The 64352-nt window shown below is 51.3% G+C and overlaps 1 protein-coding gene and 1 long non-coding RNA gene across 5 annotated transcripts; one reads left to right on the top strand and one right to left on the bottom strand.

The window, feature by feature from the left end:
- Positions 1-28350: 28350 nt before the first annotated feature.
- Positions 28351-34128, bottom strand: LOC118165196. Of its 3 annotated transcripts, none has more exons than XR_004749910.1 (3): positions 34030-34128; positions 31487-31586; positions 28351-28435 (listed from the first exon to the last, which is right to left on the bottom strand). It is a non-coding gene; the product is annotated as an uncharacterized LOC118165196 (long non-coding RNA). The 3 variants fall into 3 exon arrangements; XR_004749908.1 differs by lacking the exon at positions 28351-28435 and adding an exon at positions 30770-31411; XR_004749909.1 differs by lacking the exon at positions 28351-28435 and adding an exon at positions 30770-31355.
- On the top strand, positions 32069-40080 carry NKX2-2 (NK2 homeobox 2). 2 transcript variants are annotated; one of them, XM_035323135.1, is made up of 3 exons: positions 32069-32303; positions 38334-39070; positions 39272-40080. In XM_035323135.1, the coding sequence occupies exons 2-3, from the start codon at positions 38812-38814 to the stop codon at positions 39829-39831; spliced, it is 819 nt and encodes a 272-aa protein (XP_035179026.1). In that variant the 5' UTR covers positions 32069-32303; positions 38334-38811; the 3' UTR covers positions 39832-40080. The 2 variants fall into 2 exon arrangements, with proteins under 2 accessions (XP_035179026.1, XP_035179027.1); XM_035323136.1 differs by lacking the exon at positions 32069-32303 and having other exon boundaries at positions 38115-39070.
- The last annotated feature ends 24272 nt before the right edge of the window (positions 40081-64352 follow it).

Here is a 64352-nt window from a genome sequence, read left to right as displayed (position 1 = left end):
AGTGGCTCCTCCCTGCCCCCTGCCCTGCCTGGTTTTAATTTGCTCGGGATCCTTTTCCCCCTTCCACCCCTTCTTTCCCCTCTCCTCTCTCGGCCCTCTTGGTTTATTGATGCTCTTGCCTGCCTCCGGTTTTGATTTAGCATCATGAGCTCACGGTCCAGCATGGAAAATATTAGGCTGGGGCGAAAGCAAGGGGAGGGCAGCCCCTGTACCCCCACCCCCAGTGAAGGGCAGGCTTGGGGGAACCGTCCCCCTCTTCCTCTTCCTCTTCCTCTTCCTCTTTCTCTTCCCTTTTTCGAGCTCCAGAGCCCCCCATGCTGAGGTGAGAATGGGGGCGTTTTTAGGGCGAGTGCTCCCAGGGCTGAACTTCATATGGCTGCATTGCAGCACAGCTACTTTGGCTGGAAAAATGTAGCGGCAGTGAAACAGGTAGCTATGCTTTTTTTAGTTTTAGTTTAGTTTTATTTTTTTGTGGTAGAAATACCAAGAACATTGTTCTACCATGGCAGCTGTCAATTAGTACAGTTAAAGGTAGGGGTTCCCCTGTGTTTCCCCATTATTTATTCTGTACTCATTAATGAGTCAGAATTGCTGTGGTTCTTAGAGGGGATATTTAGTCATGGTTATGGAGTTCATTTTCTGTCACTATCAATCAAAATTAGAAAATCCTATTTCAGGCTGTTCAAACTGAGTGCCTGCTCACAGCAGACACACTGCAAAGCATAATGTTTCTCTCTCACAAAGTGGAGTGCAATATTATCTGAGTGCCTGTGCGTGTGCTTTTTGTGTCAGAAGGATCACAAAATTACTTCTGACAATTTTTTTCTTGAGCGTTTTGACACTGACTAAATATAGAGAGCTGAACTATCCTGCTGTGATGAAAAAAAAAAAAAAATGCTTTCTGTTTTCTAAAGAAAAGGCTTGGAGAGCTCAGAAATAAAATAATTCTTCAAAGCTTAATGTGCTGTCTGAGCCATTTTGTTTAATCATATATTTCAGTTTGGTAAAGGCCACAGGTTGAGTAATTAACAATAACTTGGTTTCATTTGTCAAAAGCAATTTAGGTGTAGAAAACACACCCTGCTGCAAGCCAGAAGGCTTCTCAATTCCACATAAGGGAAGAAAAAATAGATTTTTATGTTTGGTTTGTTGTGTTTGTTTTTTTTAAGACTAAATGTTGATCTCCATGCTAGTCAGATTCTTAAAGTGAAAATGATACCAGGACCCTGGATCCTTAATAAATTCTGTCCAGTTCTTGTGCAAAACACATTGATCTGAGGACAATACAAATCATTTTACATTATCACCATTGTTTAAATTAATAGTGATGGATGTATCCTACCTTCCTTTTTTTTCTGACAGCATCACCATTTCCTCCTCCTTTTCTGCCTGCAAACCATTTAAAAAGACTTGAAAGTCACCATCAGTGGATTTCAGATATCTTTTAATGTCCCAAGCAACATGTGGGCAGTAGGGGGGCTAGATGCAGCCCATGTGCACTGGTCTGCCATCAGCGACAGGGGGGCACTGCTGTGGACCCCCAGCTGGCCTGATTCGGCGACACAGTTTGACAACTGCAGGACATTTCACGCGGTGAACTGACGTATGCGAGGGGACCGGCAAGCAGGAACAGTAGGCTGAAGGCAGAAACCGAGCCCAGCTGCAGGGGGATGCAGCAGGACGGCTCCTCACAGGGAGCCCAGCCTGCAGAGTGCCCTCTGGGGGGCTTCAGCCTGCACCCCACCTCTGGATGCTGAGGGTGGCCGGGGCCCCGGCAGAGGCTGTCCCTGCCAGGTGACATCCCTGTCTCGCAGACTTGCAGTGCCCAGCCACCCCCTTTCTGCTCGGGGCAGGTGAAAACGTGTACACACCCATGTATGGAGGCACGTGGCATGTCACCGAGCTTTTGAACTCCCCAGTTTGCTGAGGCCATTGCAGAAAAACTCCTTTCAGCTCCTGCGTTGTGCACTTCCTTGCTGCCTGCTTTTTTTCCACTTTGTCACAAGTGCTGGATGCAGCGTCTCCACCAGCTCCTCCTGCAGCCTTGCCCAGGGCTAGAGGAAGCCCCCACACCACGTTCCCCCTGCGAGTCCTCGCCCAGCCCCGCGTGGCATTGGCGACCCCTGGGGCTCTGCTGGGAGCCAGAGGTGCCCAGGGCACTGAAGAGGTGGCCAGCACCTCCACGGGAAAATGTCCTCCCGAGACTGGTGGCATCAATGTCACCCCTATGTTCCCTTTGATGGATATTGGCCCTGCAGTGCACTGAAAGAGAAACAAAAATAATACTAATAGTATTTTCCTTTAGATTAAGGTCTGGCTTACTATTAAGCCCATATGGAAGTCTTTGCCTGAGTGTAACTCTTTGCAAGATCAGGTTATTAGCTTGCGCCAAACTTTGCAAAAAAAGTCGCACGTGCTTGCAGACAGGAGGGATGAAGGGCTGCTAAATCTATTCCTTTGTTTTCACACTGAAATGGATTTCTCATGACCATAATGAAGTGGGAAGGCTGCACACTTGGCAGAGGAGTGGACATTCAGTCGCGCTCGTGGAAAAACACATCGAGGAGGCTGAAATAGCACCCGGCCGACTTGTTGCATTTGGCACCCTACACACAAAGAATAGCGGCAGCAGATGCGTCGGTGGGGGCTCAGAGACCTCTGCTCATGCAGGAGGCAGCCAGGCTTTGTGGCACGAGGCCCCGGGGCAGCATCAGCACCCAGCAAGCTCAGGCAGGGGGACGCACATTCCTGGTGATGTGTCCGTGGGCTGTGCTCAGGATCTGCTCATCCCTGCGGCTTCCTGGGGAGGGAGAATGGGGAAAAAAAGAAGGGACATGCAGAAAGGTGATGAAGGACACAGCAGAGTGTGTTTCACGGAGCATGAGGTTCCTTCTGCAGCCCTTTGTGCCACTGCACAGCAAGCCACAGCTGCTGTAAGCAGGGCGCTCTGCGAGGTGTGTGCACGGCTTGCTGCTCTTGGCGCCCACGAGCTGTGTTTCACACGGCCGTACCAAAGCATCCCATCGATGTCAGAGCCATTTAGTGGCAGGTAATCTATTTTCAGGGGTCATTTCACAGCAGAAATTTGTATCAATATGAAAATGCACTGAGGTGGCAAGTCAGGGGTGAGGTGAGCAGCAGAGAACATTATAACCATCATAAAGACTCTGAATAATCATCTCAAAACTGTGTTTATTCCTCCCTCTATGTGACACAGGGGATATAAAATGGGATTTACAGCACAGAATGTGCTCAGCAGTGAAGAGCTGCCTTGTTGCTCATTCTAGCGGTTCCTGCAGTCCTGGAGCACCTCTTCCTGTGAATAGTACCAAGGCACAGCCTTTCTTCCTCCTCCTCCTCCTTCTCCTCCTCCTCCTTCTCTTTGTTCTCCTGATGTTAAAATAGTTGTTTATGTCTCTATATGTTTATGTTGTTTTCATTGCAGTCTTTCTCCAGGGAAGAAAAATTTCCAGGGAAGAAAAAAATATTCAAGGGAAAAAAAAAAAAAAAAAGCCCGCTGAGCAAAAAGGGAATTTTTAAAAAATTTCTTTTCTTTTTTTCAATTGGTGTGGGATTTGAGCAGAAATGTTTTGAGATGCAAAAGATGGTTTTCCAACTGCGTTTTTCTGACAGTTGAGGTAAGAGACAATGACAAGTCCTGTATGGCTGGAAAAGTTTAATTTTCATTACAGGGAAAAGATTAAATATTTTGGGATCTCCCTGCTCTGAACCGCACCTTACTGCCAGTGGTGCCCTGAAGCTCTCGGTCTCCTCCTGCCCCTCCCTTCACCTCTGCCTCCTTTTTCATCCATGCAGGCAGAACCCAATACCCAATCCACTCTGGCTGGTGTGTGGTGGGATGGATATGGCACAGATGTTATTTTAACCAGGTGTTGTGTCCAACTCGATGCACCAGGGCAGGCACAAGGTGCCCCCCTGAGACCATAGCTGAGCCCCTTTCTTGCTCTGTAGCTACCCAGACACCCCCCGGACCAGAGGGACTTGCTGGCTTTTTGCAGAACACACCCAGGGATTCAACCTGTGTAACTTTGTCTAATCCTAATGGGTGGGGGTGGCTGGCTGGGATGTGGAGCAGCAGCAGCAGGCGGGATGGGGTTGGCATCCTTGGGGAGACAGCCCCTGCTTCCCAGGGAGCCCATTCTGCCAGAGCATCACCCCAAGGTCAGAGAAGCAAATGAAATGTGCTGAAAGTTATTTCAGCACTGCCACTACTCTCTAGTAGCACTTCTGGCGGTTGGAGGAGTGGTGGGTGTTGAAACGGGAACATCCGAGTCGCTGGCTGCCATCTCCGGGATGGGGACCACGAACCACAAGCAGATCACGGCTCCTTTCTTCTGCTCCTGCTCCAAACCAAGCCACACTCCCACAGGACGAGCACACAGGTTATCTGAGTCCTCATGAGCTGTGGGACACATACGATTCCCGCACAAATGGTGGCGTGACCGGTGGCTACTCCGAGCAGCTCCACTGAGGAGATTCAGATCTATCTGGGTGCAGGTATGCACCTTGTGGCACAAGCTCCTTCCCCCTGCACTCCCACTGCTGCTGCCTGTCCCTCCTTTGCCAGACAGGAGCAGGGGGACGAGCAGCACCCCAGCCTTGTCGGGACCTGCACCAAGGGCCAAATCCTACCCTCTCATCCCCAGGGGACAGCTCCAGGAAAGTCAACACTGCCACCACAGGGTGGATTTCCCCGTTAGCTGGGGTCTGTGGCCAGCCGGGCCAGCAGTTCGAGCAGAATGTGAATGAGACAATGTAAGAGGAAAATGTAAGCACAATTTGTAAAGGCTGCATGCAAACAATGCTTCCTGCTATTAATTCAATGGCATCAATAGCTAAGTGCTTTCAGGGCACAGTATCTATTCTGTTTTCCATTTATATGCTAGAATTGTGGTAGATGTCAGGAGAATTTAATACACATGATGTAGGCATATGAATAAGCTGGATCCTTTTCTGGGAACAAGTATTCATAAGTCTCCATGTGGTTCCACATCTACAAAGACATGGGTATTTATTTCATAAGATCTGGACTCCATTTCAGGCAAGAAAAATCCCACTAAAGCCAATGGGGAATCTCTCTGTTCACGTCAATGGATCTCAGAGCTCCGATGCAGGAATGCACTTAAAACACATGCTTAACTTTAAAGCCAGGCTTAAGTCTCACCAAAGGCCATTAGACATAAGTGTACTCTTGTGCTGAAAGATGAGGAATTTAAACAAGCACTTATGTGCTTACCTGAATCAGAGCTTGGTTTGTACTCACCGTAGAGCAAAGCTGAGGCTCATAAAAGAAATACTACAGAAATAGAGCACATTTGAAGTTTTACTTTTCCAGGTTGTCAGTCCAAGTTGTCCGGCCTGTGCAGGGGAAGGGCTCTGCTGCAGATGAAGACATGTGGCCGCATCTGCTCCAATTTCCAAGGGCTGGGATTTGCAGTTTGCAAACAATATCATGCTTCCTGGTGCATCAGTACCAATATTATGCTCCCTGGTGCATCAGTAATGGTGCTGCAGGGATGAGGGGACCGTGGGCTGGGTCCTGCCCCAACACATTGAATTTTGGGGCCTGATGGTGTGTCAGTCAGAAAGGGGTGATTCGTGGGAATGGGCACACCGCCACAGAGCAGCAAGTTTTGGGGGTCAGAGGCCCTGTGGACACAAGAGCGAGCTCGGTGCAAGCCCCACCACCTGTCCCTGGGGTGGGGGGACTGGGGAAACAGGGACAGGAACTCCCCAGGGAGATGGGCACCAGCACTGTCCTGCATTGCTCTGCCACGAGCCCTGACTCTTGCTTTTAGCAACCCTCAGTGAGTGAGTGACCTGCTCCTGCTCCGGGATTCAACATCTGCAGCGATTAATTTCCTCAGGATTAAATTCCTCTGATTTAAAACAACAGATAATGGCTAATAAGGGGAAACATCCCTATCATAAACACTGCTTTGGCATTTACCATTTGAAATAATTTATATTCTCTGGTCTAGTGGGTTTGTATCACCAGACTTAATGACTGTTTCTGTTTAATTTTCAGATGCTTAATTGCAGTAGAACACTTCAACACCATTAAATTAAAACAAGCTACCAGCTTTTCCTTGCCTATGCTCCTGGCTTGGCTCCAAGTGACATTTAAAGCGATCTCAGATGTTTTATTTCTGCCACACAGGCTGCTTGCTCATGAACAAAAAGTGTGTGTGCGCATCGGGGCTGGGGGGAGGTTGGGTGGGGGGTGCACTGAGCCACCAACATGGGCGCATGAAAAGCAACTTCCAGGCAGCAGAGAAGCGGTGGTGGCCAGCACGCCACCTCTGCTTTCCCTCCTCCAGCATGGTGACCGCCAGTGAAGCCAGCTGGGCGATGCACCATGGGGCAGTGCTGGTGTCTGACAGGGCCAAGGGCCTGGGGGCACAAAGGGACCCCAGCAGGGGGAGCAAAACCCAGCAGAGCGCCCTTGGCTCCACGCCACAGGATGCCCTCCTCCTTGTTCCCACGTGCACTTTGCTGGGGCTTCACTGGAAAAGATCCCACTAAGGGGCTTTTCCATGGGCAATTTCAAATCTCGGAGCAAATTTTTAAATGTGGAAGTGCTTTGGGTTTCAGGTATCTATTAAAAAGGAGTAAGAGGAAATGGAGTTCCTCTATAAGTTAATATTCTTTGGTAATGGATGTTTAGAGTTAGTATGTGTCTTTACAACATCATTCATAGGGGTATTGTTTGCTTCTGACAGTTTTTCTTTTAAGATTAATGTGCTTATGAAAACCTTGTGCACTGCTCTACGAGGCAAGCTCGAAATCCATCAGCAATACCATCGCCATGACACAATGCTGGGAGAGCAAAGCAAATGACAAACAGAATCTGTTTTTTCAGAGACCAGTGTGTATTGAAGAGAAATGATCTGAAGCAGAATTTGGCCTCTCTCCAGACACCCTTCCTGTTGTGCTGTTGGCACTACCAGAGAGGGGGGAGAGAGTAAAAATATATGTGAGGGAGTGAAAGAAAAACAAAATTAATTGGGGGGGAAAAATAACTCAAACCTGCTAGTGTTTGGTCTCTTTTTAGCAAACAAGCAAATGGAAAATTCATATAAATTTTAAAACTATTACAGTCAAACACGCTTGTTATAAATATAAATAATTTCATCAGAGATCAGCGGAAACAATGCAATTAGACTTGAGTTGCATTTAACATGTTGGGATCGCATCCAGTTGACATTCATCCTTGTGAAAATTCAAACATCATGGACCAGACCCTTTGCGGTTCTGAACTGCCAAGCTGTGTTGATTTTCTTTTATGCCTCTGATTATTTTCCTGTTTGTTCCCCCAAACCTGATTAGACGAGACAAGGCTGCTGCAGGAAACAAGGCAGGGCACAGCACGAGCATACTGGCTGAGGTCCTGCATGCTGCACTCACACCTGCGGGCAAGGCACAAAGCCATCCCCGGGGCCAGCAGGCTATGGCTGGGGCCGTGCCCTGCCAGAAAATTGGGCACGAGTGAAATTTGGAGGGAAAATGGGGAAATATATTATATATATATATATGTATATATATATAATATATATTTAAAAATATATTTTATATATATGTATATATATAATATATATATATATTTAAAATTAACTTCATTCTTCCAAGTTGGTTAGGAGAGCAGTGAGCAAAATGAGGAGGCATGGACTTAGCAAAGCATGCAGCTCCTTCCAATGGATCTGTTCTCCCAGTGAAAACTTGTGAAATAACCTTGTGATTTAATAAAGCCCCCAATAAACCTGGAAGTGATCCATTTCCCTCAGAAGTTAAAATAAGAGATGCTGCTCTGGGGTGAAATCCCCTGGGGAGACGGGGGCAGGAGGCAGGGCAGCCCACCTCTGGCCACCAGCTCTGCATGCTCGGCTGCCCACAGAGCTGCTCCCCATTACTCATTCTGCAGTGGATTTTTGGTGTCCTGACCATGGGTGCTAACCACAGCCCTACTGCAGAGGAGGCTCCGTGCCATAGAGCTTGTCCAGATCAGCAAAACGGGGAGAGGTGAGCAGAGAACCAGAAGCACAGACAAGGTGAGTGAGTTCCCCATGATCATTTATTAGGGGAAATGAACAACAACAACAACAACAACAAAAAAAAAAAAAAAAAAAAAAAACAAAAAAAAAAACAGGTGCCCTGATAGGGAAAACAGCCCATTTAATTCCTTCATGGTCATCTGCTGATGTCCGGCACAGTATAAGCACCATTGGTCTGTCTTAGGGTGCTCAGGTGCAATCTGGGGCAGCCACAACGTCTGCACTCCTGGGCGGCTGCACAGGGTGGACCAGGAGGACCACTTTGGGTTCTTCACCTTCTGCCCTGGGCAGGGTTCACAGTAGCAGCCTCAGCATAAATTTTGGCTGTGACCAGCATCATCCCCTAAAGAGTGGGGATCATAATGCTGGCCCTGCACAGGCAGAGGGGGCACAGGGCACTTGAGCCAGCGCACCCACCCCCGGCTTCTACTGAAAAATACGCGCGAATGGATCCCTGTTTCCTAGGAAAGGCACTTCTGAAGGGGATTTCTTTCACCTCTTTGTGACTTCTTCCACAAACACATCATCCTTCAACACCTTTGTGTTGACAAAAGCCTGTCAACAGAGCCTGGATCCCGCAGCGGGTGCAATCCCCGCACCACACATGGCTGCGCCAAAAGTGCTGCCAAAAGGTCTGCGTGCGTGGCCAGGCAGCCTGCTGCTGCCCAGCACTGCCCCCCGGGTCTTCGCACCATGGCTGGGCTGCCAGAGGGGGATGCTACATTGCTCCAGGAGGGTGCTTCTGACATGAAATGCCTTGAAAATACCCAATTTATTTGGCACGGCAGAGCACAGAAATAAGCCGATGGCTTTGAAAATCCCCACCTGATTGTCACAGAGGTGCTTGCAGGGCCCTGGGATGGATGCTCAACCCATTGATGGCACCTGTAGTGATCATTTCTAAACCAGACTGAATGCAGATGCAGCCCTGTGAAGGAGGAGCTGCCAGGAAGCTTGTCCAGCCTGCAGTACACCAAGCAAATGGCAGTGCACTGAAGAACAGGCTCCAACACGCTGCTGGAGATCACTCAGGCACCAAAAGACCCAGCCTCTGCAGCAATTCCATTCGTTGGGCAAATGTGGGGACCTTCACTGGTGGGCACTTCTTGGAAACGTCTTACAGCCTTGGCTGAGCCAACTGGAACAGGATCTCTGGTCCCATCTTCTTTTTTTTTTTTTTTTTTGGCTAAGAGGACAACCAACCACTCCTGCATCCTGTGCCAAACACTGCAGTGAAAAGGCCATGGCTGAACGCAGCAGCAAGTGCCCAGGGATGGGAGAAGTCTACATGAGGATGAGAAAATGTAGCTGGGTTCTTTAAATCTTCACTCATAAAGTCACAGAAAATATATATATAAACACACACACATATATATATTTACACTGAAGCTGTTTTTTTTTTGATTGTTTTTTTTTATTTTTTGGCAATGTTGCTGGATTCAAGAGGAAATGAAAAAGCAGAGATGCAAGAGGTAATTTATCTCATCAGCCATCATTTCTGAGACGCAAAGGTCTGACATTTGAGAATGGAGATGAAGTTCAGCAGGCTTTGTTTGGACAAATTGGAAACATTTAAGGATTGTCAGCACTCCCCTCCACACATGCCTTTTGCGCAAAACTTTCAATTTTTAAAATGAGGAAAAAAATACAATTTTTCTCAAAATAATGATTTCTAAGATGAAATTATGCTTGGGGGTATTTTGTTTTGTATTTTTGGTGTGGGGGGTCACTGGGATGGTTATAAGCTCCAGAGCCAGGCCATTTCTCCACACACACTTCTGGAGCAGGCTTGGGCATGCCAATCTGGCTCTCAGAATCAACAAGAAGTTTTTCTGAGCTGGAAAAAAAAAAATAATAAAATATAAAAAGCCATAAAACAGGAGCAGATGCCAGCACATGGCCTGCCCGCTGTGCTTGTGGTGCAGGGGCTGCGTGGCAGGTGTGCAGCTCACTGCAGTGCTGGGTGCCAGGGATGCACAGCTTCTCTCCTGGCAGCCCTGGAGGCCAAGCACCTGCTGCTGGGCTTCAGAAAGGGTCTCTTGCTCTGCCCAGGTACATGTGAGCATGGCTCGAGCCCTGCCATTGCTGCTTGTCAGGCCAGGCTGACAACTTCAGCCATGCAACACCAGGAGTGATAAACGCCATGCATCTCACCCGCAGCCTGCTTGTTCTCCTCACCTTTGAGCCCTGCTGTTACATCAGCCACAAAAATCATAGGAAATGACAGGCCCAAGCCCCAGTTTACATACCTTATTATATACCTGCGTACTTGCCAACACACACAGAAGTGCTACGTGTCAAATATTTGCCCAGGGAATCCGATTCATTTCATCTGCAGAGAGGCCCTGTAACAAACACAAGAGGCTCGCCCGTGCCACTGTCCCTGCGATCACCAAAAGGGATGCATGCCGCTCTGCTGACTGCCTCCTGAACAGCACCGAGCCATCTTCCCACAGCAGACAATGCAGGCACTTTGCCCTGCTCCATGCACAGCCCCTCAGCCCGTGAACAGCCCCTCCGAGGAGATATCTCACAGCCCCTGGGGGGGCTGAAACCAGAATGGCATGAGGAAGGAAACCCACGAGGGGGCACCCATCAACCTTCCCAGGGAGAAGCTGGCCTCGGGCCAGGAAATGCCACCAAAATGTTTTCAAGTGACTGTTGTTGTTGGTTTTTTTTGTTTGTTTGTTGTTTTTTTTTGTTGTTTTTTAATTTCTGTTTAAAGCAATAATGTGTATTTGCCCTGTGGCGCATTATCTGCCTCTATATTCTCAAATAAACTATGGAAAATTAGAGTGTCTCTGTTATCTGTTTGCTATCTGCCGTAGGATTAGAGGCGTCATGAACTAAGCTTTGAATCAACAATGTTTTATTGGCTCATGTCACCGCAGGCTGGCTATGGCTACACTAAATAAGACATCAAGCCGCCCCGTGCCGCATAGTGCAGTCCATCGTGTTTCTAGAAGCAGGCTTAAAGAAACGCTTGCGTGTGTCCCTGTGCACACATACACAGATATAAGGTGATAAACAAACAGGTATGTGGTGGCCGTGTGCGTTTATACAAGTGTTTATATGTGTATGCATATATACATGTGTGTTTCAGGTTATACATATGTTTACTCCAGAGTAATTGTAACTCCTGGGGCTTGAGACAGCAGTACTTCTAAAGCAAAGTAGCTGAAAAAGCCATGCCTAGGGAAATGCAGGGGGAAGCTGCAGGAAAACTCCATTAGCAGAGGCTGGGGGGCATGGGGCTCTGCTGCAGCAACCCCGTGAGCAAGACTGCTACTCGGACAGCAGCAGGGCAAAGGGACCGGGTTCCCGGCCTCTGGAGAGCTCACTGCAGGGAGCAGGACCAGCACAAGTCGGTCTGAGAAACCCCAGGGCCACACGGCAAGCTGTCTCCTCACCCACTCAATTCAGTTTCTGCCTCCTCTTACCAAGGTGGTGAAGGGGCTGTTCCTGCTGGAGTGCCAGCCCCAGCCCACAGCCAGGACAACTCCTGGGTTTGAGGCTTTCCTCTGGGCAACCAAGTCATGGCTGGTTTAGAATGACCCATTATAAATGCCCAGAAATAGGGGAAAAATAATCGGGAAATAAGTTCTTTGCCATAGATTTTCCATAAATACAAAACAAACGTGCAAGTTTTTAAGAAAGAAGCCCCAGATTTGCCCCCAACTGCCCCAGCTGGAGTGCCAGCCAATGCTGATTAGTGTAAGGCTCTGAAAGAAATCTGATTTACAGCTCCAGTGGACATAGCCCACCTTTGCAACCACGTGAGAAAACCTTGTGATATGTTTACCATCATTTTTAGTTTTTAATTGTGCTTTTCCTTGCCGCTCCCAGAGAAGGTGGTTGCAGTGCAGCAAAACAGGAACAATGGCATTTGGGAAAGGAAAATGTAGGGATCAGGACAAAAAGAAGAGGAAAGGGGGAAAAGAAGAGTGAGGAAGGGGAATACAAATATATGTGATGTTTTTCCTATCTTGCTGAGGGGAAAAGGGGTGCTTATTCCTGAGAACCTGGCCCCAAACCTGTTGGTGTAATTTTTCCTTCTGATACTGATGTGTATATGTTATTTAATTGCATAAACCCAGTCCCAGGTCACAATAAGCCACCTGGAGTACAGAGTCAATTGAGCGGTGACAGTCATGCACAAGAACTGCAGCATTTACATTTGGATGTTTGTGCTCGGTGTGTCGCATTAGAGAGAGTAGCGAGCTTTACTTCACATTAAATAATCTTTGGTTCTGTGCATATAAAAAATGGAGCCGGGCTGTTTCCTCAATAAGATGTCCTTACTTAGTTTTTCTATTACTGTTATCAGAGGATCAATATAGACAGATGCATTTACTGTTTTCCATCAAAAGATAATAAAAAGAAACAGTTTATAAAATCAGATTATATGAAAAATTGCCTAATGATTATAATTTCTAAACCCATTGCTGAATAATGATGTATTCAAGAGTTGTCATCGAATGATGAAAGAAACCTAATATGAAAGATTTTCCCTATGAAGAATGACTACAGATGAATTGCACAGAGATACAATCCTCTGATAAAGGACAATAAGAGCCTCTAGAACACTTAATAATAGACTACTCAGGATGAATTGAGTATTGCAATAAAGGCCCATAAATTAAAAAGTTTCAAAATGATTTCTGATAAAAGACATGCCAAGGTGAAATAAAAAAATCCTTGAAATCAACAGATATACTGGCTGCAGCACGTTAGGTAATAGAAAATGCGCTCCATAAACTTAAAATAATTGATTTTCAAGAGAATGCTCTCACGTGCTATACACGGCAAGCTTTCTCCTGGAAGATCTCATGTGTGAGGCAATCTTGGAGTGGAGATATGTGAGCCCCATGCTCGGCTTCTCCTGTGGGTGTGAGAGGAGCCTGGGGCTGCAGCTGCGCCCATGCCTGGCCCCCATCTGATGTCCCTGGGAGCACCATCTGTGGGCATCAAATGTCATTGGGGACCAAGGGAGAGCCAGGAGCCCCATGAAGGAAGGAAGGAACCAGGTCTTGAGATGTTCTTTGTGATTTTTCTTTCTTTTTACTGTGTCTCCTTTCTGGCAAGGTCTGGCTCTCTGAAGCCCACAAAAGGTCTCAAAGGAGGACAATGGTATCTAAGATGTTCCTTGTCCTTTGGCATCTGCTGCCAGCCCAATGGACCAGCCAGCACGGCACGTCCGAGGCACCTGGCTTCAGCCAGGCATGTGTACCTGTACAGGAGAAGGTAAAAGACATTTCTGAGGTGTTAGAGGGGGTCTGTAATGCAGATGGCTGTGCTCAAAATAGCCATGTTTGCTTGCTGGGGCACAGAGAACTGAGATGATTTATTATAAGCAGTGCCAGCATATATTGTTCATGTTGGAGGCAAGGAAAGGTCTTCGATATGTATCTGAAAAAGCTTCAAATCCATAAAAGAGATAAATTTGTATGAATAGTGTCACCTGGAGTATAGGTGAAACTCTCAGACACATCTTCATAATCGCATAGTGCAACATAGCACTCCTATACTTATATGATCTGTGCATTAATTTCACTTAAAAGAGAAATTCATTACCATATCTCTACACAATGAGGGCTGACCCAGCCCCGGGTTTTTCAGGCATCTTATTAAGCTTTTGTTTGCTTTTGATGCACACCACAGCCCCTGTTTGTTTGCATACTGTGGGAGCCTTGCTTTACAGACTTCCTTCTGGAGCCCACCATTTCTGGGTCAAAATGACATCAGCCCGCCCCAAATTCCACACCATTTAGCTTGGGAGTGAGGGAATGACAGCATTTGCTAAGGACCCCTGGCTCCAGACAGAGCCACTGCATCCCCGCAGGTCTCCTGCCAGTGCTGGGATTAGACTGTGACTAATTATGGCTTTATTTCCTTTAATAAAGAGACACCCAAGTGTTCAGCACAATTGCATTAGAAAACAATAATCATAAAGCCCCCCACTAAATGTCTGCAATTAGAGCATTCACTATTAATTGTGCTAATTAACCCCGCGAACAGAGCAGCTGGCAGCAGGGAGAGGCGGCCGTGTGGCAGTTGAGCAGCCATGGCTCAGGAGCAGCCCAGGGCCCCAGGCATTATGGTCCAATTCTGCCCAAACTGCACCCAGAACAGCGCTGGGGGGGGGTCGTGTAAGAGGGCTGCAGGGCTTACTGTAGCCGAGATGTGTTGCCATCACTGGTTACACAGGGAGAATGGGCTCCCATTCCGTGCCAATTGCTTGGTTGAAAGCAATTATCTGTGGAAGCAAGCACCCGAAAACAGACCAGAACCCTAACAGAAACCGAGCCCCAGGGGCAGGAAAGCAGGCCAGGGCATCCTCCCTGCACCCACCCACCATATGTCTTCAGCTCTCCCTTGCTAGCTTTGTCCTTCTTCCATTTTTCTGATCTCTCAAATTATTGCTAGTTTTAACTTAATAAACTCTAGGAAAACCCTCTAACTTTCCTGTAGGCTCTCCAAATCTCACAGCTCATTCCCAGCAAATACAACACAATAAAATAACAGCAACTGAAATAATGGCTGCGACACTAAACCCAAGTGTCACAAGGCTTCGAAGAGGAGAGCAGCCCCACTTCCTCTGCAGCAAGAGGCTGAATTAGGCCAAAGGAAGCAGCTCTCTTTTTTCCTCCCTGTCTCTGGATGAATATTTCTTTAAGCCTGTTGCTCCTGCACCAAACCACTACCGAAATCCACCAAGTTGAGTGTGATACAGAGAGCAGTAAAATGGAGCATAAATGGGAAAGGAACATGGGTGCCTGCAGCATCCTCCTCTGAACTTTCTGCCTTTGCCTGCACCAGCTTGCATCCCACAGGGCTTGCTGGGGCAAAAAGGTGCCTTTCCCACACGGCCCTTTATGCCAGGGTGTCAGACACAGGGCGCCCACACCCCTGGCCCTAGCACTCTGCAGTATGGCTGGGTGCAGTTTGCACATCCCTACCCCGTGTCCTGTGCTTGGGGAGAGGCTGCCCCGGCATTGTGCTTTGGGCCGCTGTCAAAGCCAGCTCTGCAAGAGATTCAGGCCCTTTCTGCTTTTCTTTTTGAGGGGGAATATTCATATTTTCCCATCCGTGCTTTATTTTAAAGCTCCTTCACTCCCCTCCTCCATCTTCAACAGCAAATGTGATGCTTTTGTTCCCTTTCTTTCTCTGGCTCTGACCCTGTGGAAAAAAAAAAAATAAAAAAAAAAAATGCTACAGCATCTGAAGTGGCTGCATGGTGGGTAAAGTCCTGGCTCCCTTGAAACCAAGAGTAAAACACCCATTCATTCCCCTCCGACGTGGCTCTCACCCCGTGACTTCAATGGGACAAACTCACAGGGCATAAAGTTGTTTGTTGTACCATAAATGGCTCCATTGTCTATTGTTGAGGCTCTTTCCTGAGCTCTAAATCTTCCTTTAGCTCTGCTCTCCGCCTGTCCAGAGGGCCCAAAAAGCAGAGACACCGCTCAGACACAACAAGTGTCTTTGCAGGGTCCTGCCGTTGCTGTGAGCACAGGGATGTTTTTTCTCCTAAATACACCTTCTGTGATAGCCACGTAAAGCTCTCCCTGCCTTCATTAACAGTTTTGTGCTAGTAGTAACGAGTAGTAATAATGAGTAATGTCATGTTTTCCTGCAGGTAGGATAAGGGCTCAATTTGGCAGCAAGCAGCACTGGTGCTCCCTGCCTGCCCTGCTGCCTCCTGGCCCTGGTGTTTTCTTGCAAACCAGGCTGGCTGCAGCAGGGCAACCCTCCTGCAGGCAGAGGGTGCATCAGCCGCGTGCTACATCGGATCGGGGTTTTGTTTGCTGCTGCTCCTCTCTTATTAGACACAATGACTCTCCCCAGCTACATAACCAGGAGCCAGAGGTAACCTGGGCAGCTTCAGGGAGGCTTCCAGGGGGTTCACACAGACACCCAAAACCAGAGATGGACCCCGCCTGGTGTGCTGGGTCCTTGTGGCGGGTGGCAATGCGGCTCTAAGGAGAAAGCACCTCTGCTAAGGAGGCACACAGCCTACAGCTGCAGGCACACTTCCTCCCCGGAGCCTCACAGCTGCAAAAATCAGGGCTGAGAGGTCCCCAGCCTCCAGCACCCTGCTTGCCACCGAGGGCACAGCACTTGGGATGGTGGCGAGGAAGAGGACACGGCAGTGTTTCGGGTGGGATGCGGAGATCCGGACAGGCCTCGCGGGGAAATCCCGCACCTGATCTCGCCCCCGGCGGTCCAGAGCCATGTGCCATGGTGCTGCGGGCGCGGAGATGCGGGGCGCGGCCACAAGATGTCAGCGGAGATCGCAGCATCGCCGCCCGCCTGCCCGCTCCGCTCCGCTCCGCTCCCCGCAGCCACCCGCCCGCTCTCGCCCGGCGCGCCCCCGGTCCTCTCCCCAGCATCTCTGGCCTCCCCTCCACGCGACATAAGGATGGCAAACAGGGACACAGCCCTTATGGCACCGCAAAGCCTGGCGTGGCATGGCATTGTATGATACAGCACAGCACAGCATAGAATGGCATGGAACGGCATGGCGCAGCACAGCATGGCACAGCACTGCATGGCCTGGCACGGCACAGCACGGCATGGCATGGCACGGCATGGTATGGCAGAGCATGGCACAGAACTGATGGCACAGCATGGCACAGCACAACATGGCATGGCATGGTATGGTACAGCACAGCATGGTATGGCACGTCTTAGCACAGCACGGAATGGCATGGCACAAGATGGCAGGCTACAAAATGGCATGACATGTAATGGTACGGTACAGCACGGCATGGTATGGCATGTCTTGGCACAGCACGGAATGGCATGCTACAGCAGGGCATCACAGAGCATGGCACAGTACAGAATGGCACAACATGCAATAGTATAGCATGGCATTGCACAGCATGGCATAGTATGGCACAGCATGGCACAATAAGGCATGGTATGGCAAACCTCGGCACAATATGGCACACCAGGGCATGGTATGGCACAGCATGGCAAAATATGGCACAACACAGCACGATATGGCACAGCATGGCATGGTATGGCATAGGACAGCATGCTATAGCACAGGACAGCACAATATGGCATGCTATTGAACATCATGGAACAGTATAGCACACCACGGCATGGTGTGGCACAGAACAGCTTGGTATGGCATGGTTTCGCACAGCATGGCACAGTATGGCACTGCATGGCACAGTATGGCACATTATGGCATGGTATGGCACAGGACAGCATGCTATGGCACAGCACGGCACGGCATGGCACGGTTTGGCACTCCATGCCATGGTATGGCACAGCACGGCACAATATGGCATGGTATGGAAAACCACGGCATGGGATGGCACAGCACAACACAATATGGCATGCTATGGCAAACCATGGCATGGGATGACACAGCACAGCACAGCATGGTATGGCACAGCACGGCACGAAATGGCACACAATTGCACAGCATGGCACAGTATGGCATACCACAGCATGGTGTGACACAGCACAGAATGGTATGGCACAGCATGGCACACCACATCATAGTATGGCACAGCACAGCACAATATGGCATGGTATGGCAAACCACGGCACAGTATGGCACAGTATGACACACCACAGCACGGTATGACAGAGCATAGTACAGTATTGCACAGCATGGCATGGTTTGACAGAGCACAGCATGGTATGGTACAGCATGGCATGATGTGGCACATGTCAGCATGCTATGGCACAGCACGGCACTGGGTGGCACAGCACAGCATGGTATGACAGCACAGTATGGCACAACATGGCACAATATGGTACGGTATGGCAAACCACGGCATGAGAAACGAGCCGTAGCAGTGCAGGTTGCCCCTGCAGAGGGTGTTCCAACCCCTGTGGCAGACCCTGTGGCTGAGTCAGAGAAACGAGCTGTAGCAGTACAAGTTGCCCCTGTAGACAAGGTGAAAAAATGGTATGGAGACACAAGCCATTTAGAACGCAGAGAGTCTTCTGCTAGGTGTAGGTATGGAGAAGACAAGGCTGGGCCATCAGGAGGGGTGCAGGAGGATGAAGATGGGGATGTTGAAAAATCAACAGAAACTATAAATAAAAATTAGTCAGCCAGTTTTAAAAGGGATTTCTGTAACAGTTTATGAATTAACTACTATATACATATATATTGTGTGTGTATATATATATTTCTGCTGTACCATGTTAAAAATAAATCGTTTTCAGAAAAAAAAAAAAAAAAAATGGCACAGCATGGTATGGTATGGCACACCATGGCATGGTATGGCACAGCATGGCACAATATGGCATGGTATGGCACACTACAGCATGGTATGGCACAACACACCATGGTATGGCACAACACAGCACGGTATGGCATGTTATGGCATAGCACTGCACAGCATGGGAAGGCACAGTATGGCACAGCATGGTATGGCACAGCATGGAACAGCACAGTATGGTATGGAACAGCACTGCACATCCCGGCATAGCATGGCACAGCATGGCACAATATGGCAGAGCATTGTACGGTATGGCACATTACAGCATGGCATGGTATGGCTGTCCTGGTTTCAGCTAGGATAGAGTTAATTTTCCCCCTAGCTGGTAGGGTGCTATGTTTTGGATTAGGATGAGAAGAGTGCTGATAACATGCTGATGTTTTAATTGCTGCAGAGCAGTGCTTACACCAAGCCAAGGACTCTTCATCTTCTCGATCTGTCCTGCCGGTGAGCAGGCTGGGAGCACAGCAGGAGCTGGGAGGGGACACACCCAGGACAGCTGACCCAAACTGGCCAAAGGGGTATTCCATACCATCTTGGGTCATGCTATATATAGGGGTGGCTAGCCAGGGTGGGGGGCCGGCTCCTCGGGGATAGGCTGGGCATCAGACGGTGGTGAGCAATTGCATTGTACATCACTTGTTTGTACACATTAGTAGTAGTAGTACTATTATCATTATTATTATTTTCCTTTTCTTTTCTGTCCTAATAAACTGTCTCTATCTCAACCCACAGGCTTCAGTTTCCTGGTTGTCTCCCCCATCCCAGAGAAGGAGGGAGGAGGCTGTATAGTTCTTAGCTGCCAGCCAAGTTAAACCACAACAATGGCACAGCATGGCACATCATGGCATGGTATGGTACAGCATGGCATGGTATGGAACAGCACGGCATGGTATGGAACAGCACAACACAGCACAGCATGGTATGGAATAGCACAGCATGGTATGGCACAGCACGGTGCATTCTGGCACAACACAGTATGACACAGCACAGCACACTTGCACAGAACGGCATGGTAGGACACAACATGGCACTGTACGGCATGGCAAGGCATGGCACAGTAGGGCATGGTATGGCACAGCATGGCACATCCCAGCACAGTATGGGACAGTATGGCATGATATGGCACAGCACGGCACGGTATGGTACAGCAAGGAACAGCATGGTGTGGTAAGGCACAGCACAGAACAGAATGGCATGGTATGGCACAGCACGGCACAGCATGGTACAGCATGGCATGGTATTGATCTTATCAATGTTTACAAATATCTTAAGTGTGGGAGACAGCGGGATCTGGCCAACCTCTTTTCAGTGGTTTGTGTGGATAGGACAAGGGGCAATGTCCACAAAAGGGAGCACAGGAAGTTCTGCACCAACATGCAAAATAACTTCTTCATGGTGAGGGTGATGGAACAGGCTGCCCAGGGAGGCTGTGGAGTCTCTGGAGATATTCAAGGTCCATCTGGATGTCTACCTGGGTAACCTGCTCTAGGGAACCTGCTTTGGCAGGGGAGTTTGACCTGATGATCTCTGGAGGTCCGTTCCAACCCCTACAATTCTGTGATTCTGTATGGCACAGCACAGTGCAATTTGTTCTCTCACTGCACAGCTGTACATCTGTGCTCGTATTGTAATTCTTGGGTGCTTAACTTATGAGCTGCCTACTCAGTTAGGTACTGGGCCAAACAATTTTAGCAGCACTGCAGTGACATGGTGTGTGCTATGAACATAGCCCTGTAATCATTACTGATTTACTCCAGGACTGGGCAGAAATACAGCTCTGATATACAACTTCCCAGCATTGATCCTAGCCAACCCCACTGACACACCATGAGAGGTGCTACTGAATGGACAGAAGTTTTCAAGCAAAGTGCTGCTGTCACTCTCAAACTTTTTTCTGGCAATGCTGAGGCAACGTCAAGAGAAGAGGCCAACTGGTGCAGCAACACCTGTCTGCACAGGCGGCACTATGTGGCTGGCAGCATGTGACCAGCAAAAGCACTGCCTCAGGGATACCCACAGGACCTCTCTCCCAGCACCTGTGGGAGCACAGGCAGGGCAACATGAGCATCATCAAAAATGATGGGCCAGTGATGGTCTGGAAAGTGGCTACCGCCTTCCCCATTCATGTCCAAACAGGTAATAGAAAGCCCTGAAAAAATGTAAGAAGATTAGCTTCAAACATAGTGCCACTTAAAAAAATACAGTAGATTTTTCTGCAGCCATCTTCATGTGTCCCTGCCCTTTGAGCACACCTACTTCAGTTTTTCCACTACAAGCGGTGGTGCTAGCATTTTTTCTCCCCCTTTAAACCAAGGCAGAGATCACACGAGTATAATTGCATGAATCCAGTAAATGAGGCTGTAAAACTAGATGTGTATTCTGGGGTTCCCAATAAAAGGGATCTCTAAGCCCCAAGTATGATTTTATGTCTTTCTGGAACATGAAACTGATCTAAATCCAGCTAGGGTGTCAGAGCAGGCATTTTGTGGACACAGACAGACTGTTACAAAGAACGATTGCAGGCATTAAGAAAATGCAGTCACTCCCTTTGGCCAGAACCATCTCACTTCCAGCACAATGAGGTGCTGGGTTCCAGTTACCGACAGACACAAAACCTGCCGGAGCCAAGGCAGTGACAAATGGCGTTAAGGCTGAGGGCTCTGAGCTGCATGCCAGTTACATGGCCCCTGGGGCACCGGCACCAAACCGTCCTTGCCGGTGGGAACGGGAGAGAGCTCCCCAGAGATGCACTCCCCAGAGACTAGAAGGAAAAAATTCTGCTTGTCTTTCCAGAACAAAGGATGTATATTTTCTGGGTAAACTAGTCTGCTTCAGAACAAAATGTGTATTTTTTGGTTGGAACGGGCTCTCCACACAAAATTTCCATGGACTAAATTGGAGTTTTCATGTTGGGGCAGCCAAATAGTCAGGATAGTGTGAAGCACCGCAAACCGATTCAGTGGAAAAAAGGGCTGAGCCATGGCAGAATAATCTTTTTGTGCATCCACTGGGACTCTCTCCTCTCAAACGCAAGCATAAACACACTTCACATAATGCTATTCTCAGTCAGAAGATTATCTGTGAACTCGCGCAGGCATAAAGACGAGGTCTGCTCCACAATGAGACACCTTGAACAAACAACACACTGAACCCTCACCTCTGCCGGTACAGCATGCCAAGGGCTCCAGAGCCACAGGTCAGCAGCGGGCTTCCACTGCCACAGGCACTGCTTAAACACAAAAGTCACAACTCTGGCACATAATTACTGAGCCAACCAGCAGGAAAGCCTTTACACCAGTAAGCACGAAGTCAAGCTGCAGCGGCACAAGGCAGGCTGGTACCAGTGTAATATGAGTTACGTTACTACAGCCATTTCAGTCAAAAAAAAAAAAAAAAAAAAAGTGCTCATCAAATCAAGTTTGCTATAGCACTACAAAAACAACATCCAGAACACATACCTGTTTATAGGGGGCAAGAATTAAATGCACGTGTGCTGCCTTCACCATGTAGAAAGCTGTTGAGATGCTGGAATTAAACCCAAACAATCTCCCAGACAGTAAAATAGTATCTTCAGTTATTAAGAAAGAATATGGCTTTATAAAGGATATATTGTACGATGGCACTGAGAACAGCAGAGAGCCAAAGCTGCTGGCAGGGGATCCATACCATCTTCATGGCCACGTACAGCTTCTCAAAGAGCAGTTGCACATGAATGGTGTCAAGCTGAGGCAGGCGAGGTTTAGGCTAGACATCAGGAAGAGGTTATTCACTGAGAGGGTGGTTACACACTAAAACAGGCTCCCCAGGGAAGTATTCGCTGCACCAAGCCTGTTGGAGTTTAAGAAGCGTTTGGACTGTGCATTTAGTCACATGGTCTAAAATTTTGGTTAGACCTGTGTGGTGCCAGGAGTTGGACTCAATGATCCTTATGGGTTCCTTCCAACTCAGGATATTCTGTGTATGAGGGGTGGGGGGTGAGGGTGTTAAACACACAGCAATTAATAGATTGATAAACAGAAAGACTGATAAATATATAAACAAGGATCATCTTCCACCCAAGTGGGAAAGGAGAGTGTCCTGACAGCATGTCACTCGTCCTTTTCCTCCCAGCCATGGTCCGTGTAGGAGCCCCCACACCATGCCCCCCCTCCTTGCAGCAGCAGGGACTTAGAGGAATGTGTCAAAGCCCATTTCAGAGTAGTATGGCTGGAGAGCCGCATTCAGATCGGCGTGCTGTAATGTGTCTGACAACATTATATTCTGATCCAGCTCTTCACGTAACCTTCAATTTATTTCTAAGCCCCTGTGTTTATTTAACCGAATCTGCCTTCCGTCGTGTGGAGCAGTAGCACTCAACCTTTAAACAGCCCAAGAGCCACTTCAGCATCGAACAGATGCAGAGAGCTCCTGAGTCAGAGGCACAAAGGAGCCGGGAGCATTGTGCGGCGGGCGCCGTACTGCACCCAGCCAGGTCACATCCAGCAGCAGGGGCTGCAAACGGGTGTCTTCGCTCAGTGCCACAGCTGGGAGAGGGCAGTTCAAGGCCAGTTTCCCATGCCAGCCAAGCCAAGCCACCAGCAGGGGCTGGTTTGTGGGGAAAGTCAGCGCCTTCCCCATCCAGTGGTGTTTGAGCAGGGTTGGACAGGGTGCATGTGACTTCTGCAGCTGGGGGGTTCGAGGTCTTGGCACAGAGACTTGGTGCAGCTGTGGAGAGCCAGCCCACTGTGTTTTGGTGCTGCCTCCCTCCGACGGAGGAGGAGGTCACTGCATGTCCAAGCACTCATGCCATCATCACATACTCATGGTGCCTTTGTCTCAGTGTAGGTCCCATTTCCCCTCACCACCCGACCATTGCTAGCCTCCAGAGAAACCCAAGTCCCACCGGACAGGTCCTGGTGAGAGCGGCCGTGGTGCCAGGCCACCTCCTGGCACCCACCACGTGCCCATCCCACCACAGCTGTGCCTCCAAAGCCAACAGCAGGACCAGGCCCACATCCTGCACCCAATTACCTGCAGGGTACCTGGGCCAAATCCACCAGGTTTGGGTCACTTGCTGCCATGTTCCCTAGCAGCACTGAGCCATCAAGCAGCACACAGGCTCTCCACCAGGCTCGTGGGCTGGGGGGGCACAAGCAAACCACAGTGGGCAGCTGTGGTAAACTCACCTGCCCACCTCCACATGCCCGTCACCTGCAGAACAAAACACCGATGGCTTCCTGTTGCTTTTCCTTTCACTTCACTGGAGTTTTGTGTTGGCTTTGAGTTCACCATGCACCGTTCAGAAACCTCATACAATTTATAGGAAAAAACCTTGGCTTGCTTTTCTGTTTACTGTTCCCAAGCATAATGAAAATGTTAAAATGCTAAGTCACTTGACATCTGCAACCCCAGTAATGCACTTGCTTTACTTTTTTTGTAGTTACAAGAGTTGGTGAATATATTTAAAGCTCTTCAATTCACTTAAGTCGAGAAAGACATGCTGCATATTCAATGAAATGCCACAGTTGTGACATGTTCCATATCCTCTGCTGTGTTAAGTCTCTTCATTTATTCTTTTACAGACAGTCACAGAATTTATTCTGTTATGAATAAAATTATCTCTGATGTCCTTCAGAAAATAATGTAGGGCTTTTGACTGAATGCTGGAAGTTCAAGGAAAATATTCCAGGTGTCCAGGACATGAAGAACAAGTCATTGAACCTCTTTCATTGAGCTGTCATCTGTTCCTCCTGCTTGCACGCTGCACCCCCTGCTCCAGACAGGCTTCTGCTTTGGCGAATAATGATTAACAACACCAAAACCTTTAGTCTGCTGAATGCAAGCCCCATGCACCTAAGTGATGTGACCTGCTTCTTAGCAAAAATAATAATAACCGCTGGGTCCCAAACTCTCCTCTGGTGCCACTAAGGCAACTTGCCCCAGGAAGTCAGTGAAACCCCATGGATGGGTAATGGCAAAGAAACCAGCCCTGCTTCTTACCCTGCTGCTTGCCACAGCCGGCTTGGTGCATGATGGCCCAGCGTTGGGGTTGCTGGCTCCTTCTGAAGGGTTAGGATCAATGAATTCATACAGATCATGTATTGGGGGAAATAAAACTGTGGCACCCCATGAGGCACACAGCTGGGAGGGGTGGGTGGGAAGCAAGGGCTCCCAGAGCAGGGCTGCAGCCCACCTGCATTCCCTGCAGCCCACCCATGCCCAGCCCTTTCCCTGTGAGCATCCCATGCCTATGCCAGTGCCTGGGGACAGACGGGGTGAGCAACCCCCGGGACCAGCAGTTGTCTCAAATAGGGTGCTCCCTCTGGGATACATGGGATGAAACAGTGCCTATGCACCTCCGAGTGCTTCCCAAGATTTAACGAGACTGACTCCTTCCAAAATTATCGCTGAGCAAAAGTCGATCATTGTATTCATTTGGGCGCTGCATACACAGATGCTCCCCGAATGGCAGAATAAAGATGGGGATATGGACTCATTTTTCTGTGCCTCACAAGGTAATTTTTTCCTCTATTGTCACCATCATTGTTGATCCTGAAATTATAGTGTCTGAGGAGTTATTCAACAGGAGATATTCGACATGAAAAGAGAGTCTCAGAAAATAACTGCAACAAGAACATTTAAATAAACCCAGAGATTACAGAGACAAAATACAAAAATGACTCCAAGAAGCTCATTTGGTTTCATTCCACTACATTTGAGTGTTATCTGAGAGTGGGAGAAAGAAATCCAAAATTGGCTAGGTACTATGAGGAGAAACACACACACACACACACACACACACACACACACACACAAACACACACACACACACACACACACACACACACACACACAAAAAGGCATCTCTCTACGCACATCACAATCAATTAATTACTCTCAGATTATAATGTGGGTCAGGCATTCAGGATTCAGCTAAATCGCTAGTCAAAAGTTTTATCAGCTTGCCTGCATCTCTGCTCCATGGAAGAACTCGCCTTCTGTGGAGGACTAGAGCAAGATTTCCCTTTTGTGTCTCAGGGTATTTTTTTTTTTTCCTTTTTAAGTTAATCTCCTCATTTTCAAGGCCTGCCTGCTGATTTTTGTGGCACACTTAGCAGTAGGGCACAATTCCTAATTCCTCCCCTCAGCCCCAAACAGCTCTGGTGAAGGGAATTGATCCCAGTGCCCAGCGTGGCTGGGCCAGCCCTCGAGGTGAGCCCTGCCTTGCCAATGCTTGACAGGGATGCTCTGCCTGCTCCTGCGGCTCCCCTCCAAGAACACGTTTTAAAGCACCCAATTTTCTGAGGAACCCCTAAATCAGAGTCTCCACCCTGTCTGATTTCTACCCGACAGCAGCTGCTCCTCTCCGTCTCTCCTCTGCACCTTTCTTCAGTCAGGGCTTCCTGCGACTGAAGCAAACCCTGCAGTCTGCAGTGGGGGAGGAAATCAGACTGCTGCTATTTGTGTGAATACTATTTTGTGATAAGTAAATCATCTAGGTTTACTTCCAATTATTTTTTAAACATCAGGCTTTTATCTTAAAAAGAATCAACGTTTCTCTGCCTTTGAAGAGCAGAACCCTCCTGATATTCATTACTTGACTCAGCTGTTCACTCAGGTCTTTTTCTTTGATGAAAAACTTAGGTTTACAGAGAGTATTTAGCATCCTGATTAGTATATAATGTGACCTACTATTGGAATAAATGGGATGTATAATGCTATCTCATAAGCAAAAGAGTTGACAAAGCAACTTGAGAGTCATTATCTAACATAACTACTTAAAAACAAACAAACAAACAAAAACCATTGAAACAGGCTTCAGAGAAGAGGAGGAGTACATCACAACTTACCATCTGCCCATGCCCTGACAGCCAGTGGCTTGTCCTGCTTCCCCCATGGCTTCAAATCCAAGATACTTTAGTCTTAGGGAAAAAAATAAGTAATAGTAAGTCTCTACACCAAGGAGAAGTAATGATCAGAATTTCTTTTAGTTATTTCTGTGGCAACACCCATGAGTAGCAATAGCTATGGAAACACCATTACTGTCCATGCATATACAAGCCATAACAGGGCGGCAGCTCAAGGCTGAGCATCCAGCAGCAGCAGCACAAGCTCCCCACGCCACTCGATGCCAGCAGCTCACCGTCTGTAATTCCACCCCAAATGCGACCTTGTGAAACAGGCAGCAACAGCCACAGCATCTCGGGCAACCCAGCCAAGCATGCATGGGAAACACACGTGCTGACTTGTCAGTCATGTTTTTGCAGGAAAAAAAAGACTCATTGTGAGCTGACTTTAGTTCACAAGCTCCCTTTATGCCCACAAGGAGACATTTAAGACCACTAGAAAAATATTTATCCATAAAGATCAACACCATCAAATATCCTCGCCCAGCACACATGACCTGCCTACACAGCCCCAGCCAACACCTCCCATCACCATCCTGACTACTGGGACATCCCTGGGGACAGGAGCAGGGAAGATCTGGGATTACACATTAGCCAGACCAGCCGCACCAAGGTCCCTGGTAATAGGAAGGGTTACAAGACAGCAGTCGGTCACGCTGTTAATGTGTAACACTTGTGCCACCTTTACCTCGCTTTCTGCTTGCCTGCTTTGTGGTGTCAGCATCTGCCAGAAGCTGCTGGGAGCCCAGGCAGGGGCTTCTCAACCTGCTGAAGTTCGTCCTTGCCAGCACCCTCGGAGACCTTCATGGGCAGGTCCTGGTCTTGTGGCACCTGCTGATGCTGGTGTAAACCTTGGGGCCCCCTCATCCCCCTTGCCCCTGGTTGCAGACCCTCCTGCCTCTCTCCACGGGCCAACACCCCACGTATGTGTGCATGCCTGTTCCGTTTCCCCTGTTCTATTTCTGTCCTATTCCACTCCATGGAGCTTTGCAAAACCATTGATCGCTGGATTGGGCTGAGACCTCAAACATGCACAGCCTCACCAGCTTTGTGAAAATGGGTGGACAGCCAGGGCTGATCTACCAAAATCTGGTGGAAAAATCTTTTCCTGGTGGCAAGGTCATGGCAGGGACTTGCTGCTGTGGCCAGCAGGACCAGTGCTGGTGCTCAGCTTGAAGGTACAGGGCTGCAGGACCTGGCTTTGTCAGGCAGTGTCCCCCCGGCACAAGCTGCACTGCTTTACTGGGGACACAGCTCAGCCTGCTTTATCACCAGGTCTGCATCTGGTTTCCATGGAAACTAAAGAAAACAGGCAGCAAGTCCCCTCCAAAAACAATTTTGAACAGCCCTTCCAGTATCATCTTTCAGACTGTCACTTTGGATGTGTCACATTTTTCCCAGGTAAGTCCTTGAAATACATTGCTCTTTTCACCTGTTCTGCCCATGGTTTCTGCACTACACCGAGCGCAGAGCTCGAGGTGGAAAACCCCATAAGGACTGGCAGTTGTTGCTTCCACTGTGGCTATATATAGGAAAGCCCTGATAATATTGTCGTTGGTGATGGCAAGTTCATCTGGAAAGCACGCAACGTGATGGCAGGCCAAAAACACACTCGGCAGAGTTTCTATTCCAGCTCCCAGGTCTCCCAGAGCAGCCCCCTCTCTGTGCCAGCAGGTCTTGTCCCCATCAGTGTAGCAGGGATAGTGTTGGGTCCCGGGTTCAGCCTGGGTTGGAGCTGGGAGGCAGCAGCCCCGCCAGCAGCAGCCCCACCAGCATCCTTGCTGATCCTCGCTGACAGCGATGCTGCAAGCCGTGCTCCCACCTGCTCTGCTGGTGTCTGGGTGCCCGGAGATGGATGCGTGATTGATGGGATGCCCGCGATACGCTTCTTATCTGTGGCTTCCCAGTTGGCTCCCATATCGCTCCCAGGGTTTACAGCAATGTCACTGTCTTTCCCTTTTTTTTTTTTTTTTTTTTTTTAAAGCCTGCTTTGGCTCTTTCACACCTACTCACACACCCCAGTGACTCTGTTTCAGGATTAGTAAAATAGGCCAAGCTATTCAGGGCGTGACCCGTCTCCCAACTGTCCACAGAAAGTGTGTGCAAGTGTGAACAGGCTGGTACCTACTTGTCCTGGCAGGCCCGCCAAGAGCTGGATCCATCTGAAGCAGCTTCCATGTCAATTCTTAGCCAAACATCACAAGTGCAAATGGCACACAAAATCCTGGGTGCACACAGAAAAAAATGAGATTAGCTACAGAGAAAAGGAAATGGATGGATGGGCTGTTAAGAGGAAAGGAAAAAAAACAGTCCCAGTGGGAAATCATAAGTGCCACTGGGAGATGCCTGCCCCTGCCCTTTTTTGGGACGATGCTCTGGGACCCACCACCCCCCTGTGCCCATGGCTAGGGTCTGGGAACAGCTCCGGGCCAAATCCTGTACAACAGTGCAGTCTCCCCCACTGGAAAAGTGAAGGATTAGTGTCCTCTTCCAAATCAAATCTGGCTGAAAGGAGCAAATCCCATCTCCTCCTCCATGGGCTTCATCTTCTTCCTTCACTCTTCCCACCAGCATGAACCAGAGCCAAGGAGCCATCCCGGGGAGCAGGCCAGATTGTGCTGTGTGTTCAAACAGCAGTGACAACCCGTAGCCATCTGTTCATCACAGGTGTGTACATGGCACAGGCTGCAGCGGAGGCACCTTCAGACACACCAGTCACGGGCTGTGGTGTGCGTGGGTCTGCCCGGAGGGTGGGCACCAGCCCTGGCTGATGTCCTGCACCACCGGGGCCCACACGTCCATGGCTCCTGTGCTGCAAAGCCCTACCAGCCCTCTCAGGCATTGTTTGCCCACCTGGTGTCCTCCAGACCAGCTCACCACCAAAATGTGACATCTCTTGACATGGGGTGCCAAATAGGCCCCTTAGCTATCTCTCCTCCCCAGGGGAGGATTGCCTTCTGGTCATTCCAAATTCCTTCACTTCTGCAAAAAGGAGTGGGTGCATGTAGATGAAAAGTGGAAGTACACCCCTGCAAGGAAACCCCAGCTATATTCACCCTACCCTATCAACACTGAGTTTCCCAGGTCCAGGGGCCAGCCCTTAACATTTGCCTTTGACCCACAAGGTCTGTCCTGGGACCTGGGAACCCAGCCCCAGCAGCCAGCACGGCTCTGGATCACGACCAGGAGCACAACCCCATCCTGCATGTCATGATGGTGCTGTGCACCCCCCCACACCCCCCGCAGAACTTGCTTCCTGAAGCACCGGCGATCACGCACAGGAAACAGAAGAAGGGGGTGTTAGCAGGGGCATGGTGGTCTGAACTGGTTCAAAGAAAGCAGCAGAAGCCACAGGGCCCCTGCCTCTTTGGGACACAACCAGCATATTTCAGGGAGCATATTTCATCCTCGAGATGAGTAGGGTGTTATATTGGGTGCAGGAGGGGAGGGCAAAGGGGGTGGATGGGGCAGCAGCCATCTTCACCCTGCAGTTACACGGTGCCTGGGAGTTCTTCCCAATGTATCCACACAATTTGACAGCCCAGCCTCCTCCAACAAAGCCATTGTGATTACTGGGGCTGTTTAAGGAAAAGGGAACAAACCCACACAGAGAGGTATCCTGACCTCCTCCTTTCCACCTTTGTGTTCCTAAAGCAACAATTCCTGGTGGCCCTACAAACAAATCAATATTCAAGAAGTCTCCCCACCTGTGAAACACACCACCCAATAAACCCCCCAGGCAGATTTTACTCATCAATAAAGACTCAAATCACATGGTTAAGTTCAAAGGACAGCAGTACCCACTGGTAACTCACACCCCAGGAGCTAGGTGCAGCACAAATGACCACAGCACTGGCTGACATGTGGGGCCAGCCAGGATGCTCAGGACACTGTCTGGCAGCAGTTCTGCAGCAGTGCTCAGCTACATTCATCAGGAACCAAAAAGCCTCCAAAAAGGTTTGCTTGTACTAATGAACAAAAATATAAATTTATTAATAAAAAAGTAACTGTGTGTTTTGCAATACAATCTGAGACACAGCTTGGTTGTCACTGTCAGAGGGGACGTCTGCACCTCTGTGGTCAATCACTCCTTGCTTTCCCTCTGGACCACCATCAGCATGGCAGGTCCTGTGCCAGCCAGCATCAAGCTGGGGCTGAGACAACTGCTTTTCCTGAGGTCTGGCAGCAAAGGGATGGGAAGGGGTAGCCTCCAGAAGGCACTAGCCTCCCAAAGGCACAGCTTGCTGCTCACTTCACTGGCCACCCTTGTGCTCTCCTCACCCTTGTTCCCCTCCTGCAGGTCCCAGCTTGCTCCCCTCAAGCCCTCCTTCACCTACCTCAAATCCTGCTGCTGCAGCCCAGTGCTGCTCCCACACTCCCCTCCTCGCAGCACCACAGCTCGGGCACAGCACACTCCCACACGGAGCAGCTGGGGGAATGTAGCAAGACATGCCCCAGACATCTGGACTGAATTTATTGTTATAAAGGCTAAAGACTTTGCAGGTATGTGAATACACAGCTATTAATACTTTTTAAATTTTTATTATTTTTAAAAAAATTTCATCAACATGATAGTTTTTCCCCAAAGTTCACTCTCTTGGTCAGCAATGTGGGCACTTTTTTTATCCAAGCAAAGCAAGTTTGGCAAAGTTATTAACTGCCCAGAACAAGATATTTATTGATTACTCTGAGGATCAATCTCCTTATCTGCAGGCTGCTCTGTTAGAGCTGCCTGTGACCAGGGTATTTAGCTAAGCGATATCTGACCTGGGCCTTGGAGACTTTCACAGAGGAATCCAAGGTCTCTCCAGTGTTTTTAAAAATACAGCAGGTGACAGAGAGGATCTAGGTGAGGTGAGATGGAGAAGCGTCCCCGTCACCTTTCCACCAGCGTGAGGAGTGACCAGTGACGCCCGTTCAAGAGGACTTTGAGCTTGGCGGAGGTGGAGAGCTCTCCTGAGGATGCTGAAAGCATGCCTTGGCTCGTGGTGTTTGCAGGCCCCTGGGTTTCAAATGGAGCAGCAAAATCCTTGGGCACATGGGGCTTGACACCCTAAGAGCTACCCTGGCTCTAGCCTATTGCTGGCAGAGCGAGGGGTGGCCAGGGGTCCCACCTCACAGCAGGGCTGGATGCGCTTCCTGAGCTGCATGAGAGGGACAAGCATGAGAGGGACAAGAGAGGGACAAGAGCAGGACCAGTCTGGGGGGCACAGGTTATAGGGTGGGGTGCCAGGGGAGCCTCTCCTTGTTTGTCTGTGTTTGCAGGTGGCTGTACCTTTTGGAGGATCCTCTGTCAAACTGGTATCACTCTTTGTCCACAGCTTCAGTGGACACTTCAGTGGACCACTGGCTCCACTGGCTTTTCTTCACTCATCCTATTAAAAAAAAAAAAAAAAAAAAAAAAAGGGCACAAAAAAATAAAATTTCTGCTAAAAGAAAAAGAAAACCAAAGAGGGGCAGGGGAGGAGGGCTGCAGCTGGAGTTGTCTATGGAAACCCAGCTCTAATCTCTGGCAAACCCCCGCTATCAAAGCTTGGATCAGCATATCTAATGTAAACGAGCTTTCACACATAAATAACGTGCCACATCTGGCTATTTGTTTTTTATAGCGTCTTAGCTACCGAGCGATTTATAGAGGGCGAGCTTGTTAAAGAGCAGCCCGGGCTGCCGTGGAAGTTGCCGGCTGCCCGAGGCGGGGCGGGCTGGGAGGTGCGAAGGAGCGGGGTGGCAGCAGGAGCCGGGACGGCTTCGGGCAGCGCGGGGAGGGGGCAGAAAGCGGCTCCCAGCGTCTTTGGGAAGTGGGGGGAGCGGGGGGAGGTCTCTACCCCCCAGGGGAAGAGGGACGGCTCAGCAGCGGGGCCGGGGCCGGCTTAAAAGAGCCATCCAGGAACCGGCGTGTTTGCGCTTATAACCAATTTATTACTGCCGAACATATGGCCAGTATTTCGCCTGGCGTCACACGCCGGGGAGGAAAGCAAACAGAGCGGGTGATGTAAAGCCGGTGAAGGAGCGGCCGCCCGCACACGGCGGGGACAATGCGAGAGGCGTGGGGCCGCCGCGCTCAGCCCCCGCCCGCCTAGAGCCGGCCGCAGGTGAGCGGGGTGGGGGGCTGGGGTGGGAGTCCCAGGGGGGCAGGGGGGTGTAAGGAAGCCCGGGCGGGGGAGCAGCAGGTGGGTTTGTGGCTTTTTTTTTGGGGGGGGGGGGCGGGGGGGGGCGGTGGCAGGGCGCTGCGGGGCCCCCGCGGGAAGGCGAGAGGCGGCGCGGGGCGACTGGGGCGCACCGACGGCAGCACCGCTCCCCGGACTCCGATGGCGGGGTCTCCCCTGCCCGTCCCGACCCGTCCCGTCGAGTGTCCCCCCCCCGCCAGCGCCTGACAGTACCGGCAGCGGGACGAGCAGGGAACCTTGCGCCCTCCATGCGCCGCGGGGCCGGGACGCGCGCCCCCCCCCGGGGCGGGGAACCCGGGGCAGCGCCCCCGGGCCCGGCAAGGCTGCGGCGGGACACTTCTCGGCTGCAACGGCAGAGTCCGCCAGAGGACCGGGAATGGCCCGGCCGGGCCGGGCCGCGCCGCGCCGCCGGCCGCTCTGCCCGCCGCGCCGCTCCCTCCCTCCCCGTCCGTGCCTTCCCTGCGTTTTCTTTGCGGCTCCCCTCGGCTGAGAGCCGGGCAGGCCCTCCCCCGCACGGAGTCTTCGCGGCGCGCGGGATCTCCCTCACGGCTCCCCCGCGCGGTCCGTGCGCTCCCTCCCCGCGCCCCCTGGTCCGCACGCGGCAGAGCCAGGGCCGGGCTGGCCCTCGAGCCCTCCATGTTGTGCGTGCGGGTGCAAGAAGTAAATTCAGATAAGAAAGTGCTCTCAGGGCCGCGTTTCATAAAGAGCTATAAATCTCCCGCATTCAAATTGCCCTTATCGAAACGAGTTGGATTTTTTTTTCGCGAGGAAGAACACTTCTGACAAAGCTTAATCTCATTGGGACACGTTTAATCATTAGAGAGATGTGAACGAATACAGCCGGGGGGCTTGCGGGGGGGGGGGACGGGGGGGGACGAAACGTTTGGCCGGGAAATAAAATGGTTATAACAGAGTGGAACGGGTAGGGAGGCCCCAGGCCAGGCTTACAGCTTGGGCCGGGAGGAAAAACTAAATAAGACAAACAAATAGCTGGGCCGGGTGGCTGCGAGGTGCGACGGCTTCAATCTGCCGGCTTTGTGCTAGCACTCATTGCGCTAACAAATTGCCTCGCGCTGGCATTGCCTCCGACTCTACTGGCAATATTTTCAAAGATCTCATTAAAGTGCATTTATCAAAGCCCTAACATGTGCCCTCCGGCTCCGACATAACCCCATTAGCCCCCAGGGAGGAGGGGGAAAATCCGAATTTCTATTACAATTCACGACCTCGGGAGGCTGGCTGGGAGGCTTACTATATCTAGATCTACAAAATTCTAAGTAATATCGGTGAATTGGAAGGATTTCTCCGTCTTTGAAGCTTCAGGGGAAAGGAGATAGAGTAATCGTGAGAATAGGAAAGCTTATTTAGATTCCTATGTCCTGGAGAAGATTTAATTGTCTCCGGGAGAAAGGCAGGCCGGTACGGGGATTTTGGGGGCTAGCGCGGATTTCTCCCGAGCCTCGATAACGAAGGCTACTGCCGGCTCCCTTTCTGTATGCGGGGGAATCTTCCCCTTGTTCTCCTCTCTCTCGTTTCCTTGTTTCCTTCTCCCCCCCCCCCCCTTTTTTTTTAACCCCCCACCCAAAACATCATTAACACCTTTGTTAATGCAATTTTTTCAGCCACGAACAGAGAAGGGAATTTCACCCACCAAAAACTCCGAGCCCCGCACATCACGATTAAGTTCCTGAAAGCCACGGAGGATTCAGAGTGCCCCGCTTCCCCATGATTTCAGGAAATCCGATTTTTTGTAGCGGCCTGCGGCAAGATAACCCGGCTGTGGGCGCCCCGAGCCTCGCCTCGCCGCGGCCGCTGCTGAACTCCGGGGCTGGAAGCGGCTGCTATGCCCAGGCGAAGGCAATTTATCGCCGCCTGTGCGGGGCTCGCGTAGGGCACAGCTAGAAGTGGCAGGTTGTTGTTTTTATCACCGACAAAAGATGTCTTCTCTTAATGACGCAGCTCTCCTTTCCCCCGTAAAACAAAGGCGGCATTGCTTTCTGGGGATGCTCCTCAGGTGATTCTCCTAATAACAATTATCAGGAACTACGCTTCCCTTCCCCTGTTTATTTCAAGTGTAGCTCATTCTAAGAGATAAAATAAACCTGTTCCCCTAAAAAAGGCTTTGTGCGGGCTTCGCTAATCCTTAACGAGCGACAAGGTGCAGTTCTTTTTATTTGTTTATTTGTGGTCTGGAGTGAAGGAAAACAATAGCTCGCACCTTTGGTCTAATCAGACAATAAACTAATCCACTTGACGGCTGTTATCGGAGATGCGATGTGGCGATGGGTTAGAGGTCAGCGTGAACGAGCTGCACAGGGACGGGAGGAGCAGCGGAAGACTCCTGTCAAACATCTTCGCGTTCATTTATACACATATTACATGTTATTACATATAGTGCATGTGTATGATATCACTCGCCGGGGAGGGGGACGAAGCGTCGGTGGCTTAAAACAGTGGGAAAGGGCTTCTGAGCGAGCAGAGCCCAGGCTCAGCGGAGCAGCTTTACCCCGCTGGCCAGCGGAAGACGGCAGTTCGCCGCCTCAGAACTGCGGCCCCTGGACGCGAAGTGTCTGCCAGCCGCGGCCGTCTGCTCTCCGGCCTCACGCGTGTCCGCGGAGCCGCGGGGAGCGCCGGCCGCCCCGCACACGCCGCCGCCTCTTAGGGATAGCAGCAGCTGACAGCCGCTCAGAAGGGTTCCTTTGCCCTCTTATCCCCCACCAAGTGTCTCTTCCCCCTCTGTGGGGGGAAAAAAAGGGAAGGGAAGTGAAAGAAAGGGAAGGGAAAGAAAGGGAAGGGAGAGCTTTAACACCGCTAAATTCTGCAGCCGCCGCCCGCCGGGGTGGAGGCTCCCCGCGCCGCTCGGTGAGGGGGGGGGGCCTGCGGAGGGAGGGCGAATGCGGGTTGTTTGAGCTACCTGCGAAAGTAAACAGGTAAACACTCCCCCGCTCCTAGAGGGCACTTGTCCTGAAGTACAGCCACTTAGCCTGTGTACACGCACCTCTCCTCCAGTCTCTTGTTCGCTTGTGCAAACAGCCCCTCCGCCCGCGGGGCCGGGGCTCAAAATCCGCCGGGCCGGGCCGGGCAGGCCACCCGGCCCTCCCGGCCTCCTGCTCCCCTTCTTCCAGCAGCCGGGGGCGCTCTGCGGGGTCTCCCGGCCTTGTACCCCCGTTTTGTCCCCCCTGCGCGACGGGTGTGGGGGAGGTCGGCCAGCTCCGTGGGGGCGCAGGGAAGAGAGGACGCGGGGAGCGTCCCCCGATAGCGATCGCGGGCTCCCCAGCTCTGTGGCGACAGCCGCCGGCCTGCCGTCGGGTTTTCCCCCTCGCGGCGCGGCGGCTCCTAGCCGGGCCCGGCCCGGCCCCACGGCCCCTCTTGACGTCAGAGGGCCCGAGCGGCTCTCACGTCATCCCCCGCCCGTGACGTCATGCCTGCAGCTGGCAGGGGGGGGGCGGCCCGCAGGGTCGGTGCCCACGCGTGGGGGAAGCCCGCGGCTGCCGCCGGCCCTGCGCGGCCCGGGCCCGCTCCCGGGGCTTTGTGCGAGCCCACAAGGGAGCTGTGTTCCCCGCTGCCCCAAGAACCGGGACGTCCGCGCCGGCTCCCCCCAGGGAGGCCCCTCCGCGCCGGTGCCACCCGCAGCCCGCGTGGGCACCGCCGTCTCCCGTGGCCGTGAGGCTGCCGTCGCCCCACCTGCAGCCCCTGGGGCTCGGCGGCTGCCGCCTGCCTGCTGCGGCATTTGCGCGGCCGTTTGCCTTGGGTGTTGGGGTGACTTGCGGCGTCATTTCTTATTTTTATTTGCGTGTGTGTATTTATTCTTTTCCTTGGGTTTTGAGGTTCTTGGCTTTAATCCGCAAGGCCGAGACTCCCAGCCTCACCGAGCGCCCCGCTGCCCCCCCGGCTGCCGCCGGCCTGCCTTCATTCGGGACGTTTCGTCGCCGTCACGCCGCTTGTCGCGACTGTCACCCTTATCGCTGCTGTTTTCTCTGTCGGACCCGAAGCCCCATCCTGCCCACTCGGGGCGAAACGCGGCAGCCGCCCCCGCGCCAGCAGGTCGGGCCGGGACAATAAAAGGGTCTATAGGGCCGGAATGAGGCCAAACATGAGGACAAATACCCAGCTCGGGGAGCTGCCCAGGCCCCTCCCCGCGGGGGAAGGAGAGGCGCGGGGGAGAGCCCGCAAGAAGGGGTTCCCGTAATATCGAGGAAGGACTCCGAAATGGATGAAGAGATAGCCATTGAGTGCGGTTGAATACCATGACAACTAGGAACAACCTCAGATTTATTCCCAACAGTTAGGACACATTGAAAGAGGGCGTCAATCACGTATTATTTCGCCACTGAAATAAATGCAAAAACTGCGCCGAGACAAAGGGTTCCAACAGAAGCCGGACATTTGTCTACATTGCGGACATTGTCTCCAGCTTAGCCATAGGGTTGTATTTGTGTTTGCGCGGGTCCGACCACCCAGGATGTGCTCAGGGGCTCGCTTAAAAAAAAAAAAAAAAAAAATCCCTGGGCATTGTCAGCCACATCACATACTTTATGGGAGGCAGGCTGGGGGCTGGGGGAAGAAAGATGGGGGGGAGCGGGGAGGGAGAAAGGGGAAGATGCGGATAAATCGATCGGCAAATAGGAGGATGTCTGAGGGACAGTCTTCCTCTCTGCCCACTGCCTCCAGCCCGACTCCCACTGCCTCCTGCGGGAAGACAAACTCAGACAACTTTTCTTTCCCAGAAATAAAGGTGGCGGTGAGAAGCCCCTGCCCAGATTTTAGCCCCTGGCCCCAGGCTGCTTCAAGGACCGTGAAGGTTCGGGCCGGGCACGGCGAAGGTCCTTTGGGGGTGTAGGTAGGGGGGTGGCGATGCTAAAATAGTCGGTGGCAAGCAGACAAGGGCGGAAGGGGCTGGGGAGGGGGCAGCTTCAGCCCCGGGCGGGCAAGTGGAGGCCGCCGCCGCGCAGCGCCGGGACCCGCGGCCGAGGACACCTGCAGGGACGGCCACCGGGACGGCCTCGGGAACAGCCAGCCCTCCTCCAGCCTCCTCCTTCCGCAGGTCCTGAAACAGAAATAGTGATCAGAATTAAAAATAAATAAATAAATTACAAAATATATAGGCAGTCATATTTGAAAGTCCGTTGGGTTCCAGTCCATTACATTAACCAGACGGGTTGGGTTCCATTCCTCTGGAAGAAAGAGGCAAAATCACTGAGCCCTCTTCAAATAAAGGCCCCCCGCCAACACTCCCCCATCACCCCACTAATCGCGTACCGGATCTCTCCGGGTCGTGACTGACGATCGCATTTTGCCAGTTCTGTTAATTTCGGAGCATACTAGAATCAATTACTTGCTGTTTAATTTCCAGCGTTCATCCTTAAGCCTCAACCAAAATATTGACCTAGGCAGTTTAGATAAGTTGGTCCCCTGCCATCTGAGCCGTGCCGTGTTTCGGCCCCGCGCGACCGGCGGGGGTCTCGGGTGGGCTGGGGGGGAGATGCTGCCGGGGGGGCGGAGAGGGGGGGGGGGGGCGGAGAGCGAGCAGGCGGCCTGGGGCTCCTCAGCCCCCCCCCACTCCGCCCCCCGATTTTTTGTTTTTGTTAGCTGCTTTTCAAGGCAATCGGTGGAAAAAACACACTTTGGAGTGTGCAGAATATCGGGCTAGTGCGAGGCTCTTTGTATGTAAATACTGTGCTTAAAAAAAACAAAAAAAAAAAAAAAAAAAAAAAAAAGAATTCACACACTCCCTCTCTCTCTCGCGCACACACACGAGGAAGGGCCCTCCCCACGCCGGTAATTAACTGACACGTTATACCACTCATCACCAATGGTGGAAGCTCGGAGCTCGCCCAAAACCCGCAATTTCGCATCTGCAAACACTGTCTTCATCCACTTGACTTCCAAGACCCGCCCACACGTGGCCAACCTTTCCCGGGTTTAATGTATTTTTTTTCTCCCTCCTCTCGGCAGGTTCATGTGTGGGGACCAGCCTTATATGGACTGTACGCTCCAGCAATGGCTTGTTTTTTTCAAGCGGCAGGCACGGGTTCGGGGTGTTTAAGCAAGATCCAGAAGTGATCCTTATTTCTTTCTCTCTCTCTTTTTTTTTTTTTTTTTTTTTTGTGCGTCTTTCCCCCTTTCCCCTGGAGTTACAAACTATTTTCGAAGCCAGCCGCTGCTCCTGCTCCGAATTTCCCCCGCGGCAGAAGGAGCCCGCAGAAATCCGGAGATCCACCGCCGCGGCCGGGGCTCCTCTTCCTCTATCGCGCAGCCCCCCCAGTTATTTTTCGCCGTGTTTTTTACTCCTCCGCGCCGCCCCCCCCCCCCCCCCCGGCCGCCGTGTGCGTGTGCCTTGGTGTCGCCGCTGCCCCGTGTGTGCGTGCGCGCGGGTGACACGGCGGCTCGGCAAGCTGCTCCTCCAAGTCCCCTGCCCCAATTTGCCCGGACCATGGCTCTGACCAACACAAAGACGGGCTTTTCCGTGAAGGACATCCTGGACCTCCCCGACACCAACGACGAGGACGGTTCCGCCGCGGAGGGCGGCGAGGAGGAGAACGAAGCGCCGGAGCCCCCCAAGAAAGCGGGCGTTCTTGGACAGACCCCCTTGGACACTGTTCAGGCTCTGCCCCTGAAGAGCCCATTCTACGACAACAGCGACAACCCCTACACGCGCTGGCTGGCGAGCGCCGAGGGCATCCAGTACTCCCGTGAGTGCGACGGGCCGCGCCGGGCTCGGGACCGGGCTCGGGGGCTCCTGGGCGGGGGGCGGCCGGGGCTGTCCCGGGGGCGGGAGGGGGCCGGGGACCCGGGAATCGCCCCGCGCGGGGCCGGGCGGGCGGCGCGTCCCGGGGCGGTCGGAGCCGTCGGGGCCCGCTGACGGCGCCTCTCTTCTCCGCCGCTCCCCGCAGTGCACGGGCTCACGGCCGGCGGCGGCGGCCCGGACGCCGCCGCCAAGTCCCCGGAGCCGTCGGCCGACGAGTCGCCCGACAACGAGAAGGAGGCGGCGGGCGGCGGGGACGCGGGGAAGAAGAGGAAGAGGAGGGTGCTCTTCTCCAAGGCGCAGACCTACGAGCTGGAGCGGCGGTTCCGGCAGCAGCGGTACCTGTCGGCACCCGAGCGGGAGCACCTGGCCAGCCTGATCCGCCTGACGCCCACCCAGGTGAAGATCTGGTTCCAGAACCACCGCTACAAGATGAAGCGGGCCCGGGCCGAGAAAGGTATGGAAGTGACTCCTCTTCCCTCCCCGCGGCGGGTGGCCGTGCCGGTCTTAGTCAGGGACGGCAAGCCCTGCCACACACTCAAAGCTCAGGACTTGGCAGCCGCGACTTTCCAGACGGGAATCCCCTTCTCCGCCTATAGCGCCCAGTCTCTACAGCATATGCAATACAACGCCCAGTACAGCGCGACCAGCAACCCCCAGTACCCCACAGCACACCACTTGGTACAGGCTCAGCAATGGACTTGGTGAACGCTGTAGGAGAGCGCGCACACAAGCACACGTCCCAGGCGCGCAACCTCACGCACGCACACACACGCAAAAAGGTGGAAAAAAATAGAGACAGACAGACTGATGCTTGAAAAAGAAAATCAAAACTACAGGGGAAGGAATGGAGAGGGAAACGCTATTACTATTATTATTATTATTATTGTTATTATTATTATTGTTTGTTTGTTTTTCCCTCTCCTGTTTCTTTTCCCCTCCATTTTTGGGGGGCTCGGTTTCATTTCGGGGGGAGGCGGGGGGAAGGGAGGGGAGGTGTTTTTGTGCGTCATTGTTTACAGAAATTTTTGCGCCATTCAGAGTGGTCCTGTCTACCTACAACTAAAAAAAAAAGGGGGGGGGGAGGGTCGTCAGAATAATAATAATAATAATAATAAAAAAAAAAGAATAAAAAACCCCGTGCTCCTGTGGTTTTGTGAGGTGCGTCCGGACGCTGGGAGCGCGGCTGCCGGCCTCGGCAGCGCAGTGCAGAGCCCCACGAAACGGATAGCTCGATTTCTCCCCTTCTGGTACAATTTTGCCCGTGCGTAATTCCCGACAACTATTAGCAGGGGTATTTTTAGAAATCGTTGTTGGTATTGCCGCCGTACACAACAGCAAGGGCTTTCCTTCTGGTTTGCCTTACCCGGGGCCGCAAACGGCTATTCCCGGGAAGCCAGGGGCACAAGGGCGCAGCCGAAACCTGCCGCCCGCCGCCACTGGAGAGCCCGGCGCCGGAGCTATGTGCAAACAGGGCCCTTCCACATTTTAATACGAATTTTAGTAAAAACGCCGGTTGAGAATTTTTATTTATTTATTTATTTATTTAAGAAAATAAAGAAAAGAAAAGAAAAGAAAAGAAAAGAAAAGAAAAGAAAAGAAAAGAAAAGAAAAGAAAAGAAAAGAAAAGAAAGAAAAAAAAAAAAGAAAGGCGAGCGACGCCGAGCCCCGATTTGTTTGACTTCGCTCTCCTCCCTGCCGGCCCCGGCGCCGGTTTTGGGGCCGGGTTGGGGGCGGGTTGGGGGCGGCGGGCCCCGGCGGGGAGACCACCTGGAGGTGGCTGGGGTCCCACCGCCCCCGCCCCGCGCCCGCAACTTTTGCCCCGGCAGCGGCTCTGCCTCGGGCCGGGTTCTACCGCCGCCGCGGCCGGGAGCGGAGCAGGGACAGCGGGTCTTTTTCTACCGGCGCCGCCACTTTCCCACGCCGCAGGCCCCCACCCCCGGGTAGCTGGGGTCTCTCGGCGGGAGCGGCTGTCGCCGCAGGTGTCCCCCCCGAGCTGGCGGAGAGCGGAAACTTCGGGGCTGCGCCAGGGCGCGAGCGGGTGGGCGAAAGAAAGGGTTAACGCCTGCCGGGGTGAGAGGCGGCACCCCAGAAGAGAGGCTGGGGGGACAGCGGCGGGCACCCAGCACTGCTCGAGGGCACCTGGTCCTCTCGGGCAGAGCCGCAGGACCTGAGCGCTCGCACCCTCACCGCTCTCTCCCTCTCCCGGTCCGCGATTTTAGGCTGCCGGAGGTACCACAAATATTTATTTTTACAGCCCCTCCCGGTGCGACGGGGCCGGGCAGCAACCGCCTCGTCCCGCCGGGCCGAGCAGCGCGCAGAGCGGCGGACAGCCGAGACTGGCGGCCCCGGGGGCGGGCCGGGAGAGGGAGAGCCCCGCCACGCTGCGCCCGCGCCCGGGGGGCGCCCGCGGGGGGGGGGGGCCGGGGGGGGGGGGGGGGGGGGGGGTCCGCGCCCCTACGCCCCCGTGCAGCCCTCCGCGGGCAGCGAAGCGCCGGCACAGCCGCCGCGCTCGGGGCTGCCTTCCTTTCCTTTTTATTTCTTTTTCCTTTTTCCCTTCTTTTCCTTCTTGCCTCCCTCTCTCACCCGCCCGGGAGCCAGAGGCCGGGGAGCGGCCCTGACGCCCAGTGCCCAGCACCCAGCACCCGCACCGCGCTCCCGCGGGAGCTACGCGCCCCCGGCCTCGCCGCGTTTCTGTGGGTTTGGTTTTCGTGGACAGATCGGTGTGCGAGCCAGGCCCTAGAGAGCAGAAAATACTCACTTTCTTCTCCCCCCGCTCCCTTTTTTTTTTTTTTTTTTTTTCCCCAGGCTCTGCTAAGTCTATAAAACCAGTTGTGTGGCCCTAACCTCCGTGGCCTTATATCTCCCATGCTGCCGGGCCAGCTCTGGGCAGTCTATCTTTGCACAATATACAGTAGACTTCACAAAACAGCACAATGGGGGAGGCAGGGAGGTGAGCATGTTAGAGGCGTGCATATTAAGGAGACAGAGGCAAAGGCAGCCAGGGTTGGGCTGGGCCGGGGGGGGGGAGAAAAAAAAAAAAAAAAAAAAAAAAAAAAGGAGAGAGTTTGGGGGGGTGGGCCCCCTCCCTGCGCCTTCCCTCTCCTTTCCCCCCTTCCCCCCTCCGCCCCCTTCCCTCTTTTTAGGGCCTTTCAATTCATTTATCGGAGGCAGTACATCTCGGAGTCAGGGAGCAGTGTCCTTTGCGTTTTGTTACGGCTGTCACTCGCGCTCATTGTTAGGCATGTTCTACATGTTGTATCCCATATGGCCAGCTGGGCCGGGGGACCCCCTCACAAAACCCAAATTGTGCCCAGCTTTCAAAACCAGCATTGTTGTCTGTGAAAGGAAGACGAATTAAAAATTCGTGCTATATCTATTCTGGAAAAAAAAAAAAAAAAAAAAAAAGGAAAAGGGAAAGGGAAAAAGAACCCCTCTCTCTTTCTCTCCCTCTCTCCCTCGCTCTCCCTCTCTCTTTGAAGAATAACAGAGGCTCTCCTTTTCTCCCGGTCCGGCTGACAAGTTCGCCCCTCGCTGCGCAGGAGCCTCGCCTCGCCTCCCCCGGCGCATCCCGCGCCGCGCCCGGCCGGCCCCGCAGCCGCACGGGGCGCACACAAGGGCGCATTCACCCTCTAATGTTATGCAGCCCGGCAGCGCCGCGCTGACCGAGTCCCGGTCCTTTCCAGAGAACTGGCTCTCTCTTGTCCTAGCTCCTCGTTGTGCAAGTCAGGCGATTAGAGAAAAGAAAAAAAAAAAGGCAGAGAGACAGAGGGAAAGAAAGAAAGGCAGAAAAAGAAAAAAGCAATCATCCTTGACGCTTCCACCGCCCCCCACGCAGCCGGGGGGGCTGGGATTGATCCGGTGTGGGAGCGGGCCTGGATCGGGTAGAGGAGCCTTCACCTGGGCGCCGGGCCTCAGCACCCCCGGCCCCTTCCCGCCCGTTTGGCTGCAGCCCCCCGCACCCGGCCGGCGGCAGCGGGCACTGCGGGGGCTGCACCCTCGCCTCCTGCCCTGCTCCGCTCCTCCTCGTCCTCCTCCCTCCAGCCTCTCGAAGGGCAGAAACTCTTTAGGCGAATCAGATAACCTGATAATGAGCTGGAAGCCCCGTTAAGCCCTGGAAATAACTTACTTTCGTCACCTATTGACTGTTTGGCTTAGTTTGGAACCGGTGTGGATTTTTCGGGTCTTTTCAAGAGAGCCGGTCAATGAAAAGCTAAGCCAATATTTACCGAGTATAAGAACAATTCTCGGCGGTGTTTATTAAGGGGCCGGCGGGGAAGGGCTGCCGGGGGCGGCGGAGAGCCGGGGCCGTCCTCCCCCTGCCGTGGCCGGTGCCCCGGGGCGGCGAGATGCGACCCTACGGGAACGCGCCCCTGTGCGCGGGCGCGCATCGCCGCCCCGTAGCCCCGCACCCAAATCCGCAGAACCCCCCCGCGAGCCAAACGGTCCCGCTATCTTTCCGCAGAATTTCGAGGTTTATTGCTCTCTGCAGCTGCGGGCAACTCCCTGGTGCCTTTTTTTTTTTTTTTTTTTTTTTTTTTTTTTCCTGCAGCGGCGCGGGGCCGGGGGGCCGCTGGGAGGCAGCAAAGCCCCGCGCAGGGCGCCGCGGAGCCCCGCGGAGCCGCCCGGGGCGGGGAGGCGGCGGGGACCGGGCATCTCCGTGCCGGGGGGAGCTGAGGCGGTGGGTACCGGCCCCCACCCCCGCCCGACGGGGCGGCCGCACGGCGGCGCTGCCGGACAATGGACGCGCCGTCGGGGCCGCCGCCCCCGTGGCGCCCTCCAGCTCTCCCCGCCCGCCCGCCGAGAGCCACGGTGGGGAAACGGCTGCCCCCTAATCTCGCCCCGGGGCAAGGGGAAACAGAAGCGAAGCCCCCGGTAGCCCGAGGTGTCGGCAGAGCTGCCCGACGTGGGACCCTCCTCCCCCCCTCCGGGAGCCCACGTTTCACCTCCACTCCGAGCACGAAGAGCACAAGGGGACGGGGGAGGCAGCAAGGATGGGTGCATGGTGCTGACAGCACAACTCTCACCCAGCACTCTGCCTCTTCTCCCCGCTGCCTGAAGTCAAAGCAGGGGCAAGTACATGGGTAGCCACAGCTGCCTTCATTGCTCATACACATCAGGGCATTGAGGCACCATTTTTCCCTGTGCTCTGGCCTATTAGGTTTCTTGTGTTTGCTAGAATAAAGTCTAAAAGGATGTTAATACTCACATTTTGTGTCAAAACCGAGGCCAGTCTGGTTTTGTCCCCCCTTCTGGCATTTGAAAGTATCAGAGCAGTCAGGACAGCTCTGTAACCTCATTTGGAAGAAGTTAACTGGAATGAGTGGTGGCTCTTGTTGCTGGGAGCAGCAGTGTTCTCACCACCCCTCAGGCTGACCCTACTGGGGTGCTTCAGCAGGGACCACAGCCCTCACCCATGGCACACCCAGGCCCAGCTCCACAGCAGCCAGCCTGCTGCTTTCCCCAAGACAGAGCACAAACAAGTGCTCTTTAGAAGAGGGAGATCCCCATTTTTTTCCCAGGACATCACCCTGCTCCAGCCCCAGAAAGATTTATTCTTCATTAGAGGCTTACCCACTCTGCACTTAGTTCTCTCCAGGTGATCTGATCCATATCTAATTTTTGCATTTAATTTGGTAATCAGCAAGGCTTTAGTTCATCAGATTTACCAGCCAGTAAGCCAACCAAGCCCCAGGATTTGACATTCCCTTTAAAACACAGATCTTCCTTGGAAATGGAACGTTCATACATGAACCCCCATGCTCACCCATCCCATAGAGAGCTGCCATTTCTTGCAGAAATGAAACATGGTGACTAATGACACTGTAAATAAAGAACACACAGTTCTTGTTTTTCTCCCCCCACACATGGAACACAGAAACACACAGAGCAGCACCTGGTGGCTGGAGGCACCGGGGTCCAACCACCCATCAGAGGCACTCGCCTGCTGTCCCTCCCCACCTGGCCCTGTGCTGGGTTTTGGCAGGCCCACAGCCAGTACTCCTGCACCCCCCTGTCCTACCTTCTCCCAGCTGCCTCAGCCTCACCTGCTGCCTGCAGGGGCACCCCAGGGACCACTTGTGCCACCCACACCAGCTGCCCCCAAAATACTCAATCAGCAGGCAGGTTCCCAGAGGCCATGCTGCTCCTATGCAAGGGACAGGTATTGTTGGACTGGGAAATGAGGACAGGAGACCAACACCAGTCAAGTGGATACACAATCTTTCCCTCCTGCAGGCACCCCAGACCAACAGCACAGTCCACAGCACTCTGCAAGCTTGGCTGGACACAAAATATAAAGCCTTTCCCACAGATAATAAGGAGGTTCTGAGAGCATCAGTGTGCTCTTCCCTCCCCCTGCCACAGGTATGTGCTGGCATGTAAATCTGACAAATTTCTAAAAGTTTTACACAGCAGGCAAAAGTCATCTAAAACATGAATCACATCTCCTTTTAATATTTAGGTGCTTTATTGTTTTACACAAATAAGGTTTGAACAGTCAGAGGTAACTTGGATGCATACAATGGCCCCTAATTCCACTTACGCTTTGGGGATTTAACTGCTAGGAACCTTCTCAATGCTACCCAATAGAAAACATTCAAAATGCAATGTACAAATCAGAGAGCTCAGAGGAACCTGCCTTGAATTGCTGCAGATTGACTTCAGCAAACAGAGTCCCTCAATTCTGCATAGAGATCTGCTGTATTTCATGGGGTTTAGTACCATTTCAGGGAGAAAGTTATCCATCAGGAAAACTGCAAGCAAAGCTGCTCAGAATAAATTGTGTAAAACCATGTTATCACAGCCTGGTCTGGTCAAACAGGCTGAACTATTTCAACTGTTTAAGGAAAGAATACCTTAGAACAGTGTGTGTGTATTCTGATGGCTCTTGTTCTTTAGTGCCAAGAACACACACCAGCAGTATACCAGTTAAACTCTGAGAGACAAAAACACAAAGAATTCAAGCACCTCCTCTGATCCCAGGAAGTACATAAAAAGGGGGAGATTCGAGGGGCTTAAAGGCTCAGGACCTTTTTCTTTTTTAGCATCTAAGGTCACATACACACCAGTAAAATAACAGTGATGATTACTCCTGGAACATGCAGCTCTACAGCACCAGGCAGCCAGAAGAGGCCTTGCTCTGCCCCAGCTGTAGGAGCACCATTTCCATGCCACCCCTGAGCTCATGGCAGGGGTGGTGTCCCTATCCTTTGGTCACACCGCTGACAGGAACGCCCACTGGGGCTGTGCAGGTTGCAAACAGCATGTAGCAGACCTTCCTCCCACCACGGCCTTCAGGATGCGCTGCCCACATCTTGCAGGAAAAAGTCCTCTGCAGAAAAAAAATAAAAATAAAGCAAAGGCTGTGAGAACCTAAGTCAAAGCACACTGTGGTGCCCTAGAGTGAGTTAGGTATGGATCAGCCATGGAGCGACCCTAGAAGATCCATCTGCACACAATGAATGACCTCTAACCTGGCCATATTTTGCCCTAAATGCAAGATGAAGCCTTACCTTTGCCAAGACACACACAGAGCTCAGCTTGTATCACATGTATCCAAAGGTTTTGGGAACTCCCACAGCTTCCTCCCACCTGGAGAGGGGCTGTGGTACTGTCAGCCCCATCACCTTCCTGCACAGGCAAGGCAATAGGTGAGGAGGGGAAGGAAACTCTTACCAATGATTTCCAAAGACAAAGGCTTTAAGGGTCAAAAGAAAAACTTGCACATTACTTCAAAAAGCATCCCACAAGCCATGAGTAAGGGTGGAATTTGCCTTTGACGGTCCCGTTTAGAGTTAGGTGACAGCCTGGCAAAAATCCACTACAAAAGAGAATTCAGTGTAATCACAAACAGTGACTTTCAATAGCGGCTGTATGCTGCATTTTTCAGAAGACTGCTTAATTTGTCCTTGCCAAGTGAGGCCACTTAAAACTCTGTATTATGGGCAAAAGTACAACTGAAACTTGCCTACTTTTTTGTATTTTGGCTCTTTTAAGGTAAGCATTTCAGAAAGAGGCAGAAATAAAACTCAACCAGGCTCAACAAAGAACATCCAAGCTGATTAAGATGGGAAGAGGAGAGAAGGAGCTGTCGCCACCTATTCTGCACCAGCAGGCTGCCACAGTGCATTTTGTGTGGGGTAATGCCCCAGTAAAGCAACCACATGGGAAAGAGAGGTGTCAAAGACCTGGGGACAGCAACTTGTTGGGGAGAGATTACCGAATGCATCACAGCATTTCACTAAAATGACACAGGGGCTGTAACACTGACAGCAATTTTGCCCTTTTACAGTCCAGGATGCTTTGGATTCACCCCCCCCTTTTTTCAACTCTTGTTGAATTGCTTGCTTTTGTGTTTGCAACCTGCCTCACAGCACAACATGATGATTCACCTGCAGCCTTGGGGCCATGTGATGGCAACCTGGTCAGCACATGGCCTGTCCAAACCCACTGTGGAACAGATAAGTGACTGCCAGCTAGTAATCATGACCTTACTGTCCTAGCAGTAAGCACAGCTTTGTAGGAGGGGCTGGGGAAGAAAGTTACTTTGGCCATGGCACTCCACCTCTGGGGAAAAAAGCACCTGAACATCACACTCCATCCAGACAGCTATGGGTCCTCCTTCTGCTGACCCCAAACCCTCTGAAATCTGAAGATGCCTAATAATTTCATTAAAGAAGGCTTCTGCCTTCAGAAAACTCACATATTAAAGCTAAAATAAGCAGCACATGCAGAAGGAACTGGGATTTTTCTAGGCACCCCAGCATCTGTGAAGGAATAAATCAGCTCAATTGCATGTTCTAAGCCATCTGGCCTAACATACCATCAGTTCTTTAACACTGTCATAAAAATAAAACAAACAAAAACCCGAATCGGTCTAGACTTTCCATTTGGCTAAAATCATTATGTGAGTATTTAAATGGGAAGCTAAAAGTAATCACTTTAATTTTATCCCCTTTTTATCTCAAATGTAAAACTGAAGCTCAGCAGTAAACAAGACTTTTTCCATAATCAATCAATTTTGTTTGGTTTAAACTAAAATTCTAGGGCTGTCTTTTCATTTATAGCTATGCTTTGTATCTAGGTTAAGAACTTTAAAGTATGCTAAAGATAGGCTTTTGTTCTCTATCTACTTGCTTTTACCTCTCAGTTACTCCTAAGGTCAGATCTTCAGCTGTTGGAAGCTAGCATCTCTCCATTAGAGCCCGTGGGGTGTGACACTGACTGCAGCTGAGAGCAACCTGCCACGAGTGCGCTCTCTGTTCACAAATCACCACAGGTCACAGCTCCAGAGGGGCACCTGGACAACTTTCTGTATAATTCATGATCGCTTCCCGAGGTAAATAATGCATTCTGTGCCTCAGGTCATTGTGCTTCTTCAAAGGCTCAGTCAAATAAAAGTTTGTTTTTATTTTATTTTAAAAATGTCTTTGCCAATCTTCCTTGTACTCCCTTTATCTTGCCTTTGACCCTGATGACAGCAAGAAGTCACTGCCAGCTCACCTCTTCCATTTCAGACCCCTCCTCAGTAAGCAAGCGTGTACAGCCATCGGCTGCTGTTTGCCCCAGACCAAGATGCATGGTTTTACAGCAGGACAAGCATGCTGTGCTGTCCTCAGTTCCCCAGCTGAAATGCCAGCACCTGACCCCATCATGTCCCCACACTTTCCACAGGGCTTGCCCTGCCCTCTTGCCCTCCCACCAGTGGGCACAACGGCCCAGACTTGTTCTTTGTCCAACATCTTGGCACACTTGGTGAGGGCAGAGCGGGAGAAGCTTGGCCCTGTTGTCACTCCCTGTTCAAACCACGGGTACCTCACGGAATTGAGGAAAGCAGCACCCACCTGAATTTCAGGAGGCTCCTGTCCCATCTCAGCCACAGATGAGGGCTTCATTCCTCCTTCTCCAGAGCAAGGGCAGAGCACAATGGGCACTTGGGTTCACCACCTTCAAAAGAGGGTTTGGGGGCTGCTGCCAGCCAGAGACACGACATGGCTCTCAGTGGCTTCCAGCCATGGAGCGCTGCGGGAAGCCGCCGTGCCCCTCAGCCAGGCTGTGCACAGCATGCACGGTGGGATGGAGCCGCAGATCAGCACACCGTGCTACATTCCAAAGCAGAGGCACCCAATCTGCAGACATCCCCATGAGCATGAAACAATTCCTCACATTGCTCAGACAGACCAAGTGCAAGCATCCTTACTTAATTTGTGATATGACACTAATGGAGCCATGCTTAGGGAAATTCCACATGCACTACTCCTGCTACTGTCACTGCCAGGGACAGTCGTAGGCTGCGGGGGGACCTCTCACACAACCCATGCAAACAGTAATTATGTTCCTAAATATTCAGTTCCTACCTTCCACAGGCTGATTTTAAAGGCAAACAACAGCTTTTCTAATTTTCATCCATTATTCATGGGCCACTTAAGATAGTCAAATATATAATCAAATTAAATTAACGTATTTTGAGGTTTGTAACCCAAGATTTCCTGTTTCAGCCCACAGGATGCCTGCTTCTGTTTGGGTTGCCACTTAATCATTGCATAATATTTGTTTTGGCTTTGTTGTGTGTAAGAAGAGATTTATACCATTCCATCTGGCTGCAGCACATTAGTCAGCAGAGGTTAAAAGCCACCCTTAACTCCTCTGTAGGCTATGTTAATGTGACACTGTACTGTACTATGAAGCTTTGGAAACAAACACCAGAGTGGAGCAACCAGAGATGCATACAACATTTTAGTTTGCTACCACCTCTATCAACCTTAACTGTCTTTACCAAATGCATGCTATCAGAGCATCTTCCCTATGCTCTATCCTCCTTGTCCCACTTCCTAAACTGCCTGAATAAAAACACACAGGAGCGCAAGCAGTCTGCGTGCCTCTCAGTGGCATTTTCTGTGTCTTCTTCACCACCATGAAAAAAAAAAAAAGCTGTCTTGTGAGAAAGAATTTCATCTGTATTTATTTAGAATGACTTCACCATGGCAATAGCTCTTGGCTGCCCCAAGACGAATCAGGGTCCCACCACAATAGGTGTGCAACACTCCAAACCAATTCAAAGACGGCGCCTTCCATCTCAGTCTGGAGAAGAGCTTGACTTACCACCCACTGGAATCAATGGGAAGACTCACGTTGACTTCAGCAGACTCTGAATCAGGCTCTCGAGGGAAGACAAGCTACAAGAATTGACTGATGGATGCAGACTTCATGTTTATTGGCACTCGGAGATGTGACAAGGAGTTCTGACAAGTCACGGATGTAAAAAAAAAAAAAAAAAAAAAAAAACAAAAAAACCAAAAAAACGAAACTCTACATCATTTATAATCAAGTGTAAAATAAGTGGAAACAGCAACAGTTTCAGCACGAAGCACTTCCAGCGGTACTTACTGCCGATCTGCGATCAACAAGTCGGGGTTAGGAAGGACAAGAGCAGAGACATTCACACGACGGAGCTGGATGTGCAATGATTCAGTCACTGCAGCTCTGCTGGGAGGATGAAACAAGCGGGGCAATCGTGCTTCCTGTTAACTGCCTGCCACTTCCCACTGCAGCCGGAACCCAGCTTGGCATGGTGTCCCTCTGGGACGTGTCAGCATACCTGCCAGCCCCAGACAGCCTGTCCATGCTTCACTGAGAGAACTGGGGTGACCGGGGCAGGTCTGAGGGCTGGAAAACCTCTCCTTGGTGCTCCACATCGCTCCTTCCAGCCAGCATCATACTACAGGGGAGGGAAGAGGTAGTCAATTAAAAACCTTATTTTAAAGAAGGGAAATCAGATACCATCAGAATCCAATCCACAGAGCGAGCAACAGCTGAGCAAGAGAAGCTGTTTTACTTATTGAGTGGCATTTTAGGCACAATGGTTTGCATTTTAGATAATTCAGTGTATCAACTGTGCAACAAAAGTAATTCAATGATACAATTTTCAGCCTTTGAGCAGAATGGATCTTAATTGCCAAAGAGACATTTTCCTTCATATCTTTGGATCTCTACTTCATGATTTTTGTACTTTGAGCCTCAGAAAATTGCAGCTCTCCTGATTAAGTGCTTAATTGTGGTCAGTGCTTTTCAAAGTATTTTCAGCAGTTAAGTTCCACTTCAGAAACTCACTGTTATCAACTTCTTTATCAACTTGCACAGTTTCCCCACATCAAATGCTTTCTGAAGCATCCTCCTGCCTTGGAAGGGACTCACAAGGCAAGCTGGGCACAATCCTTCTGGCACCAGCCTCCAGCCCTCTGGGGGGGGCCAACCATAACCACCCAGCACCCGTGCCCTCACCACCAGGTGGAAGTGCTCCTTCCTCTTGCCACACCAGGTTTCCCAGGACACCAAAGGAATTTAGCTGTGATTTTAAAGCAGGAATTTTGTTAGTATATTTACCACAATGCACCACTCACTGCTGGGTTGCCCCAATATCCCTCCAGCACCATGGGACATAATCACTGCTGTGCATGCACAGGTGCTAGCGAGGACACAGCTTCATCTCTGCCCCTTACAAGACCATGCAAACATGCTGATGGAAGTTTGAATTTCCAGCTTTACAGCACTAGGAAATTAAACTTGGTGTTCGAAGTCCTTTCTAGAAACCTTGCACCAGGTCTCCCACTGATCACTGTCACATCTGCAAACTTCTATTGGGTGCTGTACCACTGTAACATCAAGTGTAGATAGCCATCAGGGGTTGAAACTGTTACAAGATTTTCAATGTTGTTTTCACAGCTGTGAGATAAAAACACATTGTCTGAAATACACCAGAGTTTAAGAACAGAGAATATCTCAGCACAGTTTAGAAATACTTAGATTCAGACAAACATTATCAGTCAGCCCAGATCCTTACCTCCAGGCATTTGAGCAGTCGCCTTGAGAAACCAAGAGAAAGGGAAAGGGCTCCTCATCTGCCCACAGTGATTCACGTGAAACTGGACCTTTTTGGTACAGGAACTGCTCAGGCTGTTTATCCATCACCAAAGCTGGCACACACAGCCATCTCAAACACATCACACTGTGTAGCAGCCCATTGCTTTCAAGCTGCCAGCACACAGAAATGCTCAGGGGCAAATGATGGGGTGAACTGGTCAAAAAGCCAGAACCTAAAGCCTGGTTTGAAGCTCAGCTGCTTGGCACCAGCACCCGCAATGAGGCCAGCGAGGACCAACAGGAAATTTTATACCAGTTCAGATGAGGAGCCAATGAGGAGCCAAAACACCACAAAGGCAGGGAAATACAAGGGCTGCTCACAGCCCTGAGCAAGATATGACATTGCATCATGACGTCGCATCGCGACATCACATTGCCAGGCTGAGGCTGGCAGCGGTGCAGGACACACTGCTCTTTTGAGCGGTGTCATGCAGCCAGGAACAGTTCCAGCCTCGCCATGGGATTAATTGCCTTCCCTCCCCACTTTAAGAGCTTCTTGCAAATTCCCATAAAGTTTAACAGCTTCTGTGCAGTGTGGTTTTGAATTTATACTGGGTTAAAAAAAAAAAAAAAAAAAAAAAAAAAAAAAAAACGTGGCTGAGATCAAGCCGTGCTCCAGGAAGCCCAGGGTGTCTCAGGGCTCAGTTCAACCACACATCTCTGGAAAGTTTTCCTAAATTAAGTGTCAGGGATGGAGCTAACCGGACTTCAGCTGCACGCTCAGCCATGGAGCCTTGAAGGGTCTCCTCATTCCAGGAACACTGTGACACTTGAGCCAATTCTCACCTGCTGCTGAGAGCTGTGCCTCTTGTGTGCCACAGTGCAGAAACACACAGCAGGCCCAGCTCAGCCAGGAAATCCCTGCTTCTGCTACCAGGCACCTTCCTGCAGTGCAGGATCTGTCCCAACATAGGAGGCTGGAGCAGGTGAGCCCAGGAGCACAGGCAGCCAAGTTGGTGGAAGCCACAGGGCACCGCAGTGGTGCTACCAGCTGACGTTCAAACAATACAGCCACTAATGGTTAATATGAAAATATTTTAATCTCATTGTACATGAGAAAAGATAATTACTTTCACGGTTTAAGAACTGAATGTGTTGATCCAAGTGTAATCTCTGTATTTTAGCATTTGATTATTACATTAGAAATACAAATGTCAATGGGCTGTAGTAACCCAAGTTATCCAAAGAAGAAAGATGTGTTATTTGAATTGTAGGAAAGAAAGAAGAACAGAAGCCAACGAGGGACTTGGAACTTTCATTAATTAAAAAAATATTACTTCTGAAAAGTATTTCAGGAGCAGAGAGATTTTGTTTTTCTTAAACACTTTCTTTTGTCACAGTCAGAACAAGGGAAGACAGAGGATTAAATCACAGCCTTTGTAAACACACTGAAGAAAACCACAGAACTTCCTAAATTACTATATTTTTATTGCCACCACTTCCATTTGTGCCAGATGGACATTAAGGTCTGCAACTCTTCCAAGAGGGAAAAAAAAAGCACTGAGGTTCATCTTAGGAACCCAGCAGCTGGGGACTCGGGAAAACACTAAATAAATGACAGCTAGCAATACTGGATAAGAGCACTCCAAGTAGCAACACTTGGCTCCACTTCTATTTCTTTTGCTCCTGTAGCATCCCCAAGCCGGGATCCCCCCTCCTAGCGCAGTCCCACTGCCCTGACATGGCAGCCAGCCCAAGGGCTCACGCGAGATGAGGGCAGCCTCCCTGGGAAGGGGAGGAGGGTGTCTCGGCAGGGAGGGAGAGGAAGCCCCAGCATAAGCAGCAGAACTGCAGGCGGTTTCCATTTCTTCATCAACCAACACAGAGAGATGGGGCCTGAAGGGCTGCCCTCCCACAGCAAGGAGGCAGCACACTTTATAGGTGCTTAGTGGCAGCCACGTACTCGTCTGCCACGAGCTGGTGTGAGAATCCCAATCCATAACCCTTGGAGATGAAGGTCTGAGCAATGCTTCATTGACATTTCTCAGGGGCTCAAAACCTGAAGATGCTTTTGTCTTCCCTTTTCTAATCTTCTTTGCAGTCCAGTTTGCACCTTGCTCTGGTGCCTTGTTTCATTTTTGTAAGCTCACATCAGTTTGTTTGTCCCTCTTATTCTAAACCTTCCCTAATCAATCTGCCACGCAAAGAATTTTCTTTACACCTCAGACCAATTCAATTCAAAATGACGTGAAGTACAACCAGAGGCCACAACAGAGCAAAGCACATCTATTTATTCATTTAGAAACGCGGTGCTGTCCTCCAGGATCCCTGTTCTGAACTTCTTGCTAAAAGCATCTAACACAAACTGGAAGCCAAGACTGTGCGTAATAGTTAATAACACAAGTGTGCTGCCAAGAATTGATTCAAATTGTTATGATTTGCTGTTGAACAAGCTATTGCCTTGATTTCTCAGCAAAGTTCAAGTTTACTGCAGACTGATTAGTCCTGCTAACATTCCTGAAGCACCTACTGTTGTATGAAATTTTATTAAATTGCCAGCATCAACGGCTGTTCAAAGTTTGTGCGCCTTATTGCAATTGATGACAGCAAAATAAGGAAATAAAGGAAGGGGGAGGGAGGGGAACCCTGTTAAGGTTTTTTCTTTTTCCTTTTTCAATAAAATGTCAACTCCATTATATAGATGTCAACTCCATTACTGTAATGCTCCTTCTGTAACCTCAACATGTAACTATCTGCTAATAAAACAAGTTTCTCAAAGGAAGCGCTGAGGGCAAGCATACCCACTGCAGGTTTCAATCTGTTTAAGAAAATGCCTCTTTATCCCCATAGGCATGTATATCACCTCCATTACTCCATTTCCCTGGTTATCTTTGGCACCAGAACCCAAAGCCCCACATGCTACCCCAAGGAGCTGGCAGTAGCCTGACCTGTCCTCCTTACAGAAGCCAGAAAGCGTGGATGAAGAGTGATGCCCGGAGGCTGGCAAGGCCATAATGAAGCTGCACCAGAGCAGGGATGGGAGCCATGAGGGCTCCTGCCCAGGTCCCCCAGGTGCTGCTAATCCCCCGCAAACACCCCCAGCACACAGCAAGGCACTTGGTACACAAGGCAGGTACATGCATATGAGTATTTGGAGAAGATGAGGATGAAGCCCAGAGCTGTTCATGAGCACCATGCCCCACAGATCTGTTTGTTTTTGTTTTTTGAAAATACTGTTTTTAAAATAAATTTTAAGAAAACATCCCAGGGGAAGATCCTCACCGAACCCTGCACAACAGCAGCAAGAAGCCCCGAGGAGGACAGGTTGCCTCCCACCATCTTGGGCATGTTGACTGTACACATCAATATGGAGACAAAGATGAGGACATATTTTAAAAAGAATAAAGAAATCCATTCCATAAGGGGAGTTGTTTAGATAATTGATTTCCCTTGGACTTACAAGCACTAAATAACACCCTCTGAGCCACATCTCCCAGATAACCTTTTCCTTCAAATCTCTCTTCCAAAGGATTGGCCTTTGACAGAGGCATCTTTCAAAGTGCAAATCCAGCAAGCTTTAAGCCAGCTCATAGGTAAGACCTTTCTGAGAGAACATGACGATGATTCCTCAAGCAATTATTTTTTCTTAGTATCCTTTGCATAGAGAGAGCTAATTAACTGCCTGCCAGGTTCTGCAGATTCACAGCAAAAAATGAAGTAGTACAAATGTCATAATTAATTAGCAGTTTAATGCTAGAATGAACACAGCAAAGGTGCTATAAATATTCAAGGAACAGGACCTCCACACCAGTGTGCTTGCTAGGCGAGCCACTCTGGATGCAGCGGGGATGCCGCTGTCCGCACCCGGTGGCCATGGGCTCAGCCCAGCCCCAGAACCCCTAGCTCCTGCCTGCCCCCACCACCTGCTGGCAAATGGCCCCACAAGGGCACTGCCAACTGGGACTGGGGCAGCAGGAGGATTCTACACCCGGCCTGATCCCCACGCACCCAGCTCCTTGAAGGGAACGACTCAAAGCACCTACATAAGGCCCTAGGGCTCTGGAGCAGAGTGGGCTCATGCAGAAGGAGCAAACAGGTGAGCCTACACATCTCCATGCTGGGGTATGGGGCTCCTTCCACACACTGTGCACAGGCACACACACAGCTCCTCTCAGCTCCCCCTCTTCCACCTTGGCCCGCAGGCATTCCTTGGGGCAAAAAGTGAACAAATGGGGTAGTTCCACCAGCCACCGCCCTCTCAAGCTTACCCACAGCAGTACCACTGGTGCAATTTGTTCTGCTTTGCTGGTTGCAGAAGGCAAGGCTTCTTTTTCAGTCCTTTTTTTTTTTTTTTTAATGCCACCATCACTTTGCAGAAGGCAGCTGCAGGGGGACAGGCACCACAGGGACACCCATGACACAGGGTCAGAGCCTGCAGAGCACGCAGCACTGAGGGAGAAAAAGGAGTCAGAGCAGTAACCCAGGGTATGAAAATAGCATAGCCTTGGTAATGAGAAAACAGCAGAGAAGATAAGGTCCTCAACCTTAGTTACCTTTTGTCCCCAGCCTAATGAAATCCTTCATTAATGCAATCTGGAAGTGGCCAGCACCTCTTAAACATCTGCCCAGGTGCTTTGCTCAAATACCAAACTTCTCCTTCCCACCCCACCTCTGCTTCCACACACCTGCCCATCTTAGTGACCTATGTCAGCACTCCAAAGAGGCACCCTTTACAGAGGCTTCTTCCCCCCAGTGCTGCCTCCCACAGGAGGGAACAGTGACATAAGGGCTCCATTGTGCCCAGGAATCACTGGGGAACAGCACCCTGCCAGGCTCAGGCTGCAAACACAACCCCTTCATGTGCAGCAGCCTACCCCAGAGGCTGGGAAGGCATCAGCAGGGCACTCACCCCTACAGCCTTCCAAAACCCAAAGGTAATTTCCCTAGAGAAGTACTTGCGATCTAGGCAAAAGACAACAGTGGCTGCAGCGATGGGGATTTCCAGGGAGAAATCTGGTGATGCCTCCCTTGCCATCACTTGCTCCAAGTCCCCTCCAAGTACATTTCATCCAAGAAGCTCATTTAACCAAATCCTCCCATCTCAGGCCTCCTTTGTGCCAGGTTATGTCACAAACTCTCACAGGTGTTGAAAGAGGCCAGCCTGCAATTTCAGTGAGCATACAGACCAGAAGTAAAGAGTGCCTGCGTGGTCTCATCCAGCCCCAGGCAGAAGGCGCTGGCTGAAACTGGAGACACACCTAATGAGACATAGATGCACCTAATGAGACAGAGCCATTAGAGCACATCAGGGCTGAGCACATAGGAGAGCTCTGGTGATGAGGTAGCTGGTGCCCTTTCCAACACCACCTCCTGGTTAGGAGCATGACTCCACCGATCCCTCACAGCATTCACCATCCTTCACAAAGCCTGAAATACCCTACTCACATCACACAAGTTGTCTTGACTGAGAGAAATTGCTCCAAGCTGTTGGATCCTCTCATGGCGAATGATGGCTATAGATGGCCACAAGACACATGCTTTCTTCAATCACACCGATAAAACACTGCATGCAAACAGAGGTAAACTCTGCGGAACAGCAGCACGATGTGACACGAGGCACACAGAGGTTGGTGACCCCAAAGGACACCTGACCTTCCCCCACAGACCCAAACCCACCCCACAGCCCACCACCAGCCTGGCTCTGCTCAGTCTGTCTGGCAGCATTCAGACCCAAGCTCAGCGAGTTAATTTTGACCATGGCCCAGGGACTCCTAATAGCCAGTACTGCAAGTCAAATCACACACAACAGCTTCCCTCAGCATGTACATTCTTTAATTTACTTAAGAGAAAAAGCTCAGGTGTCATTTCCTTAGAAAACCATCCTTCTGCCCAGCGGCTCCATTACCCCCTTCTGATCCCCTGAGGATACTTGTCCTGCTGTCCTGCACATCACAGGCTTGCAGCTGTGGGGTCACCAGCAACCCACACACAGAGGGGCTCCAGCACCAAAGGGCCTCCACACTCACCTTCCAACCCAGCACCTCCCTACCTGCAGCGCCATGCCATGGCCCGTCCCCCCAGCACAGCTCCAGCCCCCAGCCCCACATAAGCACTTGCTCTCACACACTCCTGCCCGGGCTCACCCCTTCCACCACACTGCCTTTTCCCCCCTCTGGCTGCCACCTTGCTCTGCTCAACCTCCAGGAGCAAGGGCTCTGAGTAACTATGGTTACTTCTAATTGTGCAGGGAATATTATTCTGACTTCAAAGGCAATGGAGAGGATCCTTCAGGAAGTCTCTCTACTTTGTGATTCCCTTACACTGTATCTAAACCTAACCCAAAGAGTCACCTTGACCACAGGCTGACATAAGGATGCCAACAAAAGAAATCAGGAGATGTCAAATGAGCGTGGAGGTTTTTTCCTGATTTTTTTTCCCCTTTCCAAAGAAAGCACATGTGATGCTAAATGCCCATCTGCAGTTTTATCTATAGCCAACTATGTATCTGCAGATTGTCCAACTTCTCTACCTACTGTTCAGGCTGGGTACTGGCACCCTTTGACTCTCCCTGTGAATATTAAACACATTAGGTGCTTTGCTAAGAAAGCTATTTGCAGCATGGACTCCTGAACGTGCCTACAGACCAATTTTTTGAGGGCCTTCATAGAAAGACATCTGGGCCCTTTCTCTCTAGCTGGAGTTTATCATTGCTAGGATCAGAACATTTATTTACATGACTCACACAGAAATGCCATGCTTCACTCCATGTTGTAAAGCACAAAACCAGTAGTTCAGTGGCAATAAAAGTTTCAGGGATTGAAAAAAAAAGCAAACAGAAGATACTCAACACACCCCTTAGCCCAGACACTGCTACCTGCCATTCTAACATCCATCTCAGGGCACGCAGCAAGGGGGAAAAGCCTGCACAGGATGTCCCCTGGCCCCCGCAGTGTCAGCAGCGCTCGGGGCAGGGGGGCCCAGGCAGGGATCCCCAGCCCCACCACGGAGATCTCCCACAGACGAGAATCCAGCAGCTACAGCAATCACTGGGACAAACAGAGGCTAGCATTTCTCAAACCAGCAGAGATTCCAGATCTGACAGAGGAGACATCTCAGCTCCCTCCTGATCCAGGCACAGGAGGGGATGGGTGCCAGGAGACAAAAATTTAGCATTACATTAGCACACCACTTGTGCTTGGGGGAAGCACCAAGCCTTCTTTGGCAGGGGAAAGAAGCTGCATGGGTTTGAGTGGCCTTTGCATGAGCAGAAAGAGCTCCTTTTCCCAGTCCAGGACAGAGGAGGCTGACTTTCACCCAAGCACACTACCCAGCAGCACAGGGATGTTTGACGCCTCCTCTGCTGGTGTGAAGTCCTGACCACCAGGGAGGGTGTGGACGGACAGACACCTCCAATGCAAGTCTGCTCCTCTTCCCCAGCCAGGAGCAATTAGTTACAAGCAGCAGGGATCAGGAGGAAGCTTTAAACACTGCCATAGAGCAACATGGCAATGACTTTGCAGCCCAGGTCTTACTGGGACATTTAACTGGCTTTTCCACACAGAGGAGTCATCGAGCCTTGCACACTGCAGCAACAAGGAAAGCCATCCTTGCTATTCAGCTATATTAAATAAAAATGAAACAAAACCAGCACAGAATGAAAAAATGCTGTATCAGCCAAGAGAGAAAGTTCACCAGGAGGCTGCTGAGGCACCCAAAGGAGCCCAGCCAGGGCACGGGCCTGCTGCCAGCCCAGAGTAACACACAGCACCTCGCAACAAAGGCCAATGCCCTAAATAAATATTTGTGTTCTGATGTCTGAGAGCAAGCTGCACGAGATGACACTAACACAGCACTGGAGTACCTTCTTCAGTATCAGTGACTAGGAAACACAAAACCAGCTCTTGGATGTTTCTTTTAACATACTTTGCTAAATAAGCTGTTTGCAGCATGCACTCTTGAACATGCATAGGCCAACTTTTGAGGGCCTTCACAAGAGGAAGAGGAGGATGCACCTGGGAGCTCACAGGAGATGGCTTCACTCATATCACCACACCATTTCTCTCAACAGAAGCCTTACTCAGGCAGATCTGGGGACACGGGACATTTACCCGGGTCCCTGTAGCTGAAAGTATCCTTCTCCAGGGGCAGCAGGATCAGGGCTGGAGTCTGCACCATTGCTCCTGCTGCACAGTCTTTGGGGGCAGCCCTCCCGCGCCCATGGACATTAATAGCCTTGCCAGCCCCACACAGGAGGCAGACAAGGCTGGCTGGTAATGGCCAGCACCTGTGCCAGCCCGCAGCCTCCCCCCAGCCCCTCTTTGCAGTTTGAGGCAAGAAATGCAAGAAATGAGAAACTGGCAAGAAATGCCAGAATGGGGAGCTGGCGGCATGGTCAGTGCCCCTCAGTGTACAGAAGGGAGCAAGACGAGCAGTCCTGTAGTATTTCAGTGAGACTGAAACATGTGCAGCAGAGGTGACCACTGGCACCACCTAACCCAGGCCCAAGGGATTATGCTGAGCACAGAATGAGACCCAGCTGAAATCAGCATAATCCTCGTTTACAGGAGCTGATCTCAGACAATGCCTGCACCTAGCACCAACCCTTGGGATGCTGAGTCTTTTGGTGCCTTTTGCAGTGATTTGGCAGGAAGCCTGAGGGGCCAGCTGGTGTCCCCAGCCACGTTGCAAGAGCAGAGATGAACTGGCTAGCAGGAACATCAGGAGCGGCAGGAGTGGCAGGAGCTGGTTACTGCCAAAGGGTGCTGAGACTCACACAGGTACCAGGCGCTGTGCTTCAGGGCACAGAGCACGGGTGGGCAGAAGGATGCTCACCTCCTGGGGCAGGGTGATGGGGGCTCCCAGGAGGGGACTTCGGCCAGCACCAGAAGGACTGTGAGGGCTGGCTGCAGAGATGGTCCCAAGGGAAACTCCATCGAGTGCGCACAGCTCTCAGGGAAGGTTTGAGATGTCCAAGATATTCAGCGTTCTGCCCAAGCAGCAAAACATGCAATGTCTGCAGTCACAAGGGGAAAAAAATGCAAACGGTAATTGTGTAACGGTAATTGTCATCAAGCAAAGACGGATGGGGCGGGGGGCCCTCAGGGTGGGCAGGTGCCATTTTCAGTGAGGAGACCACCCCTGCCGCCTACGTCTGCCACTGACTTTATTCTGTGTATGCAAAGCCACCAAAGTCTGCGAAAATGCCTCCCACAGCTGCTGTCCAGGTGCCGACATCCCTGGCAAGGAGACGCCACCCGGCTGGGCGCGGGCAGCAGGAACCACGTCTGCAGCGGGAGCCGAGATCTCTCCGTGCTGCATAAACACAGTCCCTTCCCTGTGAACAGGCTATTTAGCGACACTTAAAACTACTAAATCTGGGGTTTATGTGGAAATGATTTTAGAGTGCACTGGAAACCCCAGGTTCCTTTTTCAATCTAACAACGTCTTTAGAAAGCAATTCTTTAAGCTTCCATTTCCAAGACCTTTTTAATCTCTGCAAATTATTGGTAAGAGCAGAATCAAGGCAAACTGCCATCAGCCGTGATCATAACACTGTACCTCAGCAATGAGTGACTATCACTGATTATTTAGAAGAAACTATTGCTTTTAGGCGAGCTGCCACAGAAATAAATTAGCATTTATACTGGATTATTGAAAAATGCCAAAAAAAAAAAAAAAAATCAGCCTCTATCTATATGTCAATTGTGTCTTGCCAAGGTCAATATCTTTACTGTAATAGACACAGTCTAAAATAGCAAGAACAACTTATCTGTGGAAATGAGTGCCATATGGCCAAAATATGTCATTATTATCAGAAAGACAAACTGGTTTCTGAAATGACACCCGCACTCCCACAGCTTTAAATAACGGTGACCTTTGGGGCTCCATGTGTAATCAAGAAGCTATGGAAATAACTCAAAAAAATTAAAACCTAATAGTTTGACTTCTTGGTAGGTGCTTTTCTATCAGTCACCCTTATTGCATTTTTTATATCTTTTTAAAAAATCTTATTTTGAAAGCATTTTGCTTGAATTCTGCAACTAGACCTTCCCAATCTCTGGAAGCACACAGTCCACTTTTGCATGTCACTTCTAGGTAATGACTGATTAAGGTAGAAGAATATACATTTTATAAATGAGGAAGACTTAAAGTTTTTTTTTTTTTTTTTTTTTTTTTTTTGTGCGCAACATTTGCCTTATTAATTGGATTTCATTAGCATCGGTCAAGCATATTCGAAAGAAATTAAACATTTTTTTTTCCCATTGGCAAACCAGAGTCACTGAAGTCAAAAGGAAACAAAGGCATGTACCGGGTTTCTGCCAAAGTAAAACAGCAAAGGGAAAAATCACCTCCATGTTTCATTTGAACTGGGACCAGGTATTTCACACCGGCCTTGCCAAAGTGCTTCATTTATTAATACGTGAAGAGCCAGAGGTGCTCCCGGCGTGAGCAGGCATGGCACCGTGCTGGCTGTGCTTGTCCTGGGGGCACCGCAGCCCCTGGCGACCCTGTCCCCTCGCCATGCTCTCCGTCCCAGTTCCCCCAGCAGCGCCTCTGGCCTGCGGGGCCCCTTTTTGCCCAGCCCACCCCTTCCACACCACTTGTGGTCTGTCCCTGCAATGCTACCAGCCCTGCGTCTGGCTCAGAGGCTCCCCACGGGTTACATCAGCTGCATGGGACCGCCCCGGGTTCATGTCCTGCCCAGCCACTCAGCCCCAAAGCAGGCCTGACTGCCACGGGCTCCTGTCAGCACCCCAAAACAGCCTAGCCACTCCACTCTGCCATCCCCTGCCTGCCTAGGGGGGTTCAGGCTGTGCTGCAGAGGGGCCGTGGGTCAGGGGACCCCCTCCAGGTGGGGGGGAGCATCCACTGTCTGCAGCGAGACTGCCAAAGAGTAGGGGATGTGCTCCAGAAGGGGGTCAGCCTCGGGAGGTGGACAGAACACATGGAACAAAGCAGAACAAAATGATAAAATGACTGAAACAAAATATAAAACATGGGTGTAACTGTCAGCCTTCCGAGGAAGACTCTGATGCAGCAGGAGCTGAGCTACAAGGCTGCCCAGCAGCCCATGTACAAAGCAACTGCTCTACTGGTACCTGGAAATGCCCTGGTTTTGGGGTGCTGGGGGCCCAGCCCAGCCCTGGTGCTGACATGCAGCCCTTGTGCCCTGGGTTCCCCTTGGGCAGCCGGCCGAGCCCAGCCCCATGGCCCCCACCCGCCCCAGGTCCCCACCTGTAGCCAAGCCAAGGCGGGCAGGAGGTGGAGGGGGAAAAAGGCGCACAAAGAAAAAAAAAAAAATAAAAAAAAAATGCAAGCACCAGGAATTGTGCCTAATCTCTGAGAAAAACTGGAACTGAATGAAGTGTTGCAGGTAAACTTGGCTGGGAAGCGCTAGTTTCGGACAGCCGAACCAGAGGGAGTAGCAACGCCTATGGAGCTGTGGATGTGTTTAATACTGCGCGGCACCAGGGTCCTCAGTGTTTAAGGCGGGCATGAAAGCTACACGGAGCTCTCCCTCCGGGGTGTTTTATCTTGTGTTCTCCCCCAGGGGGTCAGGAAAAGGATGGGGTTTAGAGAAGGGAAGGGAAGGGAAGGGAAGGGAAGGGAAGGGAAGGGAAGGGAAAATCCCCTAGCACAGGGCATGGCAGGGCCACCCGGGCAGGGCAGTGGGTGCAGTGGGCACGGAGCAGCCCTACGGCACGCAGCAGCCTCACTGCATTCCGGAGCTGCCGTGCGCACATCGGGGGCCTGAGCGTGGCCGGTCAGGAGCGCACCCCACTCCACGCCTCGCTCCCGCCGAGGGGGCCGCGCTGGTGCGGAACGGGCCGGTCCCGGTCCCGAGGGCCCCCGAGGGCCCCCCCGCCCCTCCGCGGGCAGATGTCCGCACACCGGGCGCAGGGCTGGGCACGGCGCGGCCGCCCCGTCGCGTCGCCCGGAGGAGGGAGCAGAGCCCGACTGCGGCCCCTGCCCAGCCGACCCGACGGCACGCAACTCCCGAGTCCCGGCCCGGGGAAGTTTGGCTGCGGGTGGAGGGGAAGGGCCCGGCAGCGCCCCAGGCTGCACGTCCGCAAGCGGCCCGGGGCGACGGGCAGCGCTCGGCCTCCGACGGCGCGGCAGGCTTCGACGCCCCAGCCCGGAGCGGGGAGAACGCGGCCCGGTCCCGGCTCGGAGGCTGCGGCAGCCCGGAGGGGGCATTTCGTTGTCGCAAAACGAACGAACGAACGAACGAACGAACGAACAACAGTAACAAAAAATAACACCTGGAAGTCCCCAACCCGACCACCACCCCTACAAACGGCACCGAGAGGCCCCCGGCGCGGGGATCCGGCCCCTCTCGGCAGCGGCGCTCCCCAGTGCGTGCCCGC

This window comes from Oxyura jamaicensis, chromosome 3 (genome assembly GCF_011077185.1).
Source record: "Oxyura jamaicensis isolate SHBP4307 breed ruddy duck chromosome 3, BPBGC_Ojam_1.0, whole genome shotgun sequence".
Taxonomy (NCBI): domain Eukaryota; kingdom Metazoa; phylum Chordata; class Aves; order Anseriformes; family Anatidae; genus Oxyura; species Oxyura jamaicensis.
This window is presented reverse-complemented; position numbering and strand designations above follow the sequence as displayed.

What these genes read in the sequence shown, in the direction of transcription:
- NKX2-2 (XM_035323135.1), top strand. Translation starts at nt 38,812, where the DNA reads ATGGCTCTGACCAACACAAAGACGGGCTTTTCCGTGAAGGACATCCTG. An exon ending in CGAGGGCATCCAGTACTCCC is followed by an intron (nt 39,071 to 39,271) that starts GTGAGTGCGACG and finishes CGCTCCCCGCAG; the next exon opens with TGCACGGGCTCACGGCCGGC.